Source organism: Zingiber officinale, chromosome 2B (genome assembly GCF_018446385.1).
Source record: "Zingiber officinale cultivar Zhangliang chromosome 2B, Zo_v1.1, whole genome shotgun sequence".
NCBI classification, from domain to species: Eukaryota; Viridiplantae; Streptophyta; class Magnoliopsida; order Zingiberales; family Zingiberaceae; genus Zingiber; species Zingiber officinale.
This window is the reverse complement of record NC_055989.1, coordinates 151,033,950-151,105,330: the sequence shown is the minus strand read 5'-3', so window position 1 is coordinate 151,105,330 and position 71,381 is coordinate 151,033,950. Positions and strand designations below refer to the sequence as shown.

General features: G+C 37.5%; 5 protein-coding genes across 10 annotated transcripts; 3 read left to right on the top strand and 2 right to left on the bottom strand.

Moving 5' to 3' along the window:
• Nucleotides 1–17,213: 17,213 nt before the first annotated feature.
• LOC122047864 (protein root UVB sensitive 5-like) lies at nt 17,214–36,436 on the top strand. Of its 5 annotated transcripts, XM_042609376.1 has the most exons (18): nt 27,306–27,520; nt 27,597–27,647; nt 28,706–28,854; nt 29,962–30,062; nt 30,875–30,933; nt 31,676–31,722; nt 31,789–31,867; nt 31,937–32,009; nt 32,900–32,989; nt 33,528–33,587; nt 33,760–33,873; nt 34,006–34,066; nt 34,149–34,267; nt 34,647–34,742; nt 34,831–35,105; nt 35,198–35,282; nt 35,772–35,841; nt 36,222–36,436. In XM_042609376.1, exons 1-15 carry the CDS (start codon nt 27,330–27,332, stop codon nt 35,077–35,079), a joined length of 1,539 nt encoding a protein of 512 aa, XP_042465310.1. In that variant the 5' UTR covers nt 27,306–27,329; the 3' UTR covers nt 35,080–35,105; nt 35,198–35,282; nt 35,772–35,841; nt 36,222–36,436. The 5 variants fall into 5 exon arrangements, with proteins under 5 accessions (XP_042465312.1, XP_042465314.1, XP_042465310.1 ...); XM_042609378.1 differs by lacking the exons at nt 27,306–27,520; nt 27,597–27,647; nt 36,222–36,436 and adding exons at nt 17,214–17,341; nt 21,765–21,885 and having other exon boundaries at nt 35,772–35,961; XM_042609377.1 differs by lacking the exon at nt 36,222–36,436 and having other exon boundaries at nt 35,178–35,282; nt 35,772–35,963.
• LOC122047866 lies at nt 24,133–25,937 on the top strand. The gene has a single exon (XM_042609381.1). The coding sequence runs from the start codon at nt 24,219–24,221 to the stop codon at nt 25,743–25,745; it is 1,527 nt and encodes a 508-aa protein (XP_042465315.1). The 5' UTR covers nt 24,133–24,218; the 3' UTR covers nt 25,746–25,937.
• Nucleotides 36,437–37,103: 667 nt separating the features above from the next.
• Nucleotides 37,104–42,217, top strand: LOC122047862 (endochitinase A-like). 2 transcript variants are annotated; one of them, XM_042609374.1, is made up of 6 exons: nt 37,104–37,891; nt 38,016–38,278; nt 38,439–38,550; nt 39,131–39,245; nt 40,598–41,563; nt 41,660–42,217. In XM_042609374.1, the coding sequence occupies exons 2-6, from the start codon at nt 38,119–38,121 to the stop codon at nt 41,915–41,917; spliced, it is 1,611 nt and encodes a 536-aa protein (XP_042465308.1). In that variant the 5' UTR covers nt 37,104–37,891; nt 38,016–38,118; the 3' UTR covers nt 41,918–42,217. The 2 variants fall into 2 exon arrangements, with proteins under 2 accessions (XP_042465308.1, XP_042465307.1); XM_042609373.1 differs by having other exon boundaries at nt 37,105–37,886.
• A 166-nt stretch (nt 42,218–42,383) lies between these two features.
• LOC122047863 (signal recognition particle receptor subunit beta-like) lies at nt 42,384–45,567 on the bottom strand. Its single transcript, XM_042609375.1, has 7 exons — nt 45,309–45,567; nt 44,766–44,876; nt 44,508–44,590; nt 43,681–43,767; nt 43,432–43,580; nt 43,069–43,200; nt 42,384–42,819 (listed from the first exon to the last, which is right to left on the bottom strand). The coding sequence occupies exons 1-7, from the start codon at nt 45,313–45,315 to the stop codon at nt 42,630–42,632; spliced, it is 759 nt and encodes a 252-aa protein (XP_042465309.1). The 5' UTR covers nt 45,316–45,567; the 3' UTR covers nt 42,384–42,629.
• A 3,655-nt stretch (nt 45,568–49,222) lies between these two features.
• Nucleotides 49,223–55,739, bottom strand: LOC122047861 (cell division control protein 6 homolog). The gene is made up of 16 exons (XM_042609372.1): nt 55,077–55,739; nt 54,883–54,985; nt 54,402–54,622; nt 53,324–53,398; nt 53,134–53,240; nt 52,885–52,991; nt 52,705–52,764; nt 52,508–52,581; nt 52,300–52,350; nt 51,937–51,986; nt 51,375–51,438; nt 50,645–50,734; nt 50,131–50,196; nt 49,806–49,901; nt 49,639–49,728; nt 49,223–49,565 (listed from the first exon to the last, which is right to left on the bottom strand). Exons 1-16 carry the CDS (start codon nt 55,218–55,220, stop codon nt 49,527–49,529), a joined length of 1,437 nt encoding a protein of 478 aa, XP_042465306.1. The 5' UTR covers nt 55,221–55,739; the 3' UTR covers nt 49,223–49,526.
• Between the last annotated feature and the right edge of the window lie 15,642 nt (nt 55,740–71,381).

Below are 71,381 nucleotides of genomic sequence, written 5' to 3'. Positions count from 1 at the left end.
ACTTTGATTTTCAAAAATAAGTTTAAAATTCAATTTGAAAAACTGAAGTAGTTTTATATCTCCCCCTGAACCTGATATTAAATCAAATGTCTAACCAGTTTGTTACTGACTGACTTATCAGAAGATAGCAGCTTTCACTTAGTTAGTCAAGTTAAGTTCAACCTTAACTTGATTAATGTATATTTTGTATTTAACGCCCAGACTTATATCGATGCACTGAAATAAGCATCTTAAGTCTTAGGCAAGTGGCCTATACATCTCACCCCTTTCTATGTTCGTCAAACACAAGCAAGGTAAGCTTAGGGTTTTGGTGAGATGCTCAACACTAGTCCTATGGGTACATGCTTTCTAAGGATTTTGAACTAGTCTAAGGCTAAAAATATATTTAAAAATCTAAAAATAGGAAAGTTTTGAAAATGAAATATGTTTTAACCTATAATTTGAGAATAACCACTTTTGAAAATATTTTTGAAATTTGAAATTCCTAGTCTATTAAGATCGAACATAATCAATCCATATCAGAAAAACACTAGATAGATCAATAAATATTCTACAAGTGATGTAGATAACTGAAGTGTCATAACTAGAGCTACTGAGATGAGGAAGGGGGTGGTCCAGATCCCAAGGAGCGGAGTAGTGTCATCAGCTCAGTATGTCGGGTCTGCCCGTCAGCTCGTAACTCGGAGACCTCTCGTCGCATGTCACGCTGAAAGTCAGAGTTCTCCTGTTGGAGACTCGCCATGGCTCTCTCTAGTCCGGTCATGCGGTCGGCTAGAGTGCGTGGTGCGTGACGTGGTGCTCAAGCTGGTGGTGGAGGTGGAACGACCTCCTCCGGAAACAGTGCAAACATGACGCCTCCCCCTGCGCGTCTGGATCGTGCTGATGTCGTGCCCCCTCCGCCAAGACATAGTACCGTCGCCCTCATCTATGTGGATACTAGCTAGAGAGAAGTTCCTAGCTGCTATGACGTCAAACTCAGTCATATAGCGAATGTCTCCTCTAGTTGTTGGTGCAACCTTAGGTCAAAGTTGACCTGGTTGACCAGACTCGAGTTGACTTGACTCGAGTTATGTTTTGATGTTTGACGAGTTATGTTTGACGATGTTTGACGTGAACAGAAAAGTTGTATCTTGATGTTTGACAAGGATACAAGCTTGGGAGATTGTGGGTGCAACTCATGGTCAAGGTTGACCTGATTGACCCGAGGTGAGTTGACCTGACTCGGAAAAGTCCAAGCAGGGAGCTTGGCACGGGAGAAAGTCCAAGTATGGAGACTTGGCACGGAGAAGTCCAAGTATGGAAGCTTGGCACATGGAAAAACGGAGAGGGCTCGGTAGCTCGTTCTCCGGACTGTGGTCAGAGAGGGCTCGGTAGCTCGTTCTCTGGACCGGATGTGGAAAGTCCTGGTGAGTGAAGCCAGGTGAAAATCCTAGCGAGTGAAGCTAGGTGAAAGTGGAAGTCCTGGTGAGTGAAGCCAGACATTCGGGAAAGTCCTGGTGAGTGAAGCCAGGCAGTTTGGAAGTCCTGGTGAGTGAAGCCAGGCAGATTGGAAATCCTGGTGAGTGAAGCCAGGTAAAAACCCTAGTAAGTGAAGCTAGGTGAAAGTCCTGGTGAGTGAAGCCGGGCAAGAGAAAATCCAGATGGATCAAGGGTGATCGGACATCTGGTGTTGAGAAGTCCAAGTAGATCAAGGGAGTGATCGGATACTTGGCACGAAGAGGAAAGCCCAAGTGGGTCAAAGGGATTGACCGAACACTTGGTGGAGAATTCTAGCAGGTCAAGGGAGTGACCAGATGCTAGAATGATGAACCAACAGTCAAGGTTGACCGGATGTTGGTGTAAAAGCACGAGGTTTAGGGTGGGAGTTTGGATCGGTGGGACCGATCCGATACATCGATAGCCTGATCGGTCACCGCACCGATCAAGAACCATCCAAGAGTTTATCAGAGGTTATCGATCGGTCCGAGACCAATCGGACAACGATCGGAGGCGCAGAAGTTCGGGAGAGAAGCCTGATCGGTCTACGGACCGATCAGAGGTTCCCGATCCTGATGGGACGGAACAGAAGCGAAGGCTAGGGAATGGATCGATGCGTGGACCGATCCACATTGATCGGTCCACGCATCGATCAGCACTAGCCGATGCGACAACGCTAGATTTCTTCGTGTTTCTTCACTTTCTTCGCAGTTATAAAAGGAGGGCTGCTGCGAGCCTCCTTCCTCCTTCTTCTTCTTCTTCTTCCTTGGATTGAAGCTTACGCTTCTGTGCTCTGAGGTTTGTTGAGCTCGCTTCCGAAGCTTCGCGTGAGCTTCCGACTCGTCGATCAGTGCTGCGTTTGGGTTGTGAAGTTGCCGCTTCATCGCCTCCGATCAGAGAAGGCAAGCGAGTGTTGCATTCATATTGTTGTTTGTATTTGCTTCTTGCTTTCCTTGTACTCCTTTCTTGTTGTTACAAGTATTGTGGCGAGGTTTCTCCACCCACAAGGAGCATTTATTAGCCGGTTCTCCGGGGACTCATCCACCGACGGATTGATAGGCTTCGTCCACCTTACGGACACGCCGAGGAGTAGGAGTTTATCTCCGAACCTCGTTACATCGGTTTGTTTGAGGTTTATCTTCTTTCCCTTTCGTTCCTGTGTTTATTTTCCGCTGCGCTAACACGTTTTGTAGAAACGCGACGATTTGGGGTCGGCTATTCACATCCCCCCTCTCTAGCCTCCGTACGAAGGATCCTAACACTAGTGACATCAATGTCCAACGAGGACATATATGCTGTCAGAATGTGACAGAACGACATGTAGACTCGTCTATTAGTCACGTATCCAGCCGAGTAGATAATAGTGGAGAAGATATGTAGGCTGATGTCAATATCTAACCTATGACTCAGGGCATAGAGTAAAAATGAATGGAATGGGCGCATCACAGCGATGTCCCGTGTAGTCAGTGGTAAAATGCAAAAGACTAAGACCCTATAAAGAGCGTAGTCCTGGACTCGAAGTTCTACCGACCTAAACTGGGTCACAGTGGGATCTCGCTCTCCCCCAAAAAATACGAATAAATCGTATCAAGAGTGATATGTGAGTAGGGATCTCCGAATGGTAGATCCCCGGGAGGATAGCACAAAAAGGAACAAGTGGATGGACGTAACCCTAAAAACTCCCGGATCGCCGTAGGGGATAGCGTGATATCAGTACCTGCTGATCTAGTAGTATAGGTAAGGTCGTCTACTTTCACTAGGTTGTTACAAAATTCAGCACACAGACTTATGTTTACCGGACTAGTACATTCAACAAGGTTTCGTAAGTTATAGTGGTTTATTACCTCCATAACAGGAGCACATGAAACTAGAAAGAACGATCTATCTATACATTTAGTTCTAATGACCATATAAATGGTTGACTCAAACTTGACTCTAAGTTCATTTGTGGGAAACCTAGGGTCAGTACTAGCGTTAGAGGGCCCAGCACCAGTATTTGTTCGTTTCCTACTGTTATATAAAAGAGATATTCTAAGTGAAAATATCAAGACAAATTTAAAGAATTTTTAGATAAGGAAAAAAGGATTTACCGATGAGCCATCGTAAAATATAGAACTGATGACCTCGGTTGAGTCGCAGCAGCGTCTTCACCGCAAGAAAATTTAATTTTAGAGCACTCTCACACTGAGGTTCGGATAGAACCTTGGTAAGAGTGAAAGGTTTGGGGCAAGTGTTGGGGGCGCCTACTGCCCCCTATTTATAGGGAGCTCCGGGCGCCCGGGGTAGATTTTGGGCGGGGCGCCCGGATCCCCTCCCGGGCGCCCCCGAAGGGAATACTAGGGGCGCCCGCCCCTGGTTTTTTTTTTAAAAAAAAAATAATTTTTAAAGTTAATTTTTTAAATAGTTTTTAAATTTAATTTAATTTTTAATTTTTTAAAGTTAATTTAATAATTTTTAAAATAGTTTTTAAAGTTAATTTAATTATTAAAATAATTTTTAAAGTTAATTTAATAATTTTTAAAATAGTTTTTAAAGTTAATAATTTTTAAAATAATCTTTAAAGTTTAAAGGAAATTTAGTTTTAATTCGAAATTTAATTTAAATTTGAAATTCAAATTTTAATTTTAATTTAATTTAATTTGAAATTCAAATTTTAATTTTAATTTTAATTTGAAATTCAAAATTTAATTTTAATTCATTTGAAATTTGAAATTTAATTTTAAATTCGAAATTTAATTTAATCCTTAGTCATCTCACCCGTTTTAAGTTTTCATTCAGGGAATCCTATAATTTTGTGAGATGGGTTGGATTTTAATTATGGAGTTTGGTTTAACTTGTGTTAGATTCAGGTTTAGCTTTGGTCTCTACAAATAGGCATTCTTCGGATAAACTTCTAAGCTTGGTGAGTCACATGGACGTCATTAGAAGTAACCAACCTTTCGAGGTTTTCCGAATAGTCCTATCCACGGAGCTTAGTACTAAATCTTGGTCTAACTAGTTAGGATCCATTTAAGGGTAGCTTCGGTCAGTTCCACTTGGCCAAATGCATCAGATCGAAACCATATCTTTCTAGACATGCGATGCCCAAGCTTCCCTAACGTACTATCATCCAAAAACTTCACCAGTACCATGATTCAAGTTAAACTTGGTCTTTTTTTTAACTAATCCTAATTACCCTGGCGGGTTAGTTTGTTTAGGTTACCCTGTCGGGTAAGTTAGTTTTGAAGGTGTCAGCTATTCTGGAGCCTCCCCCTGAATTATTGACCTTTAATTTAAATTTTCGTTTTAAGTTTGTGTCGATTTCTTTTATAATTATAATTAGCTTGGTGATAATTTATGTTTTGTTGAGTTTTTGATTTCTTTGACTTGTATTTTGGTTTTTGATTTTGTTTATTCGAGTTTATATAATATATTTTTTCTTTAGGTATGTAATATTGATTCATTCCTACTTGCGTGGTCAAACACGCTTTCGGAATCCAAGCTTGATTAGTTGATTTGTATTGGGTTATTAATGACTTAAAGGTTTTATTTGAGTTCGACTTGTATCCAAGTCCGGTTTTATTATAACAAGTTTTTTGATTGTTCAAGATTAAGTCTAGATTTTTTGATCTTGTAGTGAATTTTTCTAGTATTTCTTTTAAGTTATTAATTTCTGATTTTAGTGATGAATTCTCTTCAAGTATTAGATCTTGAGTTGGATTTAAATTTTTTATTTGTTCCTTGAGGTCTTGATTTTCCTCAAGGAGTGATTTGTTTTCATTTTTTATTTTAATTAACTTACTATTTAAGCAGGAAATAATTTTAAAAAACTTTTTGTTTAAATTAAAATGTACCTCATCCGGGCCTTCGGAAACGAGTACGGACTCGTGGCTTGATTCGAGTTCAGACCCGTCTTCATCTTCCGACTCGTCATCTGTTTCAGCTTCGCGGGCCATCAGCGCGAGGTGGCTCTGGTGTTTCTGCTCTTCTGCCTCCGATCCTCCGAGGAGTCGTCCCACGTTGCTTTGAGGGCTTTCTTTTTGGTTGGCTTCGGTTTGTCGAACTTCAGTCTTGGGCATTCGTTCTTGTAGTGCCCCTTTTTATTGCATCCGAAGCACGTCACGTTCTTTTGTTCCAAGGGAGAACTGATCTTTTGAAGGTCCTTCTTGCTGAAGCTTCTTTTTCTCCTGGTGAATATTTTTCTTACCAGGTTCACCAGGTGTTCTTCATCTTCGGAATCTTGATCAGAATCTTCTTCAGATTCAGGCTTGCTCTTCTTTTCTTTGGACGAGCCTGCAAATAAAGCAATACCTTTCTCAACTCCAGCATTAGTTTGTTCATGTAATTCTAACTCACAGAAAAGCTCGTCTAATTTTAACTTAGATAGATTTTTCGAAATTTTGTAGGCATCTACGATTGATGCCCACAAGCTATTACGAGGAAAGACATTTAGTGCGTACCTTATTAAATCTCTGTTTTCCATCTGGTGGCCTATCGCGTGGAGTCCGTTGAGGACGTCCTTGATTCTTGCATGCAGTTGACTTGCCGTTTCCCCCTCCTGCATTTTTATATTAAATATTTTATTTAAAAGTAGGTCTCTTTTTGTTACCTTCGCGTCGCTCGTTTCTTCGTGCAACTCGATCAGTTTGTCCCACAATTCTTTGGCATTCTGATGCGGTCCGACGCGATTCAGCTCTTCTCGTGTTAGGCCGCAATGTAGCGTGTTGATTGCCTTGTTTTCTGTTGATGCCTTTTTCCTCATGTCCGGAGTCCACTGTTCCGGGTCTAGTGGATTTCCGGAGTTGTCGACTGAAGTTCGGTACGCCTTTATAACGCTGAACCATTGATCGTAGTCTGTCTTTAGGTAGACCTCCATTTTTTTTCTTCCAATACGAGAAGTCATCCCCGTTGAATAGGGGAGGACGTACTGTGTTAAAGCCTTCTAGTTGAGACATTCTGCACACAATTAAACAACAAAAAAAATATCCCAAGACTTGGTCTTGGATTAGTAGTGCGGAAAAGAAAAAATAATAGCTGTATCTAAATTGATGTTGTACCAATTTAGATTTAATTGCAACGAGAAGAAAAAAAGAAAATTCCCAAATTAATATCAAATTAGAATTAAGCGTAAAGCAAAAAAAAATATTTTCACCCCCTGTCTGATTGGTGGTTGCACCAAATCAGAGCGGTACCTGCTCTGATACCACTTGTTGGATCGTGAAACGTCGATAGAGGGGGGGGTGAATATCGATTCGAAAAACTAGCGTTAATAAGAGTTAAGCGCAGCGGAATAATAAAAAAAACTTAGACAAACTGAACACGGTATTTTTTACTTCGTTCGGAGCCTGTGACGACTCCTACTCGAAGGCCCGTACTCCGTGAGTACTTTCGTTGGGCAATCACTAGCAGTTCGAAAATGATTACAATTTAAAGTACAGGAATGCTAGCAAAATAAAGAAAATACCGACAAGAATTAAAGAAAAGGAAAGGAGCGTATTGTCGGATCTTTGTTAGCGTCACTAGAGCGCAGAGCAGTAGAGCAAGCAGTAGAAGACTTTATTTTCGTTGTTATTCTGAAGCTCTCCTCTGACCCTTCTTTTATATGAAGCTCGGGGCGCCCCAGATCCCTTCCGGGCGCCCTGGTGGGACGTGGCAGGTCCAACCAGTAAGCTACACGTGGCGACGCGCGAGTTTGGATAAAACTTACCTCCGGGCGCCCGGATCCCTTCCGGGCGTCCGGACCTCCTATTTCCAGGAACTCCTTCTCCTGCAAAATAGAGTTAGTTCGAGGCAAATATATATCCTATAAAACAGATTGTTAGCGCAGTTAAAGTTCAACAAATTAATAGAAAAGAGTATGACTTAGATTCCGTCTTTCCGAGACCGGAATCTAGTCACGATCTCGACTTAGATATCCGAAATGGATCTAAGCCGGATCGACGCCTAATGTTCCCTTCCCGGAAACGTGTCCTCGCAGTCACTCCCCTCCAGTGACTTATCTCACTTACCTGCCAGACGTCCGGTCAGCCCGTCGACCCGTCTGGACTTCGTGCCAGCTATCCGGTCAGTCCGTCGACCTAGCTGGACTTCGTGCCTAAGCGTCTGGTCAGCCCGTCGACCCGCTTGGACTTCGTGCCAGCTATCCGGTCAGCCCGTCAACCTAGCTGGGCTTCGTGCCAGACATCCGGTCAGCCCGTCGACCTGTCTGGACTTCTCCTGCATACTCGATCAGAGTGTTTAGACAACAACATACTAACTTAACCTAATTTGTCATTCATCAAAACCTGGGTTAAATCGTTAGTGCTAACCGCACCAACATAATCAACTCCATATTCTTGCTTATATCCCTTAGCTACTAAACACGTCTTATACTTGTCGACTTCACCATTTTCTTTTAGCTTTGTTTTGAAGACCCACTTTACACTAATGATTTTGTGCCCTTTCGGAAGATCAGTTAACTCCCAAGTATCATTTCTTTTAATGACTTCAATTTCATCATCCATCGCCTTACGCCATTTTGCATCTTTGACGGCATTTTCAAAAGTTGTAGGATCATAATCTAAAAATAAAGCAAAATGAGTGATTAGATCTTCAATTTTTGTTATCTCATAGTCTTCCATCCATGCAGGCCTTCTTCGAATATGACGAAGAGATTGAACTGCTGTATCAGTAGCTTCTGCTGCCGTTGACAAAATTTCAGCAACTGTTGAACTATATTCTGATGAATTCCCAAGCGTAGAGACTACTGATGTTGGCTTTCTTTCAGAATCATTATCAAAAAGAGCTTGAGTTGGTTGCTGCATATTCCAATCCCAATACTTTTCCTCATCAAAGACAACATCTCGGTTAGTCACAATCTTCTTGGTTTGTGGATTAAATAATGTATATGCTTTGGATCTTCACTAACACCAAGAAAGTCACACTTTTCCCCCTTATCATCAAGTTTCTTCCTTTTCTCATCAGGGATATGTGCATAAGCAATGCAGCCAAAAATTCAAAAATGATCTACGGCTGGTTTCCTTCCACTCCAAGCTTCCTCTGGTGTTATATTTGGAACAACAAGTGTAGGACTTCTGTTCAAGATGTGAATACTCCAATTTACTGCTTCAGGCCAAAATGTTTTTGGAATTCTCCCTTTTGTCAACAAACTTCTCACCATATTGAGGATAGTTCTGTTTTTCCTCTGATATACCATTTTGTTGGGGTGTAAAAGCAGCTGTCAGCTCTCTTCGAATGCCATGAACTTCACAAAAAGCTTCAAATTTGTTTGAGCGATATTCTCCACCACGATCTGTTCGGAGGGTCTTAATGGTTTTTCCTGTTTCATTTTCTACACGAGTCTTAAAGCTTTGAAATGCACAAAATGCTTCAGATTTTTCTTGTAAAAAATAAACCCAAGTTTTTCGAGTATAATCATCAATGAAGGTAATTAAATATCTTTTACCTCTATTAGAATATGGTGTTATCGGGCCACATATATCAGAATGAATTAGCTCCAAAACATCTTTTGCTCGCCATGACTTCCCTTAAGGAAATTGAGAACGATGTTGTTTGCCGAGAACGATGTTGTTTGCTAACAACACATTCTTCACAAACTTGGGAAGAAATACTAATCTGAGAAAGACCTGTCACCATATTTTTCTGTTGGAGGATCTTCAATTCGCCAAAACTCAAGTGACCATAACGAAAATGCCACAACCAAGAAGGGTCTTTTACTTCAGCCACCAAACAAGATTGCACACTTTAATCATCAATGGAAACAACCTGTTTGAGTTCATTAGTACAACAACAATGGCTCTAGTGGGATTATAAATCGCACAAACACTCTTTTGAATAGTGATTATATAATCCTTTTCTTGTAATTGACCATCACTTAACAGATTACTTTTCAAGTTAAAAACGTAAAATACATTAGAAATTATTTCTACAGAACCATTCTTGGTTCTTATCTTTATATTACCTTTTCTCATCACTTTCACAGTGGAAGAGTTACCAAAACTTACTGTAGAATGAAAACCTTCATTTAAATAAGAAAAAGAAGACTTACCTCCACACATGTGGTTACTGCAGCCTGTATCCACATACCGAATATCAGACTTAAGTTCCTGATTAGCTTGAACAACCATTAACAAAGTTTCCACTTCTTACTTTTCGACAAAATTTGATTGCGCTTCCCTTTCTTTGTCTTCAGGTAGCTTAGTACAACATTCAGAATGATAATGTCCAAATTTATGACATCTAAATAGAGGTGTAAATGAACCAAGCCGTTCGCGAGCTATTCGAAGCTCGATTCGATAAAAGCTCGTTTGAGCTCGTTTAATGAGGCTCGTTAAGATAAATAAACCAAGCTCAAGCTTCGTAATATTCGGCTCGTTAGCTCGTGAACACGTTCGTTAAGCTCATTAAGCAACTTTTAAATAAAAAAAAAATAGTTTTGATATTGAATTTATAGATTTTACCTTCTACTTATTAAAAATATAGACAAATATATTAAATTTATTTATTAGAATAAAATTATAAATTTTAATAATATTCTTATAATTTTCTCTAAATATATAATTTAGTTTTAATAAATATTTAAATTTATGATTTATATTTATTAAACTCGTTTAGTCTCGATAAAAGCTCGAATAAGCTCGTGAGCCATGAATATATTCGTTAAATAAAGCTCGAGCTCGGCTCGATTATAAATGAGTCAAGCTCAAACATTCAAGAGTTCGGCTCGACTCGGCTCGATTACACCCCTACATCTAAAACACTCTACCTTTGATTTGTCGAAATATTGATCTCGTCGAAAATGACCATCATTGGCTTCAAAATACCTACTGTTACCTCGATCTCCCCTTCCTCTACCTCTACCTCTACCCCTTCCTCTAGAGTTTGAGGAATGAGTAGAGATAGAAGCCTTTAAAGCTTGCTTCTCTGAAGTTGAACTTCGATTCATCTTTTGTTCATGGACCAGCAAGGAGCTTTGTAGTTCATCAAGAGAAAATGCATCTATGTCTTTGGATTCTTCAATGGAACACACAACATAATCAAACTTTGGTGTCAAGGAATGCAATATCTTCTCCACAATGGTGACATTTCCCATCTTCTCACCATGAAATCACATTTTGTTGCTGATCTCCATAGTCCTGACACAGTAACTAGTGAAGGATTCTCCATCATTCATTTGCAGAGTTTCAAAATCTCTTCTCAAAGCTTGAAGTTGTGCACGCTTCACTTTAGCAGAGTCTTGATATTTTTTCTTCATGGAATCCCAAATATCTTTAGAAGTTTCTTTGCTAAGAATTGTTTCCAAGATGGGGCGATCAGTTGCTTGGAAAAGGTAATTTTTTGCCTTCAAGTCTTTGAGCTTTCTCCCTTCCAAATCTATTTTTTGGACATCAGTCAAGACTGCATCTGTTGCTGGTGCTTGAATTCCAGATTCAACGATTGACCAATACTCTTTTGATCTTAGAAAATTCTCCATCAGCATACTCCAATGATCGTAGTGACCATCAAAACATGGAATCGCAGGTTGCACAAAATTGTTGTCAGACGCCATTGAGTCTTGCTGCTGCAAAATGAAAGTTGTTGCTTCTTTGTGGCTCTGATACCACTGATACAATGGCGAGGAAGAATAAAAAGAGATGCATTGACACGGAAAAGCAAAAGAAATGTATTGGAATGGAAATGCACTACTTGTTGATGAAGAAATGAAGCTTATAAATAGGCTTTACATAGGAACTTTTCAAACTCTATCTCTTATAAAATAGGATCAATAGATAAGAATAAAAAAACTCGGATAAATTAAAAATGACTAACATTAAAAATTTGAATAATAACTAAAATTTTCAATAAATAAAATATTTTAAATCTTAACACAGCAAAAACTATTGTTGCTGCTCCCGGTTACCAAGAACATGAGAGAAAGTTTCAATTTTTAATAAAAAACTTTTAAAAAGTTTCGATTTTTCCAGAAACAGAGTCGATCGCAACTCCTCCTTCGCAGGCGCGCCGCGGTGGCCGCCGCCCAACACCACCGCATCGCTCCGCGACCTCCATCGGACAATGTCGCGCCTCCGCGCACTGCAACCTGCTCCACTGCGAGGGTCAGAAGGCCGGCGCGCGCTTGTCCCAGCAAAGCATCATGTCACTGTTCGAAAGCTCGTTTTCTGCCTTCAACCGGTAGGGAGGCGCTCCGCCTTCGACGCCATGGAAGCCGGCTGCGTGCCGGTGTTCTTTTAACCTGGCTCCGCCTACACACAATACACGTGGCACCTGCCGCGAGACCACCGGAGGTACTCGGTGCTCCAGCCAGAGGAGGTCGAGGGCAGGGCAACATGAACGTCGAGCGGGCTCTCTCGTTGCCCTCCAGCCTTCTATTCGGAGACCGCCGGAGAGGAGCGACATAATTCAAGGACGCGTTCGATGTGGCGGTGGAGACTATGGAGGAGAAGATGAAGAAAAGTACACGTGGAACAGAGTCTGGTCGGTGCAGATATGGGTGAATATGAGTTGGATCACTATTTTAACTACTATAAGTTTTTTTTTTCAAAAAAAGACAATAATGAAAAAGGCACCTTAAAATTTATAAATACTTAAAAGAGCATATTTTTTAAAAACAAACTCAAAAGACGTCATTCTAGTTATTTCGTAGCTACTCTAAGATGAATTCAATTTGATTAAGTGTGGAAATAGACAAATAGTTATTAGCTAAATTAAAAATTCTGAAATTTTAAACCCTTAAGTTTAAAATTTATACATTATTATATCAAAATATACTTTACTAATATAATTTAAATTATTTAAAATCAATCAAATATATTTTTAAATAGTTACAGAATCTATATTGGATATACCTTAAGAGCCAGGAGGAATTAACAGAAAAATAAGGGGTATTTTTGTTAAATCAAGATTTAGGGCATTAAGAGGAGGAGAAGGCATTGTTCAAGGGGGGCTGCGTTTTTGGGGGCGCCACCATCTCTTCCCCGCTCCACACCATCGCAACTCAAGACAGACGACGACGGCGTCACTTTCTCCCCCGTCGTCAGCAAGCCGCCACTCCCCTCCTCTACTTTCCATCTCCTCTCGCCGGCAGAGGCCTCCAGCCGCCACCTCCTCTCTTCTCCATACCACCGCGATCAAGGAGACGATCTCCGAGCAGTCTTCTATTAGAAAATAATTATTATAAGTAATAGTTATTTGTTTCCTAATTATTATGAAATAATTATTATTAGAAAATATTATTTGTTTCCTAGTTATTAGAGAATACTTATTATTAGGAAATACTTATTGTTTTCCTAATTTATGTATTTTCCTATTTTCACTTGTAATGATATTTATATATATCGTCAACATGGTATTGGAGCGTTAAGCTTAATAGCAATCTTTTTTTTTTTTATTTTTTTCTTTCTTTTTCTCCTCTCTTCCGTGTTTTCTTTTCTCACGGTTCAAAAAAAAAAAAACCCTTAGCTATCTTCTCCTTTCTCTGCCATTGACGCGAATGAGATTCATCGTTATCACGTCTTTTCTACTGTTCACTTATTGCTGAGGCAAGAGGAGGTGTCGTCGTCTAAAGACAGCCCACCATCGGCCTTATCGCCGTAAAAAAAAATAAAATTCTTTCTGTCCGACCGCTTCTAGCTTTCTTAGAATCTTCTTTCTCCCATATTTTCCTTTCTTATGTTTTTTTTGTCCTAAAAAAAAATTCTCTTTTCTGACTTCCTCTTTTCCATTATATAATAATTTTGTTTTCTTCTCTCAAAATATCCATTAATAGTGAGGTTCAATTCCTCCTCTTTTCTCTTTCTCTTCTTGTTTTTTGCAATATTTTTATATTTTTTCTTAAGTTTAAAGACATCAAATTTCATCTTTCTTTTCTTCCTGTCCTTTGTTTGATTGTTTTTTTTAAGCAGCAGCCGCATTATAGCGGTCTTTCCTTCATAAGTATTGTTTTACCATCTTCTGATAGGCCAAATAGCAAGTTTTTGTTTTCCCAAGTTTTATTCAATAGCAGATTTTCTACATTTGCTCCATCATATGCCGCTATCAAAATGCAACCTTCTCTCTCTACTGCTCTTATTCCAATGACAAGTTAGATTCCGACCTTCAAACAACAACACCTCGTCTCCTTCTAGTTGTTGTCTTCTTTCATCAAAGGCAAAGTTCAACAAATTGTCGTTTCGTTGATCGCACTGGTGGATTTTGCTCTAAAAGAATACCTATCGGCCACCTTCTACAATGGTTGTCGTTGATGACATCACTCGCCGGTTATCTCTCACAAATACTCCTGATTCATCTTCCAAACAACGCACGGTTGTGTGCTCTTTGACTGAGGCTGAATATTGCTCCATTGTCTCTGCGGCATCTGAGATCCAATGGATTAAGTCACTTTTGACAGATCTACTTCTTCCAATTACCACGCCTGCTATGCTTTTCACTGATAATTTGGCCCTTCGAACTGCGAGTTATTCATATTTCTGCTGAAGATCAGTTGGCTGATGTACTTACCTAGTTATTTTCTCGACCTCGACTGTTTTCTATTTGTAACAAGATTGATGTCATTTTTGGGACACCATCTTGAGAGGACGTATTAGGAAATAATTATTATAAGTAAAAAGTTATTTATTCCTAGTTATTAGAGAATAATTATTATTAGAAAATACTTATTATTTTCCTAATTTATGTATTTTCCTATTTTCACTTGTAATGGTATTTATATATATCATATTCTATCATTAATAATATGTGTGAATTCTATCGTCAACACTTTCTTCCTCCCACGCCAATGATGTCAGATTTGCGTCACCGCCGCCGCTAAGCACGCACAGCCGTCTCCCCCTCTCCGTGCCAATGACACCGACACTGCACCTCTCCACTTCCTCTCTCCTCGCAGCCCTAGCCATTGAAGCAGCCGCCATCACCACAGCCGCTTCCAGCGACCGCCGGTGGGAAGTTTGTTCTAAAATTTACCAAAGGATCAGTTGACTGATAAATGGGATCAATCGACTGATAAATTGAATCAGTCACCGATCCATGTCAACATGGCATAGATCAGATCAAAGTGATATCAGAGTTATCAATCAACCGATCATTCCATTGTAGCAGAAGATCATATCATGACAATGCAAATTTGGTAATTAGCCTGATTAGTTGATGGTTCATCGGGATCAGTCGATCGATCCACAAAAGGAAATCACAATTGATCATATTGAATCGTGTAGAAAAGGAATACTTAGGGTTCCGTTGATAGATAAACTTTATTAGTAGACCGAATATCGGAAATCATAGGATCAGATGGATTAGATCAGAGCAAACAAGGAAAGGTGCGAGGTTCAGTCGACAAATAGGATGTTTTATCGACTGAAAGGATCAGTCGATGAAACAGATGTTTAGTCAACTAAACGTAGCCTATAAAAAAGGTCTTAGGGTTCGAGCTCAGTTCAACTTTGTTCGAAAGAATTCTTAGCTTCTTGTACTTTATTCTATCTCTACTGCTACTATGCTACGACAGCCAACACTTCATCATATCCATTTGTTGTCGGCATATTTTACTTTCATTTACTTTACATTCATACTTGTACAAATTTACTTATTCTCTGAAAGTTTTTGGAGAGAAAAACTATATTAGTTTGCCCATCGAAAGTGATCAAAGATCATGGACCTTAAAGTAGCAGACGCTGGACTACGAACCATGTAAAACCGACTCTGTCTTTATTATTCTTTTATTCCGTTGCTATTGTTACTTTGATTTGGTTTTATGAAATGAGACGAAAAAGAAAAGATTATAAAGGAACGAGATCTACCCCCTACTCTCCCCCCCCCTCTCTCTCTCGCGTCTGCCATGATCCTAAAATATGGCCCTCCAAAGGGATTTTGTCTAGCAATAATAGCACATACGAAGAGGGGTTGAAGTAATCAATGGAGTATTCTATACCCCTCGGGAATCGACCCTACACCTATTGATAGGAGCATTGTTATATGAATCAACCATGCCAGAATCTTCGGGGGTATATATATATATATATATATATATATATATATATATATATATATATAATTTTTTTAGCATGCACACCTTTACCTTGCACATTCCTGGGCACCCCTCACATGTCCGAGCGCTAGGATGCCCGCTAGGATATGTGAGAGGTGCTCAGGAGTGAGCAGGTAAGGGTGCACATATATATATATAATTGTTATGTTGCAAACCACTTGTTGCGGATTCGTGCGCGCCTCAACTTGAGGCGCCTCCAATACATTGGAGGCACCTTCATCGGGTTTTTTTTAATGGGGTTGAAGCACCTATATTTGATTTAAGTATCTCAATTCATTTTTTTTAATCAACATTTCTTAAAAATGAACACTATATCGGTGAGTATTTAAATTTTAAATCTTAATTCAAGAGAAAAGTTTAAACCTTAGAGGAAAAATCTTATTGGTTCAAACATATTCAAACCCAACTCCTAAATTTTAAAATCTTAAACACTAAATATATATACCCGTGAGTATTTAAAATTTTTAATCTTGAACACTATAACTTAAGAGAGATGTCTGAAACTTAGAAGAAAAATCTTATTGGATCAAATATATTATAACTCAATTCATAAATCCTAAAATATTAGACCCTAAATACATAAAATATACTCCAAAAATAAAAAAATATTCTAATTGAATCGGGCTCCTAGATTCATCCAAGCGCCCTTAGATTTAACCAAAAGCCCCTTGATTCAATCTAGATACCTTGGATATATATATATATATATAGCCCTTAGATTTAACCAAAAGCCCCTTGATTCAATCTAGATACCTTGGATCCATATATATATATATATATATATATATATATATATATATATATATATATATATATATATATATATATATATAAAGAAATTTTAGCTTGCGGTGCGATTCTTGCGATTTTGCTGCGGTACTTGCCACGTCAACGAGAAAACACAAAAAAAAATCAACGCTTCTCTCCTCTTTCTCTTCTCTGATCGGCCTGATCGGTCCCCCAGACCGATCAGGAGAGGCCCAGACCGATCAGGTGGGAGCCTGATCGGTCCAGGCCTAGATTTCTTCGCAGACGTGGCAAGTACCGCAGTAAAACCGTAAGAATCGCACCGCAGGCTAAAATTTTTCTCTCTCTATATATATATATATTGGCTTTCTTGTGCCTGTGTGGCAAAAGACATATATATATATATATATATATATATATATATTTATATTTTGGCTTTCTTTTGCCTGTGTGGCTGTCTTTTGCGTGTGTGGATGACATGATCGTTTGATTAAATAATTTCCACTATTATTTAAATAAAATAATGAATATTCCAGCTCAACTATATCTTTCTAATTGATGTAAATGACCTCATTTGCACATAAAAGCTTATCCAATTAACTCTACACATCGATATCATTGATTATTCAATGAGTTTATAAACTCTTTTGTCGATAAAGTCTAAAGTCATTATCAATTTATAGATTAATCATAGCCCACCATCAAAATCCAAAGGTGATAAACTTAAGTAATTGTCTTGCAACTCAATGCTTTGGTAGATATCGAACATAATCGAGGCGTAAGAGGCTTTGGCTTTGTTCCTAGAATTAGTATATATTTTGGGACCTATTTTTGCAAATGGTCAAGTATTTTGAAAAATCTAAGGACCAATTCGATCTTCTACAACTGGCCTCTATCGTCAGCCCAAATTATAAAATCCAGCCCATTTGCTGGCCGTATATCGATCAATTTTAATTCTTCCATAGAAGCTTTCATTGATAGAGTTCATGACACTGAATCACACCGATCCCTTTTCCCGCCGACAGCGGCGGCGATGGCAGCGGAGGCGATGGAAGCTACGGCGAATTCACTCGTTCTTTCTCTCACGACTACTGCCCCACGGTCAGTTCTCAAACTATCGACAATGATGTTTGGTCTTTGCTTCATTTGCTAGCTGCTTCCGTCTAATGCGCCTGGGCGAGATCGATAGATGGGTGGATCTTTGAGGCGTGTGATCCACTTTTCCTAGATTTGCATCCTGATCGGTTAGTATTTGGATCTATTGATTCAATTTCTTATTGTTTATTGAAAAATACCTGGCGAATTTTGGGGATCATGAAACCTCTTTAGGTATTTGTACGACTGGTTGCGTCTTAGAGTCGGGTATTATCGTTTCTGTATGTCCTAGATTTTCTGACTCCTTTAGAGCATTGTAGGGATTTAGCAAACTCACCATGAATGCTTACAATTAGATTAGTTGGTTTATTGGAAAAATGGATTATTAGCAATTGCATAAGATTTTTTTCCCCCTCTTTTCTTTTTACGGTGCAAGCATTTGCATACAACTTAGCATATTTTTCCAGATCTCGCCACTGCTACCCAGGAACTATTGGATATTTGGATATGAACACACATTTTATTCAAAACAGAGTTTCTATCCCTTTTCTTCTATTTATTCAAAGTTTATTTTTCACTATACAATGTCATCGGTATATGAAATTTGATTCTGGTGTTACATAGCACTGAAGAAGTGTTACGGGATCTGGATATATATTAAAATAAGCTATGGACGTTGCACTATAGAATTAAATGGGCTTGATTGCTACGCTAGGGACTATTGACAATCTTGATATATATGAACTCAGATTTTTTTTTCCTCTGACTCTAAGGGTATTTGGTTGATGGATTTAGGAACGAGGGAATGAAATGATAGTAAAAAATAATGTTTGGATGGTAGATTTGAAAATGACAATTTAAAAATAATTTTTAGATTAATGGAAATCAATCAAACTTATATAATTAGGTGGGTTTTATTTCCATTCTCATTTCCATTCCACCTTACTATCAAACTTATATCTATTTACTATCAAACCTATATCCATAGTCATTCCCATCATTTAACCAAACGCCACTTAAATTTTCATCCTTTTTCTTTTTTTTCTATTAGTTATTGTATATGCGTTATATGTGTAATATAATATATAAATATGTATAAATTAGTATCTTAGACTAATAAATTTGACTTGGTAAGGATGTTAGTATTCAAGCCCATAAATACGATGCTCAAGAACCCAACAATTTGACTTTCTCATACAAAATTAATTTAATTTTTTATATCATATATTAAATTGATAAAAATAAATATTATACTAATCAAAAATCAAGAAAAGTATGCTTTCGAGATATTTATAAAAACTTATTTATTCTTTTCAATTCTATGATATGAGAATAACTAAAATCATAATAATACATATTTTTTATATATAAAAACAACTCATGAAAATTACTAATAAATATTAAAATTATTTTTAAAAAACTATTAACATAATTTTATTTTATACTTCATCAAAATTAATCAGAGTCTACCTTCTTAATAAAATAGTAAAATATTAACGTTTTTTTTTCACTGTACCATAATTGGTCTGTGAAATTTAATTCTGGTGTATCAAGTGATTTTTGATACAAACTAAAACGAGGATTAGGTTGAAATGTGTCGCCTTCCAATTCTTACTAGCTGTATCACAAGAGCAGATAAGGTGGCCGAATTCGGGAGTATTTTGTGTGAAGAAGCTGTCATATAAGCAGCACACGTGGAGCAAAGGGAAGGAGAGGGAGAAGAGGTGGGAATTGGAGAAACACTTGGTGAGAAAACTCCCATAACTTCCACCCTATCTTCTCCCATCTCCTGCAACCAGTAAGGTGGCTCGATCTCCAAATTTGCTTCATCAACTTTGATCGACTTTTGCAGCTATATCAACTACTGCTATTGCTCGATCAATCTCCACACTCACTTAATTGACCTCGATTGGCCTCTAGCATCACTGAACTTCCACCCTACTTGATCAATTTCCACCTCTTGGTCGACCTTTGTTCATTTTTGCAGTGCTCACCTAGTTCCGGGCGGAAGAGTCTGGGGCCAAAATTCTTGAGCCCAAGAAAACCCGTGTGCCTTGAAATCTGAATTCTTCTATGGAATCACTTTCTCGTGGGCAAATAGACCCTATGCTCCATATTGGCATCAGCAAATCATTTCATAGTTGATGGAAAGAAATCTTGAAATAGGCTGACCTCCTATAGCATAATTTGTTATTCGTATAAGAAATAGATATATGGTTGATTCAATCTAACAATTAAGATTTTCTTTGCTTTATCTAGCAAGTCATAACTTTGATAAAATGGATGATAATGGCAAAAGTAAAAGAAAAACATTATATAATCAAACATTTTGTTAGGTGATACCGTATCAAAAAATGATGGCCTATTTTTAGTAAATATGAAGCTTTAAATTAGTAAAACATAGGATTAAGTCATGATTGCTAAGATTGAAATCCAACCTAATGGAACATAGGATGTATTAGGCTCATGAGCTATCCAGCCAGTGTTTTCAAAATTGGACTGGTTCGGCTGGTTGAAACAGGAATTAGTCTACCATCATGATGTAGTTGATTATTTAATTATTCAATTTATTATTATATTTTCTATCATTATCAAACTCATAAAATATTTTTATAACCATAAATTATGTCTATAGGATCATTTCTCAAGTAAACCAGTTTGACCAATAGAACTAACCACTTGGCAATGTTTAGTCTGATATTTTAGAACTGTGGAACCAGCCCATTTTCAATTTGTTTGAGATCTGAATGCCTATTTTGGATGGTAGAATTTTAGATTCTGGATCACAATCTTGACGACTTTGCACCTTTTACACTTTAAACAACCTCTGTTCCTTAACTATATATATCTATATATGAAAATCAGCTTCTCTAATATTTGTTCCCCATGTTTCAGTGGGCCAAGTATGTCAAGTCATTGCAGACTCTAGTGACTGTCCCAGGTCTCACAGTGGTTTCCCTAGCACTGCATCTCCAATTATGCTGTTCTTTTTGCCATATTTCCATGGCGGAAACAAAGTAGTACATGTATTTTTCGTTTGCTCTATTCCTTGCCATTTTATGCTTAATTCTTTTTCTATAAAAAAATTACTGATTTGAGCTGGTCCCAGGAACAGTCCACAGCACACATGTCAGTAGCAGTAGGAAGCTTTTCATTTGTTCTTTTCCCTTTCTCGATTTGATTCATGTTACCTGTTGGAGAAAACATTGCTGGTTAGAATGGTGTTCTTAGAACTTTTTTCCTTTCCTGTTCTCCACTATAATTTGCTTGGCTGCCTGCTAGTTCATGAACCTCCTCTGTAGTTTCTACTTTGCACCAGTTGTGTCCTGGCTTTTTCTTATTGGTTTATTCTAGTCAAGTAGCTACATGACAGTGAATTGTAGCGTGATCCTTCCGTTCCTGCTCTGGCATTGATCTAACTTTCTTAACTTGATCATTTGGCCTCAAGTGGCATACTGTATGGGGATACTGTGTCATATGTTGGTGCTCTTGTTTTTTTGTTCTCATAGGAGCCTTAGCGGTGTTCTTATCTATTTGGATCGGAAATGTGTTGTTCTAGTTCTAAAGTTAATGGTATCTTCTTCCAGCTATCAACAATGTTCTTAAAACTGAACTAGGTCCTTTGCTTGAGCCAGGGAAGTCCCTTCAATACGAGATTATCGGAGTCTGTTAATCCTAACTGGCCATTGACATATGACCAACTTTGCTGTTGAGTTCTTACATTGATTTTTTATTCTTCTCTGTTATTAAGGTATTTATTCAATCCCAGATTCTGATAATATTTTTTTTAAACCTTTATCCAAGTTTTAAAGTATCATTCCCTATCACTGGTATGTTGTCCTACACTTCACATGATTCAAAGTGTTTGAGGGAGCGCTCAAATAAGTTTTAATCCTATATGATTTCCTTTCACTTGTTCACCTCAAAATATATTTCAAGAAAACCGTAGCTTTCCATTTGGAAAGCAGAAATAGGTTTCACAGCTTTCATCCATAATAATGTTTCTTATAATATTATTATTATTTTCATATTTGTTCGTTCATATTAACAGGGACAGCAATGGTTGTGAACAATGAAATAGTATTATTCTAGGGTTGGGGAATGAAAACAACCTGCTGCTTTGTCCAAATTCATATTTGGAACATGCAGTAATAGGATTGCTCATCCCAACGTGCCAACCATTCATTAAGAATGAGAATATTTCCTATTCCAGTGAGTCTTTTGTGTGGCCATTTGACGTTTGCTATTACGTCCCTTTAGTCTTAAAAAACCACTTTCGTTACCTCTTTTAAAACTTAGAAACCATTCTTCCTTCTTTTCTACTCTAAATTATCGGTTTAAATTGCACGTGGTTCTCGCCACCAGTGTTAGTTATGAATCATTCTCTAGTGTTAGAGATATTTATGCTGAAAAATTTAGATGCATGCAGCCAAGGGAGAGAGTCAGGAAGGATGGCCGTCATTGTTGGCACGGCATGGTCCCCGGCCGGCGGATGTGCAGCGGAGTCTCTCCGGTGGGGCCTCGGTGTCGCAACGCCATGAAAATCAACGGTACGATCTGCTTGCTCAGTAGATATTTCTTACGCTGAAATGCTTACCCAGTAAATCTATAAAATATAAAAGTAAATTTCAATTCTTTTGTCTAGATTCTGTAGGGATAAAAATTTAGAGTGATTCACCCTAAAGCCGATAAGCAACTGCATCATCTTTAATGTCTCGTAAAAATTAAAAAAAACTCACCGCCAGTCCATTGTATTGATATAAAAATTAAAGAAGGTTAGGGTTTTTATTTTTGTGCCCATCTTTTTCATGAGTGGCAACTTGAGCTCTGCGTCCTGAGCTCGATCCACCGTATCCAGAAGGATAATTCCAGCCGTCAATTGGAATAAATGCGAGCCGAATGAGTCGCCGTCATGTAGATGTAGTCGGTGGTCCGGCAGCCACTACTCTTGTGCTCACCTTGTCGTTTATCTACTTCCGGCTCTCGTTGTGCTGGTCCTCGGCTTCGCTCAGCCGTCAGATATTTCCACGCTTTCTCCTATTTCTTTTGGCCGATGTCCACATTTCTCTTAACCCATATTTTATTTATAATCCAGATTTGATTCTTACCATCTGATTAATTTTGAAGCGAATCCTACAAAAAAAGTTTTCAATTGATCATTAGAAAAAAAGTGTCTCCCAGATACCGGTCCCATGGATATGAAGAGAGGTACATACAAATATACATGTCATAGGCACATGATGGAATAAATCCTTGACCCCTGATCATTATGATAGAATTGTCATGCACTCACCGTGTACGTTATGCCCAGGGACTCGATTGGTCATTAGAAAACTCATATGGATCATGACTGATTATCTAACGTTAACATATAATGTATTAAATTCTAACTTTTATTTAGGAACACATCTCACCATTTATTATAGCACCATGCCCTTGAATCCTACTCCTAGATTAATTTATATAGCACTAGTTAGACTCATAGAAATTTTTTTTATGAATCATAAAGGTAAATTAAAAAGTACTTATAACGAGTGATCTTTTAGTCTAGTATTTTTAGATCAATTGTTCAAAGAAAAATTTATCTATTAATTTACTAAACTTGAGATTCAATTTAAATATTTGGGAACTAAATGTTGAATATAAGTTAATGGAAAAGAACTATATGCTTCATTGTAAATGAGACTTTAGTCTTATATTAAGTGTTTTAAGATAATTTTATTGGTTTATATTATATTATAAGCATGATATTTATGAATAAATGTATGGGAGAAATTCTCTCACACGTGGACCCACAAGGAATGCAAATTTAGGATTAAATTGTACTTGAATCTTTTTATTTACCTAAACGAATAAATTAATATTTTATTATTGAATCTTTTTATTTGCTGCTCAAATGTAACGAATGTCGAATCAGAAAAAATTTATCTAAATAAATGAATTAACATTTTACCATTTGAATTTTTTATTTATTGTTTAAATATAACGAATGCATTAATCCATAATTAATTGAGAATATGTATCCGTTGATTTAAAATGATCACTATTGATGACGGAATGATTAGAGGCAATGAATAATCATTACTTAATGATTCAATGCATTGAAAGCATGAAACTCCTACAAAAGAATCACGACTTTGAGAGCAGATGATGTAAGATGTCTATCGTAACTACTGGAGAAGGATAGAATCTTTTTAAAATAACAGCATCAAACACAAATCTAAGTATCTTCCTTCTAGTGTTTCGGCAAATATCTCAACCTCCTATCTCAGCGAACTCTTCCTGACAATTTATAGTTATCTAAGTAATTTATTCGTCACTGTATGAGAGTCTAAGACTATTTCACCAAATAAATTAAAATTAAATTTTAATTTTAAGTCAGTAATTTGCCTTCCATCTGCGATAACAAGATTGCTTAACACTAAATAGACGTGAAGCCGTGGCACCACAATTTTTTTTTTCTTTCTAGAAGATGCACCACATTTCTTAATTCAACACAACGTTGGCGTGCTCAATTGGGTGGCGTGCGATTTAACTGCCCTCCAGCGCATGGCCACCCGTGCTCTTGACGCGGACCCGCCCGCATACGTTCACGTCCTTCACGTGGAGGGCATGGGCCCTACCGACGACACGTGACCACGCGTTGACGCCTCACCGTTCCCAACCACGAGTATGGAGATCACGTGACCTCACCCCCGCCGTTAGCAGTCAATGAATCTAAAAAATAAAGATTTTTTCTCTCTCTCTCTCTCTGATTTACTACACGCGTATAAATTGACGGTGCGAGAGTGCCAGTGGCGGTGCGGGATAAATCCCGTGGCACCGTTTCCTTTCATCTTCTCCTCGGATCGAGTTTTCGATTCGTGGATTAAGGCGCGGATCCATGGCGGTTCAGGTCGCAGGCACCTCCCTGCAGTGGTCGCAGCTGCTGCCTGCATCCCCGGCTCCCTCCGCCAAGCGAATGGTCTTCTCCTCGCCCTTCCTCGCCGCCGGAACCGGCAAGCTCTCTCGAGCGGAGCTTCCGAGAAGACGACGGAAGGAGGAGCAAGCCCTGCGGTGCGCCTGCAGCGCGAGGGCCCAGCACTTCGAAGACGACGAGGAGCTCGATCGGAGGATCGAGGAATTGGCGTTCGACCTCCAGCGGCGGATGGGAGACGGCTCGTCGGCTACCTCGTCGTCCTTTTTTAGCCCCGATTCGGAGCGTTCTTCTGTGTCCTCGAAGCCGGACTGGCTCCCCCTCCGGCTGGATCCGCCGGACTGGTCCGGACAGATGGTGCCGACGAGCGTGGAGATGAACGCCAAGAGCGTGGATCTGCCGCTGTCGCTGCGGATCATCAAGCGGCGGAAGCGGTGGGAGGAAGGGTGGCTCCGGGAGGCGGGCGAGATGGCGTGCTGCTCCGTGAAGCGGGCCTTCTCGTCGATGGTGTTTATGATCCGCGAGCTGCATAGCTACACGCTCCGGTTGCGGGGCGACCTCTTCCGCGAGGACCTCCGGGAGATCCTCGCGCGCGTGCACCTCGAAATGAATTCCTCCTTCGTCTGGCTCTTCCAGCACATCTTCTCCGGCACGCCGACCCTCATGGTCTCCCTCATGCTCCTCCTCGCCAATTTCACCGCCTACTCCATGAGCCACCTCGACGCCGCCGCCGCCATGGCGACGCCCAATCCGCTGGTCGCGGTGGAGAGTCATCGACAGAGCCAACCCGACCGCTCCGTCATCATCAAGTCGTCCTCATCTACTGGGCGAACTGCTTCCGTCGGAGGCAGCGGCGCGGGCGGAGGGAAGACGAAGCCGGTGGCCGGCGCCACGGGCGACGAGCGGTCGGGTGATGGATCTTCCATCTCACGGGCTCCGAGCACCGGAAACAGAAAAGGGGAAACCAGGGCCGCGGCAGAGGAGGAAGCGAGGGTTTGGAAAGCGATCCTCGAGGAGGCATCGAGGTTGCAAGCGGCCACAAGAGACGCGGCGCTCATGGATCGCGACACACTCTGGCAGCTCGTGTCGCCGGTGACGGCCGAGCTAGCACCCGACGTCGAGTACCCGGAGTACCTCCTCACCGAGATCATGTACCAAGAGACCCTCGTTCGGGAGCCGGAGAACCCGCTTCTCCTGGCCAACTTCGCTCAGTTCCTCTTCCTCGTCCTCCGCGACCTCAACAGGGCGGAACACTACTTCAAGAGGGCGGCGGCGTCGAAGCCGGCGGACGCCGACGCGCTGAGCCGATACGCGAACTTCCTTTGGCTGGCAAAGAAGGACCTGGAGGCCGCGGAGGAGACCTACTTGGAAGCCATCTCCGCTGATCCGAGCAACACCTTCCACGCCGCCAACTACGCCCACTTCTTGTGGAACACCGGCGGCGAGGACACTTGCTTTCCCCTCGACGACGACGACGATAGCGAGGCCCACTAGTCACCACCTCCAGCGGCAGCCAAATCTCCGGCGAACCAAAAAAAATCTTGGCCTGCTTCACGAGATCTGCCATCTCGATGAGTAGAACAATAAAATTTCGCAAATTGCGCTTCTGAATACGATCACCTCTACTGTTCATCGTTTTTTTTTAAAAAAAAAAACTCTGTTCTTGGGATCAGAAGCTTCGTTATCGATCCGATCGATCAAACTTCTTCCCAGGCACGTACTTTTCTCAGATTAAGACCTCTTTGCTTCGTCCCAAAGCTAAATAACAGTGGCCACTCTCTTAGATCGTTCAAGTCCTCTCTTCTCATCCTCAAGGCAATTCATTCTCTACCTACACCACAAGAATTCTTCAATGCTCTAATTTGAAGCCTCCAATTTATGTCCGCTTGAATTATAAATTATCATTCCTTCTTAAATTTGCTTAAAGACCACGAGTAAACAAATGAATAAGACAGAGAAAAAAAAGGAAGGTTCAATTATCTTCATCCACTCCATGAATTAAATATATTTATTTGACTTTAATAGTTTTTTTATAAGTTGATTTTAATTAAAATTAAATTGGCATCAAAATGCATAAAACTACTATCTCACTTGGAATCTGTCTACTTGTGCACTGACAAACCAGAGGGGTATCCCTTTGGATCCCATTAGATTCCAACTGTCTTCCCGTTATTTAATATATTTTTTTGTTTTTTAAAATAATTTTTCTATCAATATAAGCCTCCACAAACGAAGTTCATTTTTAAAATAATTCAAATCTACCTCTACTGAATTATTGTTGAATTTATTAAGACTTGCTGTTTCTGTAATTCCAACAGTAAAATTCCATTCTATTAACAAGTAGCAACAATTGGATGATTGTGATATTTAGATTTGAAATGAATTTATTTGAATATGGGTGGAGGTTGATAAAAATAGGTTAATTTGTTTATGAATAGATTATTATTATTAGTTTTAGTATTTTTAAATTAGTTAGTTGGAGATGAATTTATTAAATGCGATAAATTCATTGCATGTATCCTATTTTTTACAAGAGGTTGTTTTTAAGATTCGAACTCATGACCTTTTTGTTAATCAATATAGATAATGAATATTTTTTTATAATTCAGATATTTAGTTTTTCGAACCGATTAATTCTGGAGGTAATCGATTTGGTCACATGAAAATTTTCTATCGACCACTAGGATAAATCAAAAAGTAATTATAGAGTTCCATCTAAGCTGTCAGTGTTTTTTAAATTGTCACCCCATTAGTGCATCATAACTGAAATTTAAATGTTTGATTAATCATTTGTAAGATTTAATAGTCCCGGATAATAATGAATAAATTGAACAAACTAAACAGGTTGATCAATGAGATCAACTGATCATGCAAATTAGATGAATCTGGAAATTAAAAAAATAGTTTACATAATAATATTCTATTTTTATAAAATTTGGATCTAAATATACCAATTTAAAGGAAGCATTTGTTGTTCTATTTCAGGAAGGAAATTAATGTTAAGACTGTTTCGTTTACTTCATGCCAGTCCATGTATATAAATGTGAACTCTTTGAGGCATTTTGACAAGCAGTTAACATGCTTCTCCTCTGGTCGTCCTCTCATTCCCCTCCTTACCGAGGAATTTCTACCCCTCTCTCCAAATCCCACGACTCATGGACGACGTCTACTCTTCCTCCAGGCAACCGGCGCCGCCACCCGCTCTCCCTGGTCCGCCTCTCTGGGCCGGCGGATGCCCATGGAGGCAGACGGATGGAGGACGAAGAGGGGTACCCCTCTTTATTGTGAAAAAACTTAGTTTTATTTTTGGTTTATGATACGATTGTGAGATCATTAGCTTTGCAGGATGCCCCAATCGCTGTTCGTGGAGCGATACCAAGACGGCACTGCAAAGCGGTTTTCTCAATTATCTAAACATTAGCTATTTCGCTCTTCCATTATTCAAGTTTTTAAGCAAATAATGCTTGGATATTTTCGTTTTGCAATCTTCCCAACTTGAAACCTTGGATTGAAAACATTTTTGTACTTGCTGGATGCTGTCCAAGTAACGGCTCGTGAAGGGTGGTTTAATATGTTGCATATCCTAGACAAAAATAATTTTCCACAAGTTGTTCGTATGGCACAAGTTGAAGTAAAGCAAAAAATGAACTTGAAGTTTATTCTCGTCTTTCATTGCCATTTGATCTACTTGCCTAAAACCTTTGTGAACTAGCCTTCATTTGGAGCCTGTAACCTAATATTTTTTCTCAACTAATATATTTTTCTTGTAAATTTCTGTTTACTGTACCCCCAACTAATTATGATGTTATTTTACTAATATGAATAAATGTATGTATGCATTGACATGACTTGACTAGAATAGAATTTACATTAGCTATACCACATTGGTCTTTTAAGGTCTCCAGTCCATAGAGCAGCATCTTTAGAGACGTGCTAGGACACAAATCCATATGTTAGACTTTTGGCTTCACATTATTTTGATCTGCAACATAGACAGGATTGTAAAAGGAAAAATAGTTTTTGTTTTTTTTTTCGTTTGAAAGGTTGATTATCCATTTGGTGTAAAAAACATAGGTTACTGGTACTCTTTGTCACTATAGTTCATATCTAAGTGTCTATTGTATCAGTTGGTAAATCATTCATGTATCTTTTACAACATCATGAAGAAAATTAAATGGTTTTTTTTTTTAAAAAACCATTTGGACCATAGCTCTGAAGCAGTAATTTTTTGTGATGAATATGCATCCTTGCCAAATAGAGATAAAAACAAGATTTTTTTTCATAGTTTACTTTTATACCCAGCGTTTTGTGACTTGAGTTTACATTTCTATGGACACTAGTCTCTTAAGGACTTCAGTCCATAGAACACCATCTTTAGAGATTTTCTTGGATACTTAAATCCATGTAATGAACTTATGGCTTTGATTTAAATACTTTGATTTGGAACTTGACAGGTACATTTTGGATCATGACTCACAAACAGTAACATTTTGTGATGAATATACATCCTTGACCACTAGAGATCAAGAACAAGAAAACTTTTTGCAGTTTTCTTTGGTACCAAGTGCTTTAAAGGATTTTATATTGCCAACAGGATATCCGGGTAAGCAGTAGACTTTCCTTATCACTATTTACTTGTTTATCATTTTATCGGTGAAGATCCTTTACTACTTTAGTCTCATTGTTAATTTCTCTACTTTTATCCAATTATACAATATCTGTGTATTCTAGTTATCTGGTTCCTTATGCCTCTAATTTCACTCTAATTCCCATGTTATGGTCGAACATGAGAATTCATTTTTGAGTCCTGCAATCTTACTTTTTCTTCACTTCCTCTCTCTTTTCTACCATTTCATGTCCTTAATAAAAAAAAATGTGTTTGGGTAGGCAAAATCTTCTTATTGTTGTCTCATTGCTTCCCTATGATCAAAATGCATACATTTAAAAACTTGTTAACCAAGTGATCCTGATTCTTAAACACAAGCTTATGTGGTACTCAAACTCAATGGTTTTTTTCTATGATACATTGCTAAAAATATTAAACCTATTGATAGGCAAGCTATAATTACATATCCTAAGATGGTAGGACATGTTGAAAGATGACCGATAGCTTCTATGAATAACAAGTTGAATCAATTGGAGTTGAATGTGTAATGCGTAGAGGATGACCATACAAACTTGATATAATTAAAAGTAATTTCAAAATTTGAATTATTAAAGATATATCACATTGAGTTTATAGTGGGATTAGATCCATTTTACTAAACCCAAATTATTGCCCATACATCTCTAAGTGTCTTGGATGTTTAATTTTCTTACTTAATATGCATGAATGGAAATTCAACCAAGTTACTAAAGGAAAAAGGTGGTTGAAAGTTGAAACAATTTCTCTTTCTTACATTTTTTTCTATGGTTGATTCATAAAATCTCTTGTTTCTCAATCTTTTAGGTGAATAAATTTTCTTACAATCCCAATTTAGTCGGTCAGAGAGTATGAGCTAATCAAACAGTGATGTTTGCACTATTTTAAATTGATTTAACAATTTCAATGTACGAGGATCATCATTCACTAGTAATTAATCATTATCAACCCTGAGTTACCATGTTGTTGTTTTCCTCTTATGCAATATGGTGTTCCATGCTTTCATCTGTGATTATATTTCCAAGTTAATGATACTTTTTAATGCTTTTTTCTTGGATAAACCTCCAGGTTCAGTTTCAGATGATTATCTAGACTACATGCTATGGCAATTTCCTACCAATATAACAGGATGGATCTGTCATGCATTGGTTACTTCAAGTTTGTTGAAGGTTTTTTAATTTCCATCACATGCAAATTCATTTCTTGAATTTGATCAAATATATATGGACAATCAAATGCATGAATCTTCAGTGTGGGATTGGAGACTGGAAACACGATCAAATGCATGAAACTTCACTGTAGGATTGGAGACTTGAAACTCACATTGGTGGGAACCTTTACCATGGCATATTCCAGAAGATATGTAAAGCAAATTATAGTTGCCAAAGTATTATCAAAGAATTGGTTAGCATTCGGGTGAAAAGAATGGTTTTCCAAAGACTCCTAGCATCATGTTGATAGATTAGAATTTGTTTTTTGAAGTCAATGGTGATATAACATCATATAGTTCTACGATGGTCAACCATTTCTTGATTTAAAAAACTTTTGCAAAGATCAATTGTTGAAGACAATTTTTTTTTCTGTTTATTCTATGATAATGGAAGTACGGTATTTTTCTACTCTTAAAAAAGGAAGAAAAGTATTTGATGTATGAATAAGATCTGTTATCCTACTGTCAAGAGCTTACCAAGATGTTTCATGCATTTATGTGTGACTGCCAATAGACAAGTTTGAAAGCAATCTCCATTTCACAATTTACTTGTTTACTATGCTTGCTGTATATAACGTGCACTACATTGGCATGACAATACAGTAACGCTGCTAAGCACATCAGTGTGCAGATTAATACATAGTAAAGCAATGCAAACCTTAAAGAATAATCAGCACTTCTTTTGCATCATAAATCACAGACATTTTACCTTATTAGTATGTGATCATGCCTTCATTTTCAACTAATTGCTCTTTTTTATTATCCTTTCAGGCTGTTGGTTTAGGCTCTTTTTCAGGAGCTCCTATTGCTGCTTCTGCTGCTGCAATAAGGCAATCCATGGGTTTTTTTTCATTACTTAGTGAATTCTTTCTTTCACCCAAATTTGATTATTATTTTATTTGTACATGAAACTTCATCGTTGTCCAATATTTTGCAAAAATTGACATCAAGTTGTATAGTTTAGCTTTGATGCAGAAAGTGTCCATGTTTTAGTTTCATATGATGAGCCTAGCTTGTAACAAATCTACTAAAGGATTTTTGATGGACAATCAGGGAAGTTGGTCATATGTTATTCATATGGCAAGTAAAGTTGATCTGGTACCACATGGTATCTTCTTCCTCCGTGTGATGGCTGGATCAATCTGCCTCCCATATTTAGCTGACCAATGAAATATGACAATCCCCTTATAGTCAGAGAACTACTCTGACACTTTCTCTTATGTTTGACTCTTCTGTTTTTCTGATGAGATCATTTGTGTCTAACCTACTACAATATCATCAATCTACTGTGTCACATATTTAAGATTACTATATCCAATTGGATTAGCTGCACCATTATGCTTTTTTGTACTATCTTGATGAAGATGTGAAGTGAGGTGTTTGCTTTCATGGATAGAGTTCATCAAGTACCCTTGCATTGATGTTTGCTCTATTGCATAGAGTTGACAAAGTACTCTTGCATTGGTTATTTCTTCTGTGAATTGACAGTTTTATAGCTGCTGAGTCCCAAAACTTGATACAATTTTTTCCATCATCAATCTTCTTTAATGAGTTGACTATTGTCTTTCTCAGATGGGTGTCAAAAGATGGTCTAGGAGCTATTGGACGACTTTTTATTGGTAAAGGAAGAAAATAGGAGAACATGTATGCAAATACTTGTATTTTCTCAACTAACATTACTTCAGGTGGACGCTTGGGGAATATTTTTGATGACGATCCAAAGCGGTGGCGGATGTATGCAGATTTCATTGGAAGTGCTGGAAGGTATTTCTAGAAAAATATCTAAAAACAAACTACTAATCATTGTTTATTAACATGCTAATTTCCATGCAGCATTTTTGAGTTAAGCACACAACTATGTCCTGCTTATTTTCTCCCCCTTGCAGCTTCAGGCAACCTTGCTAAGGTATTATAGAAATGAGACAATTGCACTTCTTGTCACTGATTATGCAGTTTCTGGATTCTACATGTGCATAGCTGTGCATTATCCTATCCTAAAATTGATTTGCTATTCAGTTACTTGCAGAGCGATAGAAATGTTATCAAGAGGTTTCATGTAGCTCTGTGAGATCATGAAAGGGTGGAGTGAAGCCATTTTCTGTTTTAGGCAATCTTAATTGTTAAGACATTTTACAATAATCAGATCCATATTTTAGCAGGAACTTGTTTCTACACACGACTCATTTGAAACTGAACCCTATTCCTTTCTCAAAATGTAAACTTAAAACAATTCATCCAGATCCACACCAAGATAATTTGATTGGATAATTGCATATTGAGTAGATCCTGATTTCTTCAGTAAACTCGGACTCCATCCAGTATGGCTCAGATGTTAGTTAGACACTAACTCGTTAAAACTTAAAGACTATAATTTAAAGCTCTTCTGAATGTCAAAAAATTTACTTGTCCTGGATTTGTATAGGATGGGAGTTTTTGCTCAGACCTGTTTTATGGGCAAAGGTTTATACATGATGCTATTGATTTTCTGCTCAGTTATGTACTCTGAAAACCAAATCTTTCCATACTAGTATGAGTACTTTGATAGTCTTTTAGGTTATGGATCTATTGCCTACTAAATGATCTCTACAAAAACAAATGCAATTAGTATTCAAAAAGAATAATTTTATGTTAAATAGGATATTCTGATTTCTGAATTACTTGTAGGAAAGGTTCATATGAATCTCACCCAATGCTTAGATAATTAATAAATCTTGTATCTTGAAATTCATCAAAATATACAAATTGAAATGCTTTCTCTATGCTATTTGAAGGAATTAATTTGGATATCTTAACCAGGCTGTAGCAAGAGGGCTGAAAGATCCGTCATTTCGTGTAATCCAAAATCATTTCGCTATCTCTGCTAATCTCGGAGAGGTTGCAGCCAAGGTATTCATTTTTGTATGACTAATAATAAAAAAAAATGATCCCTTTTTCTTGTTTATGCTCCAGGCAAGTGATATCCTATCTGCACTGGCATTGTGTGTGTATATATATATATATATATATATATAAGAGTCGGAATCAATTTCAGGCTTAAATTTTCCTCTTTCTTTCAATTACATATGGATGAATTAAGAACTCCTGTCTTATTCTCATATGTTTCCTGGATTCTTATCTCGATATTTTGTTAATGCAAAATTCAGTCTCAAGAAAAACTAGGATTCTAAGATTGTTCTCCATTTTTTTTTAAAAATAAATTATTTTAGTAATACTAGGTCAACTTCTATCTTTAGAGTTAGTTCAACCTAATTTCAGGCACGACTCATGACTATGATATTTCTATGCTGTATTTGACTTTTAATACACTGACAATTAATCAAGCTAACTATTGATTTACATTTACCATTGAGGAAGAGAGTTTACATTTAACTATATTTTGGAAAATCATCAGTGGAAGTCACTTTTGCTTGCTTATTGTGTTTAGGAGGAAGTTTGGGAAGTAGCAGCTCAGCTTATTGGACTTGCAATTGGTATACTGATCCTGGTAACTAACTAATTTGATTTTGGCCCATGTAGTTTCATAATTTTCTCTTTTGACTCCTATAATTATGGGCCAAAATGGAATTTTATGTTTAGGTTATCTTCTTAAACATTTTTTTGAATTTCCTTTTCATTAAATTTAATTGTTTATTTTTTTTGGGCACAACCAAATTCAGGAAATGCCTGGGATACAAACATCATTCTTCATGCTGATTTTGACATGGTTGAGCATTCGGCTTCTTCACCTTTGTCTACGCTTTCAATCACTCTCTGTACTGAAGTTTCAGACAGTAAGGCCACATCTATAGATTTTCAGACTGCCATTGTCTTTAGCTTTAAATATTCCACACACTGTAATGTGATTTTTTGTCCTTGCATCTTAGGGTATCATTTGATTCTTTCTGATTTGCATTTCTTGGCAGATAAATTTGAAACGAGCTCGGATGCTTGTAAGATCACATGTTCTAAACCATATAGTTCCTGGTATAGCTGAACACTCCACCATTGTAATCAGTGTCTAATTTACAACTGTCTAGCCTTTGAAAACTTCTTCAGTGGCAAATAGGGTATGCTGCTTGCAACAAGGAAGAGAATTTTCTATCATGGGAAAGATTCTTGCAGCCTAAAATTATTTTCGGCGTGTCCATGCAGAGAATGATTGGCAAAGATTGCTCCAGTCATATGGTATTTTGCTCAAATTTGGCAATTGCTATTAAGTTCATTGTAGTTTACTCTTTGTAATTTTTTTTTTCTTTACTCTCAGCATCATTTAAATTAGTTAAACTCTCTACATTCTACAGCCTTTTTGATTAAATACCATTACATGAGTAACATTTTATAAAATTATTCAACTACATTTAGCATATATAACATGAAGCACATGCTAATGTAAGACTGATGAAACTAATATTATCCAATTTGAAACATTGAGTTTCCAAATCTTCATGGTGTGTGCTAATGTAAGTCTTATGGAGAAAATTTCATGTTTTGCGCACTAGATTGAATAACTTGCAAAAGACGTACATCCTCATCAACTTGCAGTTCCTTATATCACTTGAAACAGGTGAGGGCGCTTCTGAAGTTATACTCAAAAGAGCATTACGTTCTGTATATGCAACAACAAGAAGCAGGGGAACACACCTTCTTAATCACATTCAAGGTTGTTTTGTAGTAGGAATTGCTACCATCCTTGATATATGCTATTTGTTGAAGAACTTACCATTTTATCTGAATCAAATCCACCTTAGGTTGGAGCTACTCGCCTATTGGTCTTGAGAAGTCTATGGCAGGTATATTGGCTCCACAAGCATCAAGATAAAACTTCAAATCATATCTTCTCCTTGCTTGAAGAGAGCCTCTTGGAACTGGAAGACGGATTTACTGACTTCCTCGGGCAGTTGAAAGAAGCTGGATGGAATGAGAATCAAATCACTCTCAAGGTTCCAGAAGAACTCCTTTTCGATGAATCAGAATGCCTCAAACTTTCCTCATCATAAGTAGATCTGTCCTAAATCTTTTTCAGGTAAAACCAATTTGATGTACCCTTTGTATATTGACTTCAAATTGAGTCGTTGGTATTTTCTGCAACTCACAGTGTCAAATTCTAATGATTAGTTGATACGAGGACAGACATACTTTTGCATTTCTAGCATATGATGAAAGAATCAAGCGACATTCAAACACCAATGAATATATCAAGGTTAGTTCTTCTCCTTCTGTTTTGGCTCACTTTTACCTCTCTATGAGGACGGTTGTGGTTCGTTCACTCGTAAGGAACTCCCTTCCTTCACCCTTTGCACCTTTCTTCCGCTTCTAGCCTCTGATGGTATTCTGTATATCCACTGCCTACCAGTTCAATGACATCGAGCGCCTTCTTATTATTATTGAAATTTTTTATGCAATTTGTTGTTATGCATAACTTCCCAATGCTCTTTCTCTACATAAAAATTCACATCTGGTAACGTTTATGAAATTTATCCGCATAACTTCCCAATGACTGCATCAAGAGTTATGTTTCTTGGCTTTTCCTTGTATCGAAAACTAAGGATACATAAATTTAGTACTTATTTCAATGTTATTTACAGTCTTTTTCATCATCTAAGGATAAAATCTATCATCCCGATCAACTTTTTAATGTGATTTTTCCAAGTTAGAAGACTAATCCGCTTCAAACAATGTCGATTTGCAGATCAAAGAAAGTATTAAAGAGATTCAAGGCACCAACAATTATATCACCATCAGATTCTGGAATGAGACATGTAAATTGACAGGCAAATTTCAAAACCTCATATCTCATTCCATATCTTCAAAACAATATTCCATGAACATTTTTATTATTTTATGTAATTTCTATGTTTCTGACAAAGGTTTATCAAAATATATTAAACATTGTTTCAAAATAGTTTTTCATGAAACACTTATCTTATTAGAAAAACAGTCATAAGGAATAATAAGATCAGAGTTTCAATTCAAATGAGATAATCCTCCAAAATATTTACTCTAGGTGAATAATATTAGGTATGAGATATGCCAATTGAGATATGAGTTGATATATTTACCTTAGACAAGCATTCCAAATTGAACTTGAATCCTTGTAATAGCAAGTCAAGTGGTTAATGGTAGTTTTTCGATATTGCAGGACTTTATTCTCTAAAATCATTTGAAGGCAATAGAGAGATAACATGATGAGTTATGGAGTTTTTGATGCCTTTGTGAGATATTAGCAAGAAATACTGCTTGATAGGGAACTTTAGGTGAGTTAGGTGGAACCCTTTTCTGTGTTGTTGAAGAAGCTAAATCCTTTGTTTAAGCAATGTGATGATAGAGAGATTAATGATTAAAATATTATCAAAATGTTTAATTTATCATCATTAAAAAAAAATAATGATTACAAAAATTAAAAAGCATTTTTATTTTTATTATCGAATGCCCCGTGTTAAAAAAACACTCTGTTTTAATTTTTCATTAAAAATGCTCTTTTTTTATTAGACTAATTTAACATTCTAGTTTTGGTTAAAATTATTTTAATTTAATCAAAACTATTTTAATATTATTTTAGTAGTTTATATTAAAATTACCATAATAAAATTATAATAATAGAATAAAAAAAATAGGATAGATGTTATTTGGGAAAAATGGAGTGTTTTTTTAATCATGCAGGATATTAGGTTTATTTTTTATGGAAAGGCGCTCCATTCCATCAGTCCCATTTAAAATGATACTGTCTTCAAACATATTATTTGATATTATTATTATTATTATCATTATTTTCATATGTATTAAATTTTAAATTGATCTGTTAATTATATATGATAAATTTATATTATAATAATTATAAAATAATAATTACTATAATGTTACAGTAAGTAATGAAATTATAGTTATTATAGTTATATTTCATAGGTAAATTTTGTTTAATAATATTTACATTATAGAAACTATCAAACTATGGCGCTTTTATAGTTATTATAATGCAGATTTAACGAGTCAAGGATAAATTGGAAAGTGTTTATAGTAAAAGGCTTAGAGTCCAATATTTTTTGATTGTGAGTTTTATTTGAAGGGAAAATCCTTATAAATGTATCTTAGATGGGAATCGAACTGTAGATGTCTATGTGATAATTGGTTATCCTTCTACTATATCATACATTCGCGGGCCAAAATGATTAACTAAATCAGGTAAAGTCGAATCTGGACAACCAATCCTATCCCATAAAAGTTTTCCATCGATCGTCAGGATAAATCGAGAAGCGCTTGTGACGGACGATCCAAAAATCTAGTATCCCTTGGTTGTGAGTCCTATTTGAAGTATTTAGAAATCAAACTGTGGATATTTAGGTGAGAATTAGATAATTTTCTACTTGCACCGTAGTTCCGGGTCAGAAAAAATAAGAAAAAGGATTTTTTTTTTATATTGATTTAGCTCGAGTATTAAAGGGTTTTCATAAAATAAGTTTTAACAGTTTTGGCGCCAATTGAAAGGAGGGAAACTTTGGGGGTGGAATTGATAGTTTCTCTAAATTTATCCATAAAAAAAACTATAAATTTAATAAAATAAAAAAGGAGTAAATAAAATACGGCGCATCACGAGAGGAGACGCGACGGTAGATAGCGCCCGTTGATCTCTATCTTCCAAACTCGCCGCTTCTCGATTCGATTACACAGTGTGTGTGAGAGGGCGGAACAAACAACTGCTCCGTTCTCGGCGCGGTCGCTCTCCGCCGTCGCCATTTTGCAGATCTGAGCGCCGTGGAGCCACCGCATCGGGCGGCGTCTTCACTGTTGCCTTAGCGCTGGCGGAAGAGTTAGGTTTTCTCCATTTCTCTCTGCATTCTTCGGTTGATCCGCGTCCTCCATTTTTCATTCGGCATTCTGCGCGTTTTTGATGCCTGGGTTGCGATCTTCCTCTTTCTGTTGTTTTTCGTTTCCAAAGGTCGGAGCTTGACTTGAGTGGCTCGGGAAAATTGGGATCTTTGAGTGAGTAATAGGCAGCTAGGAGTTTGTTTTTTGGGCGGCGAGGTTTTTGGAACGAGACGATGAAGCGAAGCTCTGGGGCAACACCGGCTTCGCTGTCAGGACTGACAGTGACGAAAGGGGTGGACGAGGAGCTCGCCCTCTTTCTCGAGATGCGGAAGCTGGAGAAGGAGCGGAACAATCTTCTCCTGCATAATTCCGAGGATCTCGATCCTCCATTGGGTAATGCTCTCTTTTTATCTTTCGTTTGGTGCGTCATGTCTATGTGCATTTGCATGTTCTTCCCCTTTTACATTACTCAGAACCTTCTGCCACTGTCCCCACGATTGGTTGCTGGCAAAGCATTTAAATTGGTTGCTTTGGCAACACATTTTGTGTGCAGGGTCAAAACCAGGCACTGCTCCTATATTCAAGATCGCCTCTTCACCCCCGATGCGAAAGCCTGGGATCGATGACTTTCTAAATTCAGATGGTGAAAAGAATGACTATGACTGGTAATTTGATTACTATCTACATCTCTCTTAGATATGCCTTTGACTTGCCATCTAATGCATTGTTCATTGATGCATTAATCCCTTCAATTTGTTTCTTTTTATTTTTCCTTAACCCATTGTCACTTTCTAATTATTCTATTGCATGCTGTTTATTCCTTCTATTTTTTCCTTCCTTTTTTACTTGGCATTTCTTATGTTTTCTGATAATACATTTTTTGTTGGATTGCTACTTGTCCAGTGATCCCAAATGCCTAATTAATTACCAAAGCACAAGGGGTTAATACATTAACAAAATATGACTTATCACAAATTGAATCACAGTGGTCTTTGTCTGTGCATCTTTTTTGTTAGCCATGCCTAGAAACAATAAATGATAACTGTAAGCCTTCCAGTATGATACTCTAGTATAAGAGTTTACCTCTTCTTCAATATAATTATTCTTAACTATTAGCAACTATGTCAGATATTAAAAAATTTAGTGTCTTAGTGATATTTTAATATGTAGATTTGGTAAGGACAATTATACGCTATCAGTCTATTTCTGCTTGGATACTGATGCAAAAAGATTTCCATTTTCCAGGCTTCTCACTCCTCCAGGTACTCCATTGTTTCCATCTTTGGATACTGAATCTAAAAGATCTCCCATTGGTAGCATTGATACTCCAAAAGAACGACCAAAAGTGCTGAAATCAAGGGTGAGCTACCTAGTCATGTATATCCCTTGTGAGCTTTTGCTATTATGAATTTTACCCTGTAAAGTATTGGTGCATTTATTTGATGCTTATTATATTGACACTGTAGATTCAGTAGGCTTCCATGGCATTAATCTGTGTTAATTGTTTAGTTTATATGTTGTTTTTGTTGAGGAGCCCATCTTTATGGTCAGAATGACAAGAGTAGTATTTGCATTTGCATTGAATAGGTGGTGTGCCTTGTTCGTTTATTGTTATGGTTTTTGTTTGCTATTGACTCTCCCAAACTCTCATAGCGTTTAATATAATGCTGGATTTTGATTTGTTAATGTGATTGTAAACGCCTTGACTCTTCATATCTTCAACAACTCATCTGTTCCAGCTTCCGTATATGAGGTGGTAGTACCAAATCTAAGTTCTAGTCTCAGTGCTCAAGAGTTGTAGGTTGAATGTTACTGAGTTAACTGTGAAAATTATTCTAGGTTCGCATGACTTAGAGCCTAGGTATGTTCTACTAGTAGTTGTGCCATTTTTGAACTCTGAATGCCAGTTATAGATTGGAAGCAGCTTGTATGGCTGTGTAAAGATGGTCATGCTTCTAGATTTGCTGCAATACAGCCTAGGTATGTACCTCTGGCAATTGTACCACTGTGGAACTCCCAAAGCAGAAGAGTTATAGATTGTAAGCAATCTATATAGCCTGTAAAAGATGTTCATTTTGTTAGTCATACTAGACTAGTTAACTTTCTTCATAGAACCAAATACAATTGGCCAATTAAGATTTATTTTGATGTAGTTTCATACTAATTGGCTGGGTGGGTTATTTTTTTTCCCTCTGAATCTTGTCTTGTGGAAGTAAATTAACTAGCTATGAATCCAAAACATAATCTATTATTCATCATCCTTCTGAGACTGTGAATCTATTTGTCCAATCTCTAGGCCAATTTGTGTTCAAACATGTTGGCAAGAAGTCTTGTTGCCTTTAGACTATATGGTTTGCTCGAATAAATCGAACTAGCCAAATTCTTCTGTTGGCCATCCATATTATGTAGTTATACCAACTATTATGGTTATTGGTTATAAAGTTTCAGAGCTTGTTGATAATTACCTGTAATAACTTGGTTTTCCCTTCTCCATCTGATAAGAAACTTGAACCGCAGTATGCTATTCATTGTTCTTTAAAATTCTTTTTAAGTTGTTACAATTATAATTTCAAGTATAATTTACAAAAAATTTGATCTGGTAGCTGCCTACTGTACAAAGATTTCATATATACAAGTTTTTTACAAATTGGCATCACAGTTTGATCTTTTCTAATTTTATGTCAATTTTCTGCATGTCCATGGTATTTTTAGTTATCAAATGCTCCGGATCCTTCGAAGAACACCTCATTGAGGCAACCAACATCGTCATCTGGAATCAACTCATCCACACTGGGAACTCGTAGACCGTCATCCTCTGGTGGCCCATCTCATAGTGCCTCAAGATCTGCAACTCCTGATGGACGTCCTGCCTCTTCAAAACCTACTAGATCTTCCACTCCCACATCACGGGCTACTTTACCTTCAAAGCCACTGGCTCCTCCGCGATCTTCAACACCTGTAAGATCTTCTACGCCAACATCTAGGCCATCTGTACCTGCAGTAAGCAAGACTGCATCAAGGTCAACAACCCCTACAAGACGGTCGTCTATCTCATCAGCTGTTCCTGCAACCTCAATGCCGGCAAGACAACCATCTTCTGTCTCAAGACCGGGTCCGACAATATCTAGGAGTCCTGTGCCAACAATTTCTAAAAGCTCAATATTAGCAATATCTAAAAGTCCAGCTCCATCACGTGGGAGCTCTCCCACCTTAAAACCTAAACCATTGAAACCCTCAGATATCCCTGGGTTTTGTCTTGATGCACCTGCCAACTTAAAGACATCTTTGCCCGGGCGATCCTCCTCCGCCACTCGTGGTAGACCAGGAGCACCCAGCAGTCGATCATCTTCGGTTGAGTCTGCACCCGCTGCCAGACCAAGGCGACAGTCTTGTTCTCCATCCAGAGGACGGTCTGCTAACGGTACTGTCATGAAAGGTAGTTCTGTGCCACCTCCAAACAGACAACAAGCAGGTCTTACTGACAATGTGAATCCTGTTGCCATGGGAAATAAGATGGTTGAACGCATAGTCAACATGAGAAGACTTGCGCCACCAAAACAAGATGACCAGCAATCGACCCAGAATAGTCTTCCCATCAAGTCCTCTCTTACTCCAGATAGTGCTGGTTTCGGAAGGACATTATCAAAGAAATCATTGGATATGGCACTGAGGCATATGGTAAATTATTCATCAACCTTCATTCAACTTTTCCAAGATACGACTTTGCAATCTGCAAATTCTAGATATAACAACTGACAATATTTGCAAATGCAGGATATACGTCGAAGTGTTCCCAACAATTTGAGACCACTGATGGCAAATATTCCAGCATCCTCTGTTTACAGTGTGAGGTCAGGGTCCTCAAGGAGCAGGGCAGTCAGCATTACTGATTCTCCTCTCGCCACAGGCAGCCCCGCCAGTTCAGAGCGAAGCATCAGTAACTATGCGATCTGTCTTGATGCGGGTGAAATCGAAGATGATGTCACAAGTGAAAAAATTGGAAGGCATTCTGCTATCCCAAGCACCAGATGACTAAATGGAACACATACACGTTAACTAAGATAAGATTTTGTAATGTAGGAGGCCAATACGTTAGTTTCCCTGTGGATTGTGATAAGAATAGCTCAAGTAGGTCACTTTGCAGACAATATAAATACATATGTACTTCAAATTCGATCCCTGTGGCTTGTTGGTTGTACCTATCATCTCATTAGTATGTTGATTGTGGCAGCCTCTGGATCAAGCATACTGCAATGTTCTCGATTTCGTGTAGAGATTCATTGCAACTTTGCATAGTTTATTATTATGTATGCTGTTTGAATTTGGGTGATATGTTTGGCAGGAGAGATTGGTATGGAATTTGTATGGAATGCTAACTGAAATGATTCATTTCATTTCTTTATTTTGTTGTTCTATTTGAATGGTATCATTAGTGAAATGTATCTCATCTTGGCAGTTTGAAATGATCGGTTTGCCGTCACACAACCACTAAGTTCAATAGATGAGAAAGTTTTTGACACAACCAAGCAATTAAAATGTCTTGTCCTTTCAATAGGATTTTTACAGCCTCTGCTCGAATAAGCTTAAAGGTTCACACTCCAAATCTATGACTGCGAAGAAAGCTCAAACAACTGGTGCATGCAAAACTCTATAACAAAATCTTTTGAATTCATCCACACATAGCATGGTGACCGAGGAGATGTCTAAGGTTTCACTAGCTCTCTGATGAATTGCAAGTTTATGTCTAAGGTTTCACTAGCTCTCTGATGAATTGCTCAACTTGCGATATCTCTCCGGTCAACCCTGATGCCTCGGCCACTGTTACCATGTTTCGGCAATGAGAAAAATTGAATGCTTCGCCAGGCACCCCAAGTTTGTACTCACTGGCTAAATCTGCAGTTGAAATGACACTTCTCGAGGCGCGAAGCTTGTCACTGAAAAATTAAAGCATGGGAAGGCAAGGGATCACGAACCATGATATGACATGAAAAAAAAAAAAAGAACAAAAAAGAATACAAATGAATGCCAAAAAGGTTTCTTGATGGATGTTTCATTTATTCTAAGGTAAAAGAAAAAAAAACAAAGTGTTTCATTAGGTTTATGCCTTTTAAATGGGATGCTGCTTATGAAATTAAATTGTTCAATGAAAACTTCAAATAGCGGATAAGAGATCAAGGCCTCACATTTCCTTCTCCAGCTGTTTCCTGATAAATTCCTTCGAGTGTGCCGTCACTTTATCTGCCTTGTTGCACAGTATCAAAATGGGAATTCTCTGTTTCACCACTGTCATCTTTGTAAGTATATCATACAAATACCTAGCAGACAAGACAATAAACAAACAATTATTCACATTGCAATTTATATACAAGTGTAGGATTGAAAAGGAAACACTGTTAAAAAGGTCACTGGAGCATGAAATTCACAGGACAACAACCATGCTACAACTTCTAAATTACAATACTAAATCATATTTGTTAAAAAAATGATAGTCTTCAATAGCACAGTATATGGTTAACATGCATCAGAAAATTGAGTGAATAAATTACTCAGCAGCAGCTCGGCAGTTTGGTAAGAACTCCAAACTATCCACAACAAAAATGACTCCAGCTGCATGAAGCAAGAATTCATCAAGCTTTGGTCTCAACTGTGAATGGCCAGGAACATCAACCAAACGAACTGGATTTAGTTTTCCCTTCTGTGCAAATGAAGGAAAATGAAATTGTGATGAGGCTCCTGCTATTGTTTCAACAAATAACCTACTTCAATCTATTAGATTCGTGCAGCTAGTCATTTACCTTTTCAAGCTCGAAGTGCAGCACAAAGGTACCATCATTTGGTTCCATTGATGTAACAGCACCTAGATGAGGGGAGCCATCACGAAGCTGAAACACAAATAATTAGAAAGAATATGTCATAGAGCATATGAAAAGATAAATATATTTTGGTCGCTTCATCTGCATGATTTCGATGAATTTATTCGAATTTGATCCCTATAATTCACAACTGAATTAGTCCCTCCAAATTTCAAACACTTGCCACTTTTTTGAAACTTATTTTTTTAATAAAAATGATAGTTTCCTAAAGCTGCTGAGAGGGGGAAAAAACTGCTATTAACTCTAGATCATTTGGGGCTAATTTGAGACAAAGAGGTTGGGTCCAATTTGAGAAGAAAAAAATGCAAAACTGCTGGGGGATCAAAAGAGAACCTACCCTTAACATATAGTTAATACAGAAATCTTCAAATTTCCACTTCTATTTTTTAGTTTCAGTATGTAACAAGGAGCTCGATAAAAATTGCTAAAAACTGCTGATTTTTTCTAATATGAAAAGAAGCAAGCTAAAACCCAACAGACCTTTTTTTGGTGCTGCTTCCATTGTCAGAGCAATGAAAGCTACCGATTGCTGAATTGCCAAGCAACTAATACAAATAATTTCCATTTACTATTCAATTTATCAAAACATATTTTATAGGATTGAGATCTTTTACAATTTCAACTTCTAGTTCTATGGACAAACAATTTTAACTTTTCCTCCAGATTTTAATAGTCAATTAACAAAAAACCAATATCCACATAAATCAATACAGTTTTGCAGATTAAGAAGCAAAAAACACATGTAATACCTGATAAAACAGAACGGTTTTACCACTACCACTTAAGCCTGCAAGCAAAACTGTTTTGGACTTCGAACGTCTCAGTATACGAACTGGAAAATTAATAGTAAATTAGAGCTAAATTAGTAGACAAAAAACAACAGAAAATAACATGAAAAGATGTTAAAAGTAGATTTAATGTAACAACCATTTCCCCCAAATAGCTATATGGATCTAGTATCTAAGGTAGGTAGCACATTAATATACAATAGAGAGAAGAGAACTTACACAGACCGAAGAAAGTAAGGGTGAATACTAGAACTGCTACAGCAACATAAAGTTGCTCTATAGGTTGCTGACGAACCCATTCTTCAATTTGCTGTCTCCATTGCTCCATAGCTATAGTAAAACAGTAAATATCTCACTTTCCTGAGTATAATTGTAAAGGAAATGAACATAATCTAAATAAGTTGCTACAGAAAGGTTAAAATCTTTTTAAATCTCACTTTTACTTATCAGTTCGAAACGAAACAGACCAATTCATTCAGTTCTGTTTTCCCAAGGATAGGGATTTGCATGAACCGGAAGCATGCATATTATAAGCAGATTAAAATAAGCAAATTGACCACTTTCTCCTGGTGAAATTTTTTGGCAAGAATGATCGCAATTCTCTAGTGAATAACAAGTAATGCGATTCCTTATCATGCAAGAAGATAGAGAAATGAACTAGCTTTTTTTTTCCAAGGTAGAAAAGGAGCAATCTCAACTCAAGTAATTCGCTCTACAGATTTTTTTTTTCTCTTGAGGCAATAATGCAGCTTTCTCTTTTACCTGACATATCGCAAGTCTTCGGCGTGGCGGGGCGACCCGGCAAGGTGAACCAACAGAGACGGAAGGAGAAGAAGCACGGAAAGGATTCAAAGTCTCAGAAAGGACGGAGGCGCAACGGATGGAGGTCCGGTGGGTGGGCGGCCGGCCGGCGAGGCGTTCCGGCAGGTGTGATGGCTGATCGCTGGCCTTAGGGCTCGTAGAAGAAGAAGAAGCCGAGAATTTTAGGGGATCGCTGGCTGCCTACTCTATTTTCAAATCACTCCTCAAAAATTCAAATATTTATTTCATTTAAAAACCTCGCATTGGGTGATTTAAAAAAATTCTTATACACAGAAGGATTATTCGCGGGCTGATGTAGTTCGATCCATTATGAAAATTTACTTTTAAAAATTTACTTTAAAAGGTATGCTTTATGTATGATTCCTATGGTTCCTTTGGGGCGGTACGATGATTAAAATATGGAGTGTTGTCACATGATGTCTTGGCCATTTGTATTAATGACTAGTAGCCATTCGTGATTTACTTTTTTCGTATTGACAGATTGACGGGGATATTAGGACGAACGAATCACCTCTTGCCACATGTATGATTCCTGTGAAAATTGTGTATTGATGCTAAAAATATATCGACAGTATTAATTTTAAGATATTTTTATTAATTGAGATTTAGAATTTAACTATGAAATAAATATTATTAGTATTATTATGATGACGTAAGAGTTAGATTCTCATTATTTTTTTTTAATAAAAAGTTAGATAGTCATTTAAAAATATATTGAATGAAAAGTTAGATTCTCATTAATTGGCTACTGGCACAATCCAGTGCGGAGATTCTGAGCTATTAATTAGAGGATCGGGTCCGTCCACGTGGGCCACTTCCCTGGAAGTTTCAAACACAAGGCCGTGAATAAATTGATATTAGATAGTCTATTTATATTCATTTAATATACATAATATCAGTTATGTAAATAAATTATATATATAATATTCATGAATATGAATGACCATAATATTAAAATTTATATTTATCAATAAAATTCGTATTAACTTTTTAAATAAAAAATTAATTAAGTAAATAAATTTATTTTATCAAGCACAATAATTAATAAAATAAGTTTAAAATAAAATTTTAAATAATTAAATGAGTTTGAATTACGAATTTCATAACAAATCAAATTTAAATTCAGAAATCAAGTCATATTTTAATAATTATTTTAACGATTTAGATCATTTTAGATTCGATTATATTATCTTATCAAATAAATTTAAATATGATAAAATTTAACTCAACTTAACTTGACTTATTTTATTTACAACCCTACCCATTACACTTAACCTCAGACCGACCTGAATTACACTCGGCTTAAACTTGTATCTAGGTCAATGAATCGATTATCAGTTTATCCGTTACCGATTTTATTTATAATATTTTAAAATAAAATTTTTTATCATCAACGAGTGGATTTTAGAGGGAAATAAAGTTTCATTTTAGAATAAATTTGCATAGGATAATCAGTAAATATAATTAAATTTGTTTATGATATCAATATCAATTGATAATTAGTATTTGTCTAAAAAAATTGGTTTTAAAATCAAATTATTGATTAGAAAAATATGCAATTTATAATTATCTAAATTAGTCCTCTAATATTGAAGAAAACAAAGATTAAACCCTTTTGCTCCAAATATTGGTACTAAATATTCTCTATTAATTCATCAATTTTTAATTAAAAAAATGAATTGTAAACTTTAGCACTATGTTCAGCATCCAAATCTCTTGTTGGTTTCAATTTTTTTGTAAAAGATAAAACTAGGAGGGTGTAATTGCAAGATCCAAACCTAGGAATAAGGCGACTTGGTTAGATTCGATTTGAATCTCCACCAAACTAAATCCAACATAAATAGCAAAAAGATCTAAATCAAATCTATATATTTGGATCCCTCTCGAATCTAATCCCGTTATCCAGCCGTCAATTGTCTCCATTTTCTAAACCGTTCTGGAGATGCCTGGAATCGGATTTTGAATGCTTTTAATTAAATGGAATTAAGGAGATAAATAAATATAGGTAAAAATAAAAAATGTGTCATTTTTATTGGAATAATGACTTTTTTTGCATTTATTATTAAAAAAGCGTCACGTGGATTCCACGTCAATACATTTTACTTTGGGAAAAAATGACTTTATTTTGAATGAGGGCAGCTGTGCGTTCATAATTAATACAATAATGACACTTTAACTCTAATAAACATAAATATATATTGAGCGCCAGTGCGCAGCGTAATATCAATTTAATTATTTTTTTTTAACTTCTCATTATGCTAATCAAGTTTTGTCTTTAAATTTTAAGGCTAAATTATAATATTAAGTAAAAAAAATTAAAATATATTTTTTAAGTAGGATGTGCGACATAGAGGATGCCATGTATCAAAACACATATACACTCTCTCTTTTTATATATATATATATATATTTATTTATTTATTTATTTAGGTATCTAATTAATTTTAAAGATATCAATTCAACCCTACGAAAATCATCTATCAACTATTAAGATAAATCTAAAAGTATAAATATAAATTATATTATAATAATTTTAATTTATAACTGTTACAATATATACATTTCGTCTTCAATCAACTTCAATCAATATTATATCAACATCTTCTTAACTACTATAATTTGATTTTGATCTTAATATTGATTGGTGTTGACTAAAAATAAAATTATTTCATCTAGGAAGTATAACTATCATAATATAGACTCAATACTACCATAATTATAATTACTATAATTATATAATATTTATATCATCATAACTACTATAATTATATAATAATTATGAAATTATAATTATTATAATTATGTAGTAATTATGAACTCATAATTCTTACACCAACATTAAACATTAAGACAGTTTCGGAAAGTACAACATTTCGCTTTTGATAATACATAGATGATTTGTCTTTTTTATTTTAATCCATATATTAAGAGGGGAGGGGGATAATTAAAATGGAAAAAGACATCCACCTATCAATACTAATCAAAAGTTAAAATATCACATTATTCATATTTTAGTTTAATCAACAATTTTCCAGATAATAGTACAATAATTAGACCCTTTAATAAATAATCATAAAATTTAAGATTTGAATTTTATCTATGGTTCAGTAGAAATTTTTTCCTCTAATAAAAAATGGATCTAAAAATATTGTTCATCTGTATAGATCTCCATGAGTTTTTTCTGATTTGACTTGATAACCGATAAAAAGTTTTTATAAGATCCGACCTATATCTCTAGGATTAATTGGCTGAGCTGATGCCTGAATTTAAAAAAAGAACTGTAAACTAAATCTCCTAGTTTTTAAGTTGAGCACGCATTCTAAAACTTTAATTAAATTCAAAAACATATATTAATGAATTAAAAAATTTATTTTTATTATTACAGATTATCTTTTTATTCATGTTAAAAAACAAAATATCACATTTTTCATATTTTAGTCTAATTAAAGAATCTAATATTCTGGGACTATTTCAAAGTTTTTTAAACATTCTAAACTATAATTAAATCGGAAAAAATATATATAATTTAGTCATTTTGCTAGTATTCTAAACTTTATTTTTTTATAAGCTAATAACTATTTAACATCACTTCTTGTTAATTATATTTAAATGCAATAGGATTCCTTAAAACAATGGATAAGATAAATTAAGGTGAAACCTAAAGAATCAAATAATTGAATCATTTAATATAACATTTAAGAACATTAAAGACATAAATTAATAGAAAAAAAAACATAATTTTTTAAAAATTAAATAAGAACTAAATAAGTAGCAATCCAATGACTAAAAACACTACTACCAACAATTTTTTACCAAGAACTCTACCAAATGGAAACATTCACCAATCCCCAACGGAACCAAATGGACAAATAAATATTCTTTCTAAATTATCTGACACCTTTTTTTTTAGTTAGAAAATTTTGTTTTGAAAATTCCAACCTTACAAACAAGTTTCTGAGTTGATTAATACATAAAGAATTGTTGCTGCCAAGGCAGAGCATTTGATGGTTAGCTACTTCAGTGCCAAATGAAACTGGCTGTTGATGGAAGACCCCCTTGTCTTTGGCCTTCCTTTACCCTTGAAAAAGAAAACATGAACTGAGTTCATCTTTACTCAGGAGGCTGTAACTTATCAGGATTGTTCAACTTCATCAATGATCAATTGTCACACCAGCAATTCTGGAAAAAACGTATGCCCTGTACCAATTGACGTGTCATGAGAAAAAGATGCGGCAATGTAACAAGAAGTTGAAAGGCAGCAAATGTGAACCTTCAATGCAAAAGTGATGTCTGAGCTATCGACTTTTAGTTTGATTTTCTTTGATTTGTCTCCACGAGATTGTGCGATCTCCAGAAGCCCCTGGTTGGTAAAAAAAACTCTTCTTGAGAGAGCAATGACAAAGGGAAAAAGAGAGATTACAGATGCTGAGTTTCAACCTGATCATTTAGTGCAGTGCACAAGCTTGCAAAGTCCATCATGCCAACCGGACGCATTTGAGTTGATTTACAAATTTCAGAGTAGGATCGGTTGAGCTGATCACAGACATATACAATAATTAAAATGACTGAAATATATAAAAAAATGAGAACTGTCACTTTTAAATGCGTATGTAAATTGCAAAAGGCAAATTATTTAAATCTTAGATGATACATAGAAATAACTTGTAATAAACCCAGCCGAATTAGACCATAGATAAAACATGAAATAGATGTGAAATATGCAGTTAATAAGTCTTTAACCCAATACGATCAGATGACTTGCCTCTGCTAGAGTAGTAGCATTCTTCTTACAATGTTGAGAGAGTCTGACAAAGGAGCATAAAATTACCTGCGAGTGTAGAAACAAAAACAATTCAATGGCTGTTTATTTGGGTGCATAGCCTTAATTTCTTATCCAAACTCCTATGTTATACCTTGAAAAAATGAACTAGAAAAATGCACGCAATTTCTAGGCAAAATGTCAGCATCAACCCCAAGAATATTTAATTCATCATTACATTTTTGTGGATACAATGAACCAAGTGATTTTGACTTCTAGAAAGCATTTGAGGGTGATTTTTTGTTCACTAGCATTTCAATAACATTCTACCAATGTAAAACAACTGATTATTGTTGTTTTTTTGTCACCTTTGGGCACACCGCAGATTTTCACAAAATCTTGCTATTTTAATGCCATAGAGGTTTGAAATAGTAACTGAACTTGAAATCATCATCACTATGGATCTATAGTTACATGGCTTTATGATTCTATGTCGTAAGGTTCACCAAATGCTCACCTGTTGATGTTGTGGAAGAGATTGTATGATGTCCACCACGGGTGACTTGAATGACCTTGATATAGCAGTTTCAATGTGATGAAATGAGACCTGCAGCACAATTAAGATCCTCAATGATATTTAGGCAAAACTTCACAACCAAATTCTGATAGAATGTTCACACAAGGAATCGAGGAAAATGTTTATGAAATATCTATAACAACAAAGGAAGCAAAAGGTGATTTCGCTCATCCCAAGCAGTCTAGTATCGCCGGTCCCACAAGATACAAGCAGATAAATCAAATAGGCAGCAGCCCCCAGGAGGGAGGGTATTTTGAGGCTGCCAACCCCGCAATTCGAACCCGTTCCCAAGGAAGCAATTCTGCCTCCTGGAACCAGCTGCGCTACACCCCAGGGGCCATATCTATAAAAATAAAGGGGACATACAATGTTATTCTAACTATAAACTTGTGGGGTCATTATATCATATAATTAGATATCTCTAGACTTTCAACTAACCAAAAACAGACGTGTGAGAGATATTTTTTAGGAATATTCAATCTACAATAAAGACATTACCATTCAGACCCTCATATATTCAACGAAATTAAATTGGCAAGTTGCACCATAATATTCATGATATGAGAAAATGTAAATTACTGCTTTTCTCTAGATTTTAATGATAACTGTGTAAAATAGTTAAGACGACTAATTTTCATCATAAGAGTTTAGTGAGAGACATCAGACTTACCTTTTCCGTTTCTTTGTTTGTCACAGAACCTTTTAACTCTGCTTCAAGCACCTCAATAGCACACCTGAAAGAGGGATGAAACACAAAAAGCTTGATGTTCATTAAGACAGAATGTTTATGTTTCTGAGCTAAATAAACCATAGTCCATGTTAGAATGTTCAGAATTGCTACAATGAAATTGCCAGCAGAAGATATTTTAAAATCATTTGGAAAGAAACATATGGTTGGCAGTGAAATAGGCAACAAACAAAAATGCTTCAAGGACATAAGACATTTGCACTGTGTTATGAATTTGTTGACATATAAACCTTTTTGCTTTCAAGCAACATTAGCCTTCAGCCAACCAAATAATTTATCCAACCATAAAAGGGGCAGTAATTGATAATGTGACTTTGGGATCCAAATTTTAGGAGGACATGGAACAAAGTGCAGAACCCTGTCAACTTGATCGGTTTTTTTTACATAAATATAAAGTGGGGTTAAGCCGATTAGTACAGTGCAAACTCCCAACCCACTAACTTTTAAAACAACACAACTGAAATTGCAAGGTTACATCAGATACCTGCAAATATCTAGTGCTTTTCTAATATCTCCTGATGTTGCTGCAACTTTCTGCAAATAAAGTTAATGTGACATGCATTAGATTTTCCTCCTTTAATTGAAAGGACTTGCAGATTATAAGATAAAACTTCCATTTTGTGCAACGATTTAGATAGATGTCTTGTGTCTATTTTCTGAAGGTGATGAAAAAGAAAACAAGTGTCAACATTAAAACAAGACACTAGAAAATTGGATTCCCTGGAGACTAAATCATTGATGCAGTTCAAAGAGAAGCCTCCATCATGAATTCAGGGGAAAAAGTAAACAAGAAAAATCATATAGAAATTATAGAATATGAAGTTCGAAATGTGACGGTTTAACTTACTCGTGCACAATATTCAAGTGCTGCTGGCTGGAATACATCATACCCAAGAGCCTACATAAAAATTGAGAAGATAAAAAAAAATATAATATTCTACAATAAAAGAGATATATGCACATACTAATATCACTGAAATCAAACTAGTGTGAACTATGCAAGCATATGGAGTTATGCAAATTGCATATATAATGTAGATTTGAGGAAGAACTACCATAATTCTCTGCTGAAGAATCTTGAGTATCTGGTCTTTAGAATAAGCACGGAAAGTTATGACAACAGGTTTGCCTAGCAAAAGCACAGCAAAAATTCAAAATTATTTTCTTTTAATTCTATTTGAAAAATGTTCCCAAGAGCTCCAACAGAAAAAAAATGTATATAACTAGAGAAAGAAAAGAAAAGCAGTCTCACAATTTAATGCTTCTAGTTTCTGAAGAAAGCGATCTGCCAAGTCAATTGCATTTGCTATTCCTGCAGGGAACAATTTCAGCAACTAAGTGTGAGCATATCTCAAATTTTCCAAAACAGAAATAGATTGATTAAAGTGCAAATATTCAATTCTGGAGCATCTTGGTAAGAAAAGAAGCATACCTATGAGTATGAATCTAGCAAAAGGTAAAGTTGTAAGCATGAAAAGATCATGAAGAACCGCATGATCCCTAGTTATTAAGTAATCCATCTCGTCGGCAATCATTAACCTGTAAAATCATAAACTGTTTAAAAATGAGCTATGCTTGGTAAAAGAGAAAGATAGTTCGATTGTCCACAACAATTATATAAACATGAATGTTTGAAGCATTATGCATGATTACATGAAGGTTCAAATTTAACAGTTCTTACAGCATTCTTCCTGATTGGTGCTTTTTCTGAGAAAACATATCCTGAAGATGCTGGAGAGGTGAAGTATTAGTGGCTTTCCCCTTCGACGGTTCAAACTTCACAAGCATCTTTTATCCATAACAGAAATGGAGCAAAATGAATAAAAGGATTGAGACATCTTAATACTAGATTAAACAATATAATGTTGTACCTGGCTGAAAATTTCTGATGTGCTAGTGAGAGAAGTGCAGTTAATGGTTAATACATCAGGTGACGGAACTCCTACCTAGCAGTTGGATAACAGTGGATAAATATGTAGACTGAAATATTAGGATTTGTTTCTGAAATACATCTTAGACCATGCAAATAGATATATGTCATGGATCTGAGTATCAGAATCATATTACACTTAAGTATTTACTGTGCAAGGAGGCTAATTGTATAATTAGCAATCAGACATCAAAGCTGAATTGATAAAACAAGTGCCTCGTTAATGAAGGATAAGTAAAAGATCAAAGATTTAGAAGTTATACATGATTGGTTGGTGTCTCTCAAATAGTTAATAACTACATTTTGGAATAACAAATAATTTAATTATTAGTCTTGCAAATGTCAGGATTGATAATTACTTATCAGAATAAGCAAGATAGAGCTTCCTATTTTGTGGCACGGTGAAGAAAATGATAACATAGTTGATACACTCTTCTTTTCGGTACTATTCATCTGCTTTGTTTATTGGTATTCTCTTTTCAGCTAGGACAATGTCTTCTTGATTTTTCATGACCTGTACCTACATGTAGGTGTCTTTTGGGATCTCAGGAAGAAGCTACTTGATTGTATGGCACAAGGTACTGTAATTTCACAGTAAAGCAGGACAACCTTCCCACTTGGAGTTTGTATATTCTAATATCTCTAGCTCTTGGTGCTTATACATCTTTAAGGGATCAGGCTTTCCTCGTATTCATTAACCCTATGTGAGCAAGACCTGCAATGAAATTGCTATTTGCAGATGTACTCGTGCCTTTAGTGTTGGGTCCTTCCCTAGTTCAAAATGATCACCTAAGTTGACAAGCACATGGAATTCTTGTATGCATCTCAAGAAATAGGCAATAAGCCAATAACAAGCACCAGTGTGCAACAGAAGAACCAGGGAATGAGAAATTAGGATTTCAAGTGACTTAAATTGAAGTCAACATAAAGAAAGAAAGTGCAAAAAAAATTTCTTGCTCAGTAGCTTCTAAAGCAAATGGGCTTGGATACTTGGGGAAATGAAAAACATAGCTCTGTACCTCTTTCGACCACCCAAGAAAATACTCTTTCACCTTGCCAATTGATAGTGTCTTTCCGGTTCCTGGACATCCACATACATAGAGGCTGCCAGCTTTACTTTGTTGGAAACAGGATTTGCAAAATTCAAGAATATTCTTCTGCTCCTTTTCACGGCAAACAACAATTGCTGGTGGTGTTGCCACATGTAAAGCATGCTTCACAGTTTGCATTTGTGCAGGATCTGCAAATAATTGGTACCTTGATTTAGCATAGGAGGATCACAGATACAAAAAGAGAGACACTTTAACGTTTTAACTATCAAAGAGGAGCAAGTAGTAATACTGGTTGGAAGATAAAAAATAATCACAAATGTAGGCACTGTCTTAGGTTTGTCTGGACTAAATCTGTTTGTGTTTATTTATATCAAATGATCAAATACATTCTCATATATAGATGATAATACAAATTATCACAGTTTTATACGACAATTTAGTAACTTGCCTCTAGGGTTCCACATGAGTTGCTGATTGGAATTGCGAAACAGTTCTTTTCTGGGAGATTTAGGCGAACCTATCAGATCACCATTGGAAAGATTGCCGTTCTCCTGCAGGGACACCATGTCACCGGATTTGAGATGGTGCAACGAATAATCAATCAGTTAGAATATAAGATTGTAAAGTTAAAAAAACACTCACTCCGACACTTCTAACTTCGTCCCTATTGCCGTTACATCTGCGCGGCGATCGCCATTTGCCGGGGGATGGAGCCTTGCAAGGTCTCTCACTGTAGCCACCGGGACTCGATCGCTTTCTGCTAGGGTTGGACTCTTTAGGAACCATCACGCCGTGGAAGAAAAGAAATCAGCAAGGATTGTCACAGATCACAGGATTTGCTCGTTTTGGTGACCACGACGCCGAGAGGATAGGAGCAGCGTCGTTGACTTCGTCACTTCCCTGAATCGCCGACGTAGAAGAAGAGTCAGGCTTCGTGGATCGGGATTTGCCGGATTAGGGATCTCATCAGTTTCGGGCGGGAAATGATGACCACTCTTCCCGCCTCTGAGATTGACTGAGAATGAATCGATCGATTTTATCGTACAAACGGTCCTCGTCGACGTCTCGGCGGGCAGCGCCAGCGGAGGGGACGCCTTGCGGAGGGGGACTTGCGAGTTTCTCACGGCTTGCGGCGGCTGTTCTCGCAGTTTGCGGCGACTTGCAGAGGGGGACGCGCGAGGAGGCGTCGCCGGCGACTGTTCTCCGAGCAATGGGGAAGAGGAGAGCAGTGGCTGCGAGCGGCGAGCGCCTCTCGCGCGCGGGTGAGCGGAGAGGGGGAGTGATGAATTAGGTTTTTTACTTTATTTAATTAATTCAATAAACTCCTAGAGAGAGTTTAAAGAAGTTTTTTGCTAATTCTAATTGAATTATCTTATTAAAATATGTATAAATTTATTTAAATTTTGGAAAATTATTTTTATTTATTTATTATATATTTCCACATCTATTAGCATCAAACTCTAGATTAGCCCCTGCATCTGGTTTAACTTCAGAATCAACTATTGGGTTTAGTATCAATAATTTGATTATGGGGAATTTCAGTTTCCATTCACCATAGACTTGAGGTAAAAGAGAACACCAAATGGCAATGAGAGCTCAAAACTTCTCACTTATCAGAAATCTACAAACAACTTGACCTAAACCAATTTCAGTTTTATTGGCTGATTCCAGACTCTATCTGAATTTCTTATATCATCCTTCGAACATGCATAGTATTAGAATTTGAAAGATATCCTAAGGTAATCCTTTTACGATTTTACTAAATATAGATTCACTATTTGAGTACATATTATATATTTGATTGTCTTAAATTCATTTACTGAATGTCCACAATACAATTCATAGTATAAAAGAAATTGTGATTGGATCACAACTAGTGATTATCTCTATATGTGTAATTATGAACATATTAGAATTTTCATAATCATCGAATGGATTCATTCAGGCATCATCAATTTTGTAAGACTAGCAAAGGTTATACTCTTTGGTTCGTCAAACAGATGTTTCCTCATTGGCTGGAGACATTGGGATGTCAAGAGTTAAACGTGGATGTTATATGGTAACTAGTTCGTTGGAGTGATTCACTGTAAGACTTGATATGGTTATCTATATATATAGATATGTCTGTGAAGTTCTTACTGTAGCTCGAGTGCAAGTTTACTTCAACTTGAGGTATATAAGTCATATTGGTCATGGAGATTTATACTTTGATATCTTAAGCATATACTTCATTGAGGTGTAGACCCGGGATGGTTGGGTATAAGTCGAAATATTCGAAGATGTTTGGATAGCCCACAGAGGATTCACCGCTCTTTGCGAAGAGACGTATACTCTATGACCACTCGTTAGGATTATTACTCAAAGTCTTTGGTCAAAGCATTACGGGTGCGTTTGGTTCGGGGTTATTCTTGATAACCTTGGTTATCCATCCAAGGTTATCAACAAAAACCTTGTTTGGTTTAGGTATTCGATGATTCCCAAATAATGTTCCATGCCCGACACGTCAGCAAAAGGGTCATGCAGCCCGGAATCGAAAAACCTCAGAAAACTAAGGTTTTTCTTGATTCCGGAGTTAACGAATTTTTTTACCAAAAATACCCTCCGATAAGAAAAAACATGAAAAAAAGGAGAAAAAATGTAAAAAAATATAAAAAAATGTTTTAAAAAATTTAAAAATTTAATTTTTTTAAAAAATAAATAATTAAAAAAAAATTAAAAATGTTAAAAAAATTTTAAAATTTAAAAAAAAATTAAAAATTTTTAAAAAAAATTTAAAAATTTTTAAAAAAATTTAAAAATTAATTTTTTAAAAAAAATTTATAAAAATTTATAAAAATAAATAAATTAATTAAAATTAAAATTAAAAAATAAATAATATAAATAATATAAAAACATTAAAAAATAAAATAAATAAATAAAAATTAAAATAAAAAAATGTAAAAAAATAAAAAATATAAATATAAATAATATAAAAATATAAAAACATTAAAAAATAAAAAAACATATAAAAAAGTAAAAAAATATACAAGAAAAAGAAAAGTAAAAAAACATTAAAAAATAAATAATAATAATAATAATAATATTATTATGTATAGTTAGTTTTGTAACTTAGGATAATACGGTAAAATATTAAAGTAGGGTATTCATTAAAACCTTCAAACAAACAAATTTTTGTTGCATTACCTAAGTTGAACCAAACAACATTTGGTTATGTTTTATTCCCTATAACCTTGGTTATGTGATTACCTGGTAATCACATAACCAAGGTTATACATGATGACTTGAACCAAACGCACCCTACATGTTAAGAGCACGAGACTCTTGTATACATGTACGAATAATTTGAATCTGTAGAACGAGGAAGTATTACTTGGGCTAAGTGTGACATAGTCAGTCTAGTGGGGACAAACACATAGACCATGTCCTGAACCAAGTAGGTATAAGACGAGTGAAAGGAACAAGGCACGACTTACTATAATTGCTGAAGGGTTTAGAATTAATTCTAAGATCAACTATGATTTTCAAGCTAATTGGGGATCATCATATACTACTAGGTGTCACTCATGATCGTTCTATAATTAAGTAGTTAATTATAGATGACCAAGATAAACCAGGAACCTATTGAGTTACACGCACTAACAAGTCTCTAAAAGACGTAAAACAAGTTAAATAATAGGATTCTTAGATCAAGAGATAAATATTTGTTGGACCATACATAAGACAAATATGGAAATATTTGTCATAATGGAAGCATGGATAGACTACATCCCTTATGGTAGAGTTGAACCACATTTGGTTTAATAATGAATTAGTCATGAACCAACTTGATTTAGTTATGAATCAAATCAAGGGGTTAATGAGCTAATTTTTAGTTAAGCAATAATGGGTTGAATTTGAGCTTTCTAATCCAACTTATTGAAGAGAATTATATATAGATATAATTGGGAGAGAATAAAAAAAAGTTTCATTATTTTGCTGATTGACTTTTATAAACTCAATCCTCCTCTCCCTCACCTCTCTCCTCTCTCCCACCGCAAACAAGAGGGTGCTCCCTCTTGTTGCCGTGACCACCACAAGGGAGAAAAATTCTCCCTTATGTGCTTCTCTTCTTCTTCCTCTTGATCTCTCTTCTTTGCTCATGACTAGTAACTTTCGAATGAGAGGCTTATACTCAAGGAGTTGTCTTGAGAAGTTCGACATAGATATGAATAGAGGCAAGGTTTGACAATGTCACTACGGTTGATGCCCTTCTCATTACAAGTCATCCATAATGTATACCTAGTGTAAATTTACTTCCCGTAAAATTTTAATTATGCGATCATGTTTGATATGTTGTATCCTTGTATATGTGTGGTGTGTGTGATGTAATAATTAGGAATTATTATTGTTTTATTTTCTGCTACACATGTTTACGAAACGTGTTCTAGCACGCACCCGTATTGGGCATATCTCAACACATAGAACCTATTGAAAATAAAGATTCTGATTGACTTATACTTTCTTCAAGATTTCAACATCCCCATCAACATCAGTTGTGCAAATTCTGCAATGTATGAATTTAAGATCAAATTCAGAAATCAGGCTTGAGTTCCAAAAATAAAACTACATTCTGGTTTCTAATCTTCAGTTTCAGAATTCATAATTCAGGAAATCTTGGCCTGAGTTATAAAGGATTAAGCTTGGATGAAAAAAATCATTTAGTACTGAAGCAATAGGGGCTTGAATTCAATTTATTCCTGGTCAGAAACAACAAGATTGGTCGGCACCATCCTGATTTCTTGTCTAACTTTTGATGTACATTCCTATTTCCCATGCTAGCACTCAAGCATCCTACAACAATCTAGAATTTAGTTGCAGCTTTTGTTTTCTCTGTTCAATTTCCAAAAATCTGGCTCAAGGAAATAGGCTTGGACATTTTATTGATCAAGTAATCTGTTTATTCTGGACAATCACAAAAAATTCATATCATCTTTAGTTTTCTGTCAATTTTTTTTTGAGCAATGATATGCTCAAGGAAAAACTCAAGGATAGACACATAAAGTCATGGCCCACCATTTCACTTTTTGTATACCCCATCACTTTATGTGTCTATCCTTGAGCTTTTCCTTGAGTTTTTTTCCATAAGCATATCATTTTTTTTTTAGCTTCCCCATTCTCCAAAATTACAACATCCCTGACAACACTAATTAGGAAGTTTCCAAGATGGTATTAACCTCTAAAATTCATAGATTCAACTCCAGATTCAAAAAATATATCAAAAGAAAATTACAAGAGTGAAGCTGATTTCCGAATTTTAGATTTCCAGACTTCAGTTTCAGGTTTTGAAGTCTAAGGGAATTCCAGGTCAGGTTATAAAGAGTTCAACTTGTCAAAGGATATCATTTGATACTAAGCTAATAAGAGCTTAATTTGAAGTTGTTACTGGTGAGGGATAACATGAAGATTTGGCACAAGAACCAGGTTTTATTTCTCTGTTAATGCAACTTCAAAATTCCAGCATCAGATTCCTAGGTCTAGTTGTGCCATTCCAGAAATTCAGAATTAGAATTTGAGTTCAATGGAGTTTCAAGAAACTTATAGCAGGATTAAATCTAATTCTGATATAGCTCCTAATGTGTCATTCTCATCACTTTTACTTATTTTCAAATTCTACAACCCTTGATTTTCCTTCTATTTTTTTTCTCTATACATACTCATCAGAATTCTTGAAATTCGGACAAGATCAAAAATGAACACCAAATGACCACAACAGGGCTTGTACTTCTTCTGAAATTATCATCAAAATAAAACTACAATAGTGTTTGGCAAACACATGTTCAATTTGATACATACTCCTTCAAATTTCAGAAATCAGATCATGTTCTTCCATGTTTTTTTTCTTGAATTCACTAATCGTAATATCCATTATATATACCCTTAAGTTTCATCTTCCTTCTTGAAATGGAGGAATTTCCAATTGGGTTTGTCAACACTTGGCATGCAATATATTAGCTTTCATTCTTGCCCTATGTATCAATATTCTTTATCATGCCGTGAATCACTTCATTATTGCTTCCCAATAGCAACACACATTCATTGAGATGTGCCCATCAATTTAGTAACCAATGAACCTTAGCTCCAAAGATCCAATAGTCCTCTATCTTGATATTTGACAGAAATATAGTAAAAATATAATTAAAAAATCCTTGGTAGTAAGCATTTTGCTGTTTCTTTATATTTGTATGGATGCAAAACCAACCAACTCATAGCAATTTAAGCACTTGATAATGTTCTAACAGTTTCAGTAAATCATACAAATGAAGAACTCGTCACTTCCATATCATGCTCAAAAATCAAAGATCAACCCTCATGAAGCCATCTAAAACCTTCAAGATCTCAAAACATGTAAAATCTCTCCCACACACTTAAAACTCATCAAGAAATCAATCCAAATCTCTCAATGGAATTAAAGCAAAGTGAAGGTAGTAGAAGGTAAAAGTGTCGAGTGAGTTATTCAATAGCATTTGAAAGGAAAAGAATTCAAAGGATGGGGAAAGAAATATCCTTCATTGTATTCATGCACACATATGTTATTGTGATTTCAAAAAGAGCAAAGCAAGTACTGAAGTTCAATTATCATGAGTGCATATTACACAAGAAAAGAAAAAAGAGAATAGGCATATGGTAGTCTTCTCTAGGTAATTAAGCAATCAAACTCAATTAATCAAAATAGATTTCATCATCACACCAATAACATGCAAGTAAAGAATTCAATCATGTCAAATGACCTAAAACTTAATAGTCAAACTTAAAATTTTTTTACAGTTCTCAAGATATTACTAAGGAATGCATAAGCAGATGTTTATTCAAAACGAAATGAACTATATACCAAATAAATTGCAAAATGTGAAAGCAAATGTGAAAATAAAGGAAAGTAAGGAAAGTAAGAAAAGTAAAGAATTGACTTCCCTTTATTCTTGGCAGTTGCAAACATTTTAAAAGTAAAATTTGCGTCGGTAGTGGGGTGATCTAAGTGGAGGAGAGAGCTATCCTTGTGTGATCAGTATCATGGTGCACTACTCCATCCTTCGTGGTCTCCTCATGTGTACCTTCAGGTGATTGGAGACGGTTAAGGGCATTGAATAGAAAATTAAGAAACTAAACTACAAAGGGCAACTCAATTCATGCAATTAGAAACAAGAAATATAAATAAACCTAACCACTACAATATTTAATCAAACATGAACAAGAATATTAAAGATCACTAAAATGCAAATCAATAAAACCAACAGCTAAACAAATTCAAATACAAATGCATGAGAGATCAAACCAAACATTTTATCAACAACTCAATCAATTACGTGAAAAGGAAATTACAAATTGCAACAAAAGGCATCTATGATGCTCACGGATCAAGCTAGAGTTTCCCCTAACTTGTATTAGATTGGATCGGAATTAGAGGAAGAAGCTTGGCGGTGGTCGGATCTTGCGATGGTGGTGTGCAACGATGATGATGGATGGAAGATGATAAGTTCGGGTTTTGTGAAGGAGTAGGAAAATCCCTTGCTCTTCACAAGACTCCAATGTAGCGATCAGAGGAGGAATGTGGAATGACATTGAATGAGGAAGATGGGCGAAGCTCAGTGACGGCGCTAGAGGAAGTAGGGAAAAGTAATTGCTTCTTCGGACGTCGATGGTTGAGGAAGGAAAAGTCCTTAACTTCATGAATGAAGGTGGGCAAGCTTCGATGGTGGCATCGATGGTTGAGGAAGGAAATGTCCTTAACTTCATGAATAAAGGTGGACAAGCTTCGATGGTGGCATCGATGGAGGTGGCGCCGGTGTGGAGGAAGAAGGCTTTAAACTCTCGGTGGTTTGTGTTGATGGAAGGAAGGTAGATGGATGATCTCCAGAGGAAGGAAAATCCCTTTATCTCTCTGCGATCAACATTGGCAGAGAAGATAGGGTGAAGATGACTAGCAATGGTAGATTGAAGATGAAGCTCTATTCGTGCGCATTCTTCCCCTTCAAAAACTCCTGATCTCCTTACTATAGCTTCTTAATTGAATCTCATATTTGAACGGATGACTAGAAACTCTCTAAATCTTGATCAATGCTGGATTAGTTCAGATTTGGATCAAAAGCTTCAGATCTTAATCAACGACCATGATATGCTCTCCTTTGAGCTTGATGGACCATATCCTTGATTGATGATTTAGATCTCCTCGAATCGTGGATGAACAATCCAGATAACTACAAATTGAATCTCCTCATTTAAATCTAGAATTAAGTTAAATTTGGATTGATCGAGTCGTTCATGGCCCTTTGATTGCCTACAAAGATCACATTCAAATAATTAATCATAATTCCACAAATAAAAGATAAATTAAATTTAAACCTAAAAATAAATCCAACTCATAAAATGCAATATAAATGTAATGTTAAGTCCACGAGAGGATTAAAACACATGAATTTATTAGCTAAAAAATATAACAAAATGATGGTTATCAGGCCTCCTCGATCACTTTATGCTAGGCCCCTGGTCACCTTCGGATTGACATGTTGTGGAAGCAAAGAAATCAACTAGGATTATCTTAGATCACGGGATTCACTCGTTTTACTACTCTTCGATGCTGGAGGAGGGGTGAAGCCACGCTGCCAAGAGGATAGGAGCAACCTCGTCGACTTTTGTCACTTCCTTGAATCACTGATGTAGAAGAAGTGTCAGGCTTCAAGGATCGAGATGTTCTGGGTAGGGATTTGGATCTCATCAGTTTCACAGGAGAAATGGTGGCATTGTGGATGGACCCACTCTTCCCGCCACTGAGATTCAACCGGTTCTTCTATTTAAACCAGACTCATATATTGGGTCGTTCATGCAAATCGTTTTATTTCTATCTTTTATTTTCCTCTCAATAAATTTATATTATTATATTACTTATTATATAAATTTATGGGTTAAAATACACTTTGACCAAATAATGTTGATCCTGCCCGAATGAAGGAAGCTGGAAAGTCTAGAATGGAATGACTACTGATGGGATGAAGACTTCGATCTTGTAAACAAAATCAAAACCAGGGAAGGGGTACCCGACGTTGACCCTCCGACGCTCAAGTCAAAATCAGGAAGAGAGAATGAAGTAATCAAGAAAATAGAAAATCTTGCCTTCCTCATACCTGACGTCTCCTTTTATACCTTTTTCTATGATCGTTCATCTGCCCTTATATAATGATATTAATTGTCAGACGAAGGCTTATTTATCTTGACTTCTGTGCATTAATGATAAGTGTAGTGTTCTTCTTTACCTTGGCTTCTTTGTATTTAATGATACACGGCATGCTCCCTTTTATTTTCTCGTCTCTTCCTATATAACGTCATTCCTTGCGCCGGACGAGCAATCCGAGTGACTCGTTTCACTACCGACTGGCTCATGATGCCCGACCGGCCGAGTGATGTCCGCTCGACCACTCCTTTGCCGACCGGGATAACTATATGAGCCCGACATTGATCACCTTGACTTTAACCGACACTGTGTCAATTGAACCATGATAGGTGGGCTCTCCCTTATCACCGCATCACAAGCCTCCCTCTCAAGTCTAGTCGAAGGAGGCTACAGGTCCGATTGACTGGACAACTGATCCTTAGCTATTTTATACACCAGATTGGAATATACAGTCCCTCATTTTCCATTCGGCCAATACCAAGAAACTCCGGGCTATTGAAGATCTGGAGATCAAGAATAAAGAGTTTAGGGTGTTGACTCAAAATATGAAGGATGTTGAGGCCACGCTGAAGGCAGAGCGAGACGGATGATCGACCGAGCAGACTGCAGCAAAGGCATAGCTCACCGCAAAGGATGAAGAGCTGACCAACTTAAAGGAAGAGCTGGAGGCCTCTCGAGCAGCCCTAGAGACTTATCAGGGAGCTGAGTCGAGTAGGTTTGACCTCATAAAGCAAGCCTATATCCGCTCAGATGCCTTTAATGGCAAAGTTGTCGATCGAGCTCTTCGTTTGTTCGACCTAGCGATTGAAGGAACATTCGGCCAACTCATGGAAGGTGGCTACCTCCCCGCCGTTCTATCAAGCTAGGTCATCAGTCAGGACAAGCTAACTACATCACTGCCTGATGATGTATTAGATTATCTGGAGTGAGCCAGTTGAGAGTTAGTTCTGTAAAATTTTGAAGTTCCAATGAATACTTGTCCATCTCGCGAGCCTTATCTTCTTGTATTTTAATTTTTCAACTCGATTTTCAAGCGTCGTGTATTTCTGATCGGCAAAGGTTTATCTACTCAGTCGATCGATCTGATTTGTTCTCAAGGTTGCTTGACCATTTTAGCATAGACGAGGGTTTAAGGTCGCCGCTCGATCGTTGATGAAGACTAGGGTTTAAGGTCGTTGGTCGACCACTGATGTAGATAGGGGTTTAAGGTCGTCGCTCGACTATCAGTGAAGACTAGGGTTTAAGGTCGTCACTCGACCGCTGACGTAGACAAGGGTTTAAGATCATCGCTCGATCGTCGGTGAAGACTAGGGTTTAAGGTCGTTGCTCGACCGCTAACGTAGACATGAGTTTAAGGTCACCGCTCGACCATTGATGTAGACAGGGGCTTATGGTCGTCGCTCGACCGCTGATGATGATAAGGATTTAAAGTCGTCGCCCGACCGCTGATGTAGATAGGGGTTTAAGGTCATCGCTCGACCATCGGTGAAGACTAGGGTTTAAGGTCACTGCTCGATCGCTGATGACGACAGGGGTTTAAGGTCGTCGCTCGACCGTTGGTGAACGCTAGGGTTTAAGGTTGCCGCTCGACCGTTGACGTAAACAGAGGTTTAAGGTCGCCGCTGGATTGTCTGTGAAGACTAGGGTTTAAGGTCGTCGTTCGACCGTTGACTAAACAGGGGTTTAAGGTCGTCGTTCGACCGTCGGTGAAGACTATGGTTTAAGGCCGCCACTCGACCGCTGACATAGACAGAGGTTTAAGGTCGCCGCTCGACCGTTGATGTAGACAGGGGTTTAAGGTCGTCGCTCGATCGCTGACATAGACAGGGGTTTAAAGTCACCACTAGACCGTCGGTGAAGACTAGGTTTTAAGGTCGCCGTTCGACCGTTGATAACGACAGGGGTTTAAGGTCGTCGCTCGACCATCGATGAATATTAGGGTTTAAGGTTGCCGCTCGACCGCTGACATAAACAGGGGTTTAAGGTCGTCGCTCGACCATCGGTGAAGATTAGGGTTTAAGATCGCCGCTCGACCATTGACGTAGATAGAGGTTTAAGGTCGTCATTCGACCGTTGATGTAGACAAGGGTTTATAGTTTCTGCTCGACTTTTAACTTGGCCTGATCGTCTCAAGAGTCTTGAGAACTTTAGTTTTTATTCATGCTGACCTTGTATTCGGAAGGCATATACACAAATACATTTATATTTGCTCACGCACCTCTCACCTGGGCCTGTAGGATTGAAGATAATTCGTGCTCCTCGGCTGCTCGAGTCGTTTCCCATTTTCATCTTCCAAGTAATAGGCCCCCCAGCAGAGTTTCTGTATGACCTTGTAATGTCCCACCCATGGTGCCTTGAGTTTGGTGACGTTACTGACTGGCTTGATTTTCTTCCAAACTATATCACTGTTGGAACCTCAAAGAGTTTTGATGTGATCAAACAAGTTAAGTTAGGTTCTGTTTTGTCTAACTCTTGTCTAAGTGTGCAGGAGCTTAGGAACAAAGGAAGTCGAGCGGAAGACGATGCTAACTAGAAGGACGGCACGGGGAGAGAGCTGACGGGCTCGGTGCGTCTGAGGGACGAGGTGACCGCGGAAGAGTACATCGGTGGACGAGAAGAACGTACGCGACGTTCGAGGGACGAGAAACCAGGAAGGAAGGCTGCTCGAGGAAAAGGTCGAAACTTGGGTTCGAGTGAGCCCTATTCTGGATAGCCGAGATCACCCAAGCTAGCGGAGCTGGAACAGAAGACCCGGGCCGAGACGAGTTGAACCGAAGCAGTGGAATCGGACCATAAAAAGTCAACTGGGTTAACTTAAGTGGTCCGGGCGCTCGGATCCATTTCGGGCGCCTGGACGGTCCGGGCGCCCAGAAGTGGATTTTGACCAGATCGAGGTTTGACTCGATCTGAACGTTGGGGGATAAAGTTTTGTCCCCCCCAGGGCGCCCAAAACCCTTCGGGGTGCCCCGAACAGTGCTATAAATATAGCACTGATTTGCACAGTTTATTGACTTCACTTGTAATCAGTTTCTCTATGCTTTACTTTTTTGTCTGTGTTGTCAACGTTGTAAAGAGGCTACTCCGGCCGAAGGAGATCATCAGATAGTGTGACGTATTCATCTTGGATTAGCAATCTTCTGATTGCAAACCAAGTAAATCCCCTGTGTCTATTTTCTTTTAATTAGTCTCTATTTTTTTATTACAAGTATTTGTTATTTAGTTGAAAATCCGAGAAAGGTTAGATTTATTTTTTCAGGGCAATTCACCCCTCTCCTCTTGTCGACCTCCAAAGGGACCGACAATCATTGATCTAGAAGGACCTCGGGATCACCCTCCTGTTGTAGTTCTGCCTCATCTGCTGTCTATAAGCCATTAGCCGAACGACCGCTTTATCTTGCACTTCATCCACCAAGTCGAGCTCCATAAGCTTTCGCTCGCTATTTCGTTCATCGTAGAGTCGCACCCAGTCGGATTCTACTCCAACTTCTACAAGAACCACCGCTTCTCCTCTGTACACCAGCTGGAATGGTATTACGTCGGTCGGCTCCTTTGGAGTCGTGTGAAGTGCCCACAAAACACTTGGGAGCTCATCGACCCAACTACCTCCTGCGTGGTTGAGCCGAGTTCGTAAGCCTCTGAGGATCTCTCGGTTTGTGACCTTCACCCGACCGTTGCTCTAGGGATAGACAACTGATGTGAAGGTCTGCTGGATGTCATAGCCTTCATACCACTCCCGGAGCTTCTGACCCGCGAAGTGCCTCTTATTATTCGAGACGAGCCGACTAGGGATGCCGAACCGACAAAGGATGTGCTGCCAAATGAACTTGATGACCATCTGCTTGCTTATCTTTGTCGGGGTTCAACCTCCACTCATTTTGAAAAATAGTCCATAACAACGAGTAGGAACTTTCGTTGATCGGTCGCCATGGGAAATGGTCTTACGATGTCCATGCCCCATTGGTCGAATGGGCAGGATACCATGGACGACTTCATCTCTTCGGTCGGTCGACGTGAAATATTATGATACTTTTGGTATGACAAGCATGTGGTTGTGTCCGAGCGACATCCTCTTGGAGAGTTGGCCAAAAGTATCCGGCCAGGAGAATCTTTTGAGCTAGTAAACGACCGTCTGGATGGCTTCCATAGGAGCCTTAGTGGCCTAGAGAAGACACTTTTGTACAACTGATCTCCGACCAAGGTGAATCGCCCGATCCTCTTCTTTAATAAACGCGCTGCTTCCTGGTCGACCGGCGTACTTCCCGATCGAAGAAATTCGATTAGTGGTGTTCTCCAGTTACTTGGAAAGACAACTCCCTCCATCCGATCGATATGCGCCACCAACGAAACATGTTCAATCGGTTGGCTGATCATGACCGATGATAATGAACTAGCTAACTTAGCCAATTCATCTGCTGCTTGTTTGCCCGCTCGGGGAATCTTCTGTACAGTGACTTCTTGCAAATTTATCTTTAACTTCTCGAAGACTTCTGCATATAACTTGAGTCGGGGGTTACTTATCTCGAACGCCCCCATCAGCTGCTGGGCGGCCAACTGGGAGTTTGAGTGAATGAGGATCTTTGTGGCTCCGACATATCGTACTGCTTGCAAGCCGGCTATCAAGGCTTCATACTCAACCTCATTGTTGGTGGCGTAGTAATCCAACTGAACGAAAAGTTTCATTCAGTCTTCCCTTGGGGAAATGAGCAGGATGCAGATCCCGCTACCTTGTCGGGTGGAATAGCCATCAACATATATTCTCCAAGTTACTTCTGACTCGTCGTTCTGGATCTCCGTGACGAAATCAACCAAGGCCTGAGCTTTTATTGTTGTTCGGGGCTGGTATTGGATGTCGAACTCACTTAATTCAGTGGTCCACTTGATTAGCCAACCGGATGCTTCTGGGTTGAGGAAAACTCTTCCCAAGGTACTGTTGGTCATCACGATGATTGGATGGGAGAAGAAGTATGGACGGAGTGCCCGAGCGGCTAGTACCAATGCGTAAGCTAATTTTTCCAGACCAGTATAGCTGGATTCAACATCTTTCAATATATGACTTAAAAAATACACGAGATGTTGCTTTTGCCCATTCTTCTTAACTAATGCCGAGCTGACCGCATTTTCAGTGGACGACAGATAAATTCAGAGTAGCTCTCCTGCGCTTGGCTTAGCTAATATAGTAAGGAGTTGAGATAATATTTGAGTTCTTCGAACGCCCGGTCGCACTCCGTATCTCACTGGAATTTAGTCATCCGACGCATCACCTTGAAGAACGGTAGACTCCGGTCGGATGATTTAGATATGAATCTAGACAGAGTGGTAATATGCCCAGTCAGCCTTTGGGCTTCCTTTAAGTTGTGTGATGGTGGAATATCCTGTAGAGCCTTGACCTTTCTTGGATTTGCCTCGATCCCCCGCTTGGTGACTATATATCCTAGGAATCGATGATTTTTGGCACCAAACAAGCACTTGTTTGGGTTCAACTTTATTCCATAAGCCCTAAAAGTCTGACAGGTCTCCTTGATGTTTGTGCAAAGATCAATAGCTCTTTGAGATTTTATGAGTATGTCGTCGATTTATACCTCTATGTTTCGGTCAATCTGCTTCCGGAACACCTTGTTCATGAGCCTCTGGTAGGTGGTGCTGACGTTCTTTTGTCCGAATATCCTTACAGACATAATATCATATTATGACTCAGATACGGTTCAAGTAGGTGATGGTTCAGCTTTGCAAATTGCTAATCTTGGAAACACATATGTTCATTTATCTAATTGAACTTTTCACATACGCATTGTCTTTCATGTTCCATCTATCACTAAAAATTTACTTTCTACACATCAGTTTTGTCTTGATAATAATGTCATTTTTGAGTTTCATCATAATCATTATCTTATAAAGGATAGAGGAACAAATGTTATATTGTGTTTTATGGGAGAATCAAAAATGACCTCTACTATGTTCAGAGTTCTTCAATAAAAGCTTTTGTTGGTGACGCACAAATAAACCAGCTTGGCATGCTCGACTTGGTCATCCTTCCCTTCGTATTGTTCAGTCAATCATCAATAGGTATGGTTTACCTACTTCCATTACCTCCTCTCCATCTCATTCATGTAGGGCCTGCATGAAATATAAACTACATTTCTCTTCATCTAATCATGTTTCAAATTTTCCACTTAAAATAATCCATTCTGATATTTGGGGCCTTTCACCTATTTTGTCTAATCAAGGTTTCCAATATTATGTTACCTTCATTGATCATTTTAGTAAATATACTTGGTTCTATCCTACGAGTAGGAAATTTGATTTATTTGATATATTCTATAATTTTCAAATTCAAGTTGAACAATATTTTAATCGGAAAATATTCTCTTTTCATTCTAATTGGGGAGGCAAATATCAAGCTCTTCATCGTCATCTTATCTCTTGTAGAATTATTCATCGAGTTTCTTGTCTTCACACTCCAGAACAAAATGGCTCTGTTGAGATAAAACATAGACATATAGTTGAAACTGTCTTAGCTCTTCTTCATCATGCATTGATTTCGCGTAAATTTTAGGATGAAGCTTGATCCTGTCTGGAAGCTGAGAAAACGAACCTACCGGTGTGATGTGTCTGGAAGGTTGACCACATCCTCTTGACCCGGTGGTGAGCTGTCCTCTACGTTGACCAAATCGTCAGAAGTCCTCCTCCGGTCAACTGTACCTGCATCCAGCGACCGGGTCGCCCCGGCCTCTGGTACCTCGGTGCTCGAGGCGAATCCCACAGATATATAAGTAACCGCATAATAGTATAGCAGAATAATTAACTAAATGCAGAAAAGGTACGAGAACGTACCCTGGCCCAGGGGGCGCCCTCGGATGGATGAGTGAGCTGGTCGTGGTGCTGATCAAGTCGTCGCGGTCGTGACAAGTAGATGGGTGTGAACCCGCTGAGAAGTCAAATCTAATGGTGGCGACACGGAATCCGATGCAGCCTGGATCCGGAATGCGGCATGTAGGCTGTGACATAACGGCTCGCAGGCCGATACGCGGCACGCAGGCCGGATAACACAGATAGCTCGTAATCATAAGAGAGATGCACAGAGTAAAACCCAACGACTCAATGGACGGAACAACCTCGGCTCGATGGTCGAACCCAACCTCAGCGCGATGGCCGGAATAACCCAAATAGTATCGAGCTGCGGCTATCTGGAAGGTGACGATATCCACTAAAGACAACGGCAGTATATGCGAGAGGGGGAAGGCAGCGGTGGCTGCCGGCGGCGGCTGTGGCCGCGGGGGAAGGCAGCGGTGGTGTCGACGGTTGCTGGAGACGCCGGCGGCAGCTGTGGCGGCTGGAGACGCCGGCTACTGCTGGAGGAGGCGACGCCGGAGGAGGAGGCGGCGCTGGACTCCGTACGCCGTACGCGACGGCGGTGCTCGGTTTCTGCCCTCTCCTAGGCGGCGTCGATGGCGTGAGACCGAAGGAAAGGGGTGGAGGAGAGGAAGAGGAGAGCTCCGGCGACTTCGTCGGTCGCCGACGAAGGGCGTGAGAGGGGCAAACCCAAGCTTCTCCTTGGCTGGCGGCGGGTCCAGCTCCCTCTCCAAAAAACGCGAGCCCCCCTCCCCTCAAAACCCGATCCTCTTCTCTTCCTTTAAAGCCCTAGCATGTAAAAAGACCTAAGTGCCCCTGTCTTTTCCCCCTAATTTCCTCTCTGCCACTCAACTATATCCGGATCACAAGCCTTCCCTTCAAGTCTAGTCGAAGGA

Bases quoted from the DNA above. Each gene is read 5' to 3' on its own strand.
- LOC122047861 (XM_042609372.1), bottom strand. From the start codon at position 55,220: ATGGTTCCTAAAGAGTCCAACCCTAGCAGAAAGCGATCGAGTCCCGGT. The intron at 51,987-52,299 runs GTAAGTTAAACC...CTTTATTTGCAG, and splicing joins CACTTGAATATTGTGCACGA to AAAGTTGCAGCAACATCAGG. The intron at 51,439-51,936 runs GTATCTGATGTA...TCCCTCTTTCAG, and splicing joins AAAGCACTAGATATTTGCAG to GTGTGCTATTGAGGTGCTTG.
- LOC122047866 (XM_042609381.1), top strand. From the start codon at position 24,219: ATGGCGGTTCAGGTCGCAGGCACCTCCCTGCAGTGGTCGCAGCTGCTG.
- LOC122047864 (XM_042609376.1), top strand. From the start codon at position 27,330: ATGCTTCTCCTCTGGTCGTCCTCTCATTCCCCTCCTTACCGAGGAATT. The intron at 31,723-31,788 runs GTAAAGGAAGAA...ACATTACTTCAG, and splicing joins TATTGGACGACTTTTTATTG to GTGGACGCTTGGGGAATATT. The intron at 31,868-31,936 runs GTATTTCTAGAA...ATTTCCATGCAG, and splicing joins TTCATTGGAAGTGCTGGAAG to CATTTTTGAGTTAAGCACAC.
- LOC122047862 (XM_042609374.1), top strand. From the start codon at position 38,119: ATGAAGCGAAGCTCTGGGGCAACACCGGCTTCGCTGTCAGGACTGACA. The intron at 38,279-38,438 runs GTAATGCTCTCT...TTTTGTGTGCAG, and splicing joins GGATCTCGATCCTCCATTGG to GGTCAAAACCAGGCACTGCT. The intron at 38,551-39,130 runs GTAATTTGATTA...TCCATTTTCCAG, and splicing joins GAAAAGAATGACTATGACTG to GCTTCTCACTCCTCCAGGTA.
- LOC122047863 (XM_042609375.1), bottom strand. The intron at 43,768-44,507 runs GTATTACATGTG...TTTGTGTTTCAG, and splicing joins AAACCGTTCTGTTTTATCAG to CTTCGTGATGGCTCCCCTCA. The intron at 43,201-43,431 runs GTAATTTATTCA...CTTGTCTGCTAG, and splicing joins AACTGCCGAGCTGCTGCTGA to GTATTTGTATGATATACTTA.